This window comes from Agelaius phoeniceus, chromosome 20 (genome assembly GCF_051311805.1).
Source record: "Agelaius phoeniceus isolate bAgePho1 chromosome 20, bAgePho1.hap1, whole genome shotgun sequence".
Lineage (NCBI taxonomy): Eukaryota > Metazoa > Chordata > Aves > Passeriformes > Icteridae > Agelaius > Agelaius phoeniceus.
In genome coordinates this window covers 37,461-98,408 of record NC_135284.1, presented here as the reverse complement: position 1 = coordinate 98,408, position 60,948 = coordinate 37,461, and the positions used below count along the sequence as shown (strand labels likewise).

The 60,948-nt window shown below is 42.6% G+C and overlaps 4 protein-coding genes and 1 long non-coding RNA gene across 15 annotated transcripts; 2 read left to right on the top strand and 3 right to left on the bottom strand.

Moving 5' to 3' along the window:
• Positions 1-843: 843 nt before the first annotated feature.
• On the bottom strand, positions 844-8,562 carry PIMREG (PICALM interacting mitotic regulator). Of its 2 annotated transcripts, XM_077188538.1 has the most exons (6): positions 8,383-8,562; positions 7,076-7,401; positions 5,939-6,270; positions 5,107-5,202; positions 4,226-4,272; positions 2,910-3,031 (listed from the first exon to the last, which is right to left on the bottom strand). In XM_077188538.1, exons 2-5 carry the CDS (start codon positions 7,370-7,372, stop codon positions 4,242-4,244), a joined length of 756 nt encoding a protein of 251 aa, XP_077044653.1. In that variant the 5' UTR covers positions 7,373-7,401; positions 8,383-8,562; the 3' UTR covers positions 2,910-3,031; positions 4,226-4,241. The 2 variants fall into 2 exon arrangements, with proteins under 2 accessions (XP_077044652.1, XP_077044653.1); XM_077188537.1 differs by lacking the exon at positions 4,226-4,272 and having other exon boundaries at positions 844-3,031; positions 8,383-8,557.
• A 2,076-nt stretch (positions 8,563-10,638) lies between these two features.
• On the top strand, positions 10,639-14,339 carry FBXO39 (F-box protein 39). Its single transcript, XM_054647166.2, has 3 exons — positions 10,639-11,659; positions 12,432-12,608; positions 13,654-14,339. The coding sequence occupies exons 1-3, from the start codon at positions 10,646-10,648 to the stop codon at positions 13,780-13,782; spliced, it is 1,320 nt and encodes a 439-aa protein (XP_054503141.1). The 5' UTR covers positions 10,639-10,645; the 3' UTR covers positions 13,783-14,339.
• A 182-nt stretch (positions 14,340-14,521) lies between these two features.
• Positions 14,522-21,438, bottom strand: TEKT1 (tektin 1). 9 transcript variants are annotated; one of them, XM_077188532.1, is made up of 10 exons: positions 21,152-21,438; positions 20,887-21,007; positions 19,593-19,672; positions 18,786-19,029; positions 18,248-18,413; positions 17,939-18,067; positions 17,363-17,506; positions 15,923-16,145; positions 15,145-15,341; positions 14,522-14,855 (listed from the first exon to the last, which is right to left on the bottom strand). In XM_077188532.1, the coding sequence occupies exons 4-10, from the start codon at positions 18,973-18,975 to the stop codon at positions 14,696-14,698; spliced, it is 1,209 nt and encodes a 402-aa protein (XP_077044647.1). In that variant the 5' UTR covers positions 18,976-19,029; positions 19,593-19,672; positions 20,887-21,007; positions 21,152-21,438; the 3' UTR covers positions 14,522-14,695. The 9 variants fall into 9 exon arrangements, with proteins under 9 accessions (XP_077044647.1, XP_077044650.1, XP_077044648.1 ...); XM_077188535.1 differs by lacking the exon at positions 19,593-19,672; XM_077188533.1 differs by lacking the exon at positions 20,887-21,007.
• A 1,394-nt stretch (positions 21,439-22,832) lies between these two features.
• On the bottom strand, positions 22,833-41,372 carry SMTNL2 (smoothelin like 2). Its single transcript, XM_054646979.2, has 9 exons — positions 40,363-41,372; positions 34,361-34,451; positions 33,408-33,650; positions 32,672-32,725; positions 31,544-31,619; positions 29,344-29,514; positions 28,667-28,784; positions 27,208-27,359; positions 22,833-25,267 (listed from the first exon to the last, which is right to left on the bottom strand). The coding sequence occupies exons 1-9, from the start codon at positions 40,765-40,767 to the stop codon at positions 25,141-25,143; spliced, it is 1,437 nt and encodes a 478-aa protein (XP_054502954.1). The 5' UTR covers positions 40,768-41,372; the 3' UTR covers positions 22,833-25,140.
• A 10,915-nt stretch (positions 41,373-52,287) lies between these two features.
• On the top strand, positions 52,288-59,469 carry LOC129129159 (uncharacterized). 2 transcript variants are annotated; one of them, XR_013184843.1, is made up of 3 exons: positions 52,374-52,388; positions 52,683-53,807; positions 55,641-59,469. It is a non-coding gene; the product is annotated as an uncharacterized LOC129129159 (long non-coding RNA). The 2 variants fall into 2 exon arrangements; XR_013184842.1 differs by having other exon boundaries at positions 52,288-52,388; positions 52,683-59,469.
• The last annotated feature ends 1,479 nt before the right edge of the window (positions 59,470-60,948 follow it).

Genomic DNA, 60,948 nt, shown 5'->3' with positions numbered 1-60,948 from the left:
TGCAGAAAGGTGAGTACATCATCATAGGACTAGCTGATTGGAGCATGGATATCTTTTTAGTAAACTCATTGGCTTGATAATGGAGAGATGACAATTATGCACCACAATTTTATGATTTTTCTGATTAGAGATTGACTTGTGGCATCTGAACTCAAGATTTCTGCGATGAATTGTTCATGTCAGGCATTCAGGGGAGAAAGTGGCACTTTGATCCTCATCTGGAGCTGTTACAGGATAGAATTCCTATACACACAAAACTTTCCAGCCTACCTTCTCAGCTTCTCTAAGAGCAGTGATTCCTCATGGTCTGTGTTGAAAGCTTAAGCAGAAATTGTGGGTTTGTGAAGGTAATTAAGACTTCCATTATGTTTAGTCACTCAAGGTAACGATATGTTCCTATAGATAAGCCTAAATTCAAAACCCCCATAAAGAATGGAAGTAATAACACATTTTTCTGGATGAAAATATTTGTTTTTCAGAAATAAGGCCTGGAACAGCTAGAATCATGTGCATGGACACTGGAATTGAAGCCATGTGTTGGCTCTTTCACTCGTTTTAGGTCAAGCCCAATCAGAGATTATTACAGTTTACCATCTACTTGTATTAATCTCAATAAGCTATCCTTGAAACTGAATGGAATTTTGGGGAGTTGGGGGAGATGAATTTCACAGTTCATTTGTCATTTGTATGGACGTATAGAACATAGGAGGGGAAAAAGAGAGAGGCAGGTTTAATGTGACATGGTGGGAGATGGTATATTAGAGATTGCAACACTGAAACATGATTTACAGATAGCAAGTTTGAAAGATAGTTTTATACCTGGATGACTGGTATACAGCCCAGAATGGCAGTCCTCTCACAGAACCCCAAGTCTTATGCATAACTTTTTTTTCTATTTGTTGGGGTGAAAAGGGGCAGTCCCCTTACAACTGAATTCATGCAAGGAAACTTGAAATTGTAGGTGTTCTTTCAGTCTATAGTTTTATTAAGTGCATACTTTTAAATATTGTCAGTGAGAAGGTTCTATCTGGTGACAAATGTTTATATTTCTTATGGCTGCCTTGTAAAGATTCAAAAATGTACAATAATGAATTTCTTAATATGAAATAAGGAGTAAGATTTCTACAACTGCTATAGATTTTGATGTGAGCTGGTTTTTAAAATCTTAAAACAGATTAGCCACTTAAATAAAACCTTCTTGCCTTTAAACAAACAGTGTCACTGATTTTTCTTACCAGTAATTTGAGAAATATTGGATCATGATTGTACATGTCCAAGTAGCTGGTGGAAACATTATAAATAGAAGCTGGTTGATCTGTCTGAAATAATACTTGGATTGGAGGTCAACTTTTCAAAAACCTCCAACCCTCCTTCCTTTTCAAAAGTCATAGAAAAAGGCATTTCACTAATGAGAATTTGTGAAAGCTTTATAGAAGTAGTTTCAGGACATACAAAGGACAACTTAGAGATACTATACTTACACTTCCATATAGAAAAGTTGTTAAAAAATTCACAAAACACACACAAACACTAGATGAAGAAATAACACAAGCTAAAATTCTCAAGTCATCTGAAAGTCTAGAAGTCTTCAGGCTGGAAGGGTTGCTTTCATATTTCCAGGCCTCATTAACTGTTTAAATGTTTTAAAATGGGTTCATTTGACAAGAAAAAAAAAGAAAAATTTGGAGCAAGTTTAAAAATCAATACTTATACATAAATCATAATCGAATGCTTTTCATATTTATACCTGATACCATTAAAATTTTAGTAACACTGGAGCTACTAGGTCACATGCACATTTTAAAAATTACCAAGTAGAGCAAAGTTTCCCAAATCAGTCTTTTGTTTGAAAGTTTATTTTAGAGTGAACATAATTGGAGAAGCCTGCACAAAGCTTACCATGGAAAACAGCCCTGCTATTGAATTCTAAAAGCTTGACAAATCTTTGTTTTCATGTGAAAGACTAAACTTTGTTATACTGAATGACAGACCAAAAAAGGCTTGTCAAATGAATGTTAATTTTTTTAAAAGTAATTAGAAGCAAAATAAGGTATCAAATGCTAAGTATACATAATCAAAATACTTCCACTGTGATACTAGCTAATAAGAGCAGTTACAAGATGTTACATTAATTGTAGAAACAAATTTCTGTGTACAACTAAAAGACAGATGCAGCACAAAAGCGATGTTTAAGTCAACTGCCAAGATGCTATCTAAAGCATCAGTAAGAAATTACAAAGTTGGTCTGATTTGTCTGGAGCCAAACCACCTAAGATAGGATTAGATTGCTAATCCTTAAGGCCACGAAGTAAGACTCCTAAAATGGTTTTGTTCTTGTGGCATGAGTGACTCCACAGAATCCTGTTGCTTTGGAATGGCAGTTTTAGAAGAAGCCACTACTGTTTTATTAACTTCCAGCTAACATGATTAATAACTTTAGTTTGCTAGTAACAAAAAAAACCCCAACAAGTTAGGCTTTCAAAATAATAGACCAATCTTTTTTGCATGAAAAGTATTTGTGCTAAATCTCGTGGCTGCTGGATACCAATTTAAGCACTACTCTTACCTAGAATTATCCTTCATAAGTCTATCATAAACCCTTGCTTTGGCCATTCTTACTGGCCAGTTCAGCGTCATTTTCTAAGTACTTACTGCCTCATGAAATACGGTTTCAATACAGTTCCCTCATCTCAGCAGGGATAATACACTGTGGTTGGTACTATTTTGATTCTCTCTTTACTAGAAAAGAGAAAGCAAGGAAAGTCCTGAGCTGTTTCATTTAAAAAAAAGTGTAATGGCTCAAGTAAGTGTATAGAGTGCAGCCTTTCAGGTGCTATTCAGACCTCTCCCTTATATATGCTTATAAACTTGGAAACATGAAAAAATAGTTACAGCCATCTCTGTCTAGGTACCAAGTGCTTGATGGAGTTTCTTAGCTTGCCTTTTAATAGCTTGAGATGGTTTCAGGGATCGATGTACAGACTGTGAATGTCGTGCCATTAGATAGTAGTAGTTTGATATTGCTCGTTGCCTGAAGAAGAACAACAGGATTACCATTAGCAGCATGAAGTCAGTAGAGTTAATCAACTGGTTATCCCACAAATTGCTGGAAAACAGATGGGAGAAAGGAAGAGGTCTGGTACACTTTTACTGTGTAACTGTTCTAAACACTAGCAAGAAAATATTTTGTTATCTTCAGTGAATGTAAATGGCAAGTACGCAAATGAAGTACTGTGATATTTTAACTAGCAACAGGAGCATTTCTTGTGATATAATCTAATTCATTAAAATGCAAAACATTAGAACAATACTTTGAATTGGAAACAATCATTTGAGATCAAGATTTGCTTCATCATGAAAAAAATGAAAACGAAGCACTAACATTAAAACTCATGGCAATTGGATACCAGAAGAGAAAGTCTCATGTAAGACTAAAGGCACCTCCAAAAAAGTTCATTTCACAATTATTCCAGTAGGCAACTAGGCAGTAACAGAGCACAGTGCATCTACACATGCAGGAGTACTGGACCAAATTGTGGAAGCAGTACAGATGACTGTTCAAACCATCAGTCCAGCATTTGAAACTGCTCTCATTTTTCTTGAAAAGTTCAACGAAGTGTCTTGCACCTGTCTTCATTGCTAAAATGGGACATAGTATTCAGGATGTACCTTTCCCTCTAATGAAAAGAACAATTCCAACATAATGGGTGAAGATATTTATGTCACATCCACTTGGGTACAATTGCTGTGTTTAAAAATGCCACCAATACAATTATGAGCTGCTGTTAATTGTGATAGCATAGACTAAACTGCTATGAAAATTCGAGGGATGGAAAAGAAAGGCTGTAAAATCCGACAGCTCAGGATAATGATTGGTTCTCTCATGCTCTGTGATCATTAGTAACCAGTGAGAACTGAACCTGAGTGACAAAAAGATTAGTACTAGTCATTTTTGGTCTGGAGTGAGAAAAGCTGATGTTTGCATAGGAGGTTCATTGTGAACCCATAAGGACTCACTAATCCACAATTTAGAGGTGAAGTTTTACAACTGCACAATGATCTGCTGTAGCAGAGATGGCCACAGTGAATATGAAGGAAGAACCCTGTGGTTCTACATAATACTGCCTGAAAGAAGCATGAGATAAGCCTTTCTCTCTATAAACAACAGGTTTTCTCCCCACAGATGCATGCAGGCATAGCCAAGGTAAGTAAACAACTGCTTTACCTGGTTGCTACAATCTTCAGTTACGAATGAGAGAAACTGTCACATCACTAGCAGATGGGAGAATATTAGGAGTGAGATTTAGTGAACTTTCAGTGGGTATGATAAAATTAACTTGATACAAGTTTTAACCTATAGTTATCTAGACATGGTCCCATTGGTACAAATTTTTGCAATTATCTGAGATGTTAAGCCCTTACCTCTTTGTAAGTAAAGTACTTGATGCTAAACTCTCTTTAGAGAATTTGAGGTGCTTGACATTTAGTTATTGAATACTTTACATGGTCTAAGAGAGGAAGAAGTTTATGGAATCACCCTATGACAAGATTTCTGACCTTTAATTTTTATTTTCTTAATATGTCTAATTCAGAATGGCATAACCTTCACAAATACAGCAGCCTACCACCTTGTGGATTAACCAAGGTGTTTTATAAGAGATTTCTTCATTTGGGTACCATGGACTGTTTGTTAACATAATGCTACCTAATAAAAGGGTTTTTTTAATGGATGTGCAGACATCAGTGACTGCACCAGTACACTGGAATTTTCCCACCTCCTCCCCCAGTCTGGATTGGCACCTCTTTTACACAAGAGTCAGGGAGGTATTGTTCTCACACAAGGTCAAAGGTAGGCTCCTTCTGATAAAAATCTGACTTCCACAACAAGGAAACTGAAGACAAGTAGAGCATTTGGCAGGTTTTAGAAGCTGCAAATCCAACTGCAGATTTAAACTTCCCAGGTATCTTTAAGAAAAAGCGGATATTTACATTACACTTGAAAAAGTTCTGCAACTATTCCTAATCCTGAGTTACAGGGACTACTTGGCCTGCAATTGGCTATGTTCAGGTGGCAGGTAAAGTTGAGGGACACTTAGCAGTATTTACCTCTCCTCTTTCACAATGGCATCATCAAATGCTTGGGAGATACGCTTCAACTGGCAAATCCCTGAGGAGACCACTTCCAGCTCACAGTCAAACTCTCTGCAAACAGAATGGTCATCGCTACAGATCAAACAGGACAGGCTGACTAGGTGACAGTACTCAAGCCTTCTCCCTGAAGTACCACTCTTGTTACCTCTAGACTTTACCCAGAGAAGTTTAGGGCCGTGGAAATTATACTCTTAATTCCATTGGCCAACTGCTTCACGTCTCCATTCATCCCCCGAACAGCTATCTTCCAACTGAGACATAGGATTCAGGTTCACAAGGCTTGGATTCAACTTCTAGCTTTAACCTTTCTTGTGACTTCGACCAAAAGAAAAACCTGTGTGCACATTATTAAGTATTTCCCTAGCTCCCAACTCTTGATCTAATTTGTGTTTGTTCTTTGAGGCAGGAATCTCTCTACATTATATAAAGAACTCAGTATAAGCAGAGGTATTCCAGGTATCTTTGGAATACAAATAGCAGCTTTGGAAAAGTTACAATTAAATCAGAGTGAGATACTGAGCATTTTCCTTTACCCAAAAGGCACCAGCAAAAAACTCAGGTATGTCTCTAAGAAAAAATTACTTTTTATGTTTCAGCTTTACGCATAGCTCAGTCCCTGTCTATACAGGGAGCTGGAACTACTTTCTTAACTATTCAAGCAGCACACAGCTTCAGGGGAATAGGATAGAAAACTTCATACCTTGCCTTTCACTTTATCAGATACTCTAATCAGTGTAATAAATTAAAAAAAAAATTTAAAAAAAGTTTACAAAAGAATGTGACTTACATCTTTCTGCTGGAAGGAGCAGGAGATGAATAAGGGCTCTTCAGTGCTGCTGCTCTTCTGGATCTCCGGAGAGAGAAACCATTTTTACCAAGCCAGGATGAGAAATCCCTCCATTCTCTATGTTTTGACACCCTTGTTGGCCCAAGCAAGGCCCTTTTGCAGGACTTTGGAGTGCCTTTGGAACTGGCTGCTGGAGTAACACTCTTACAGCAAGGTGTTTGAGGTGTAGCAGTTCTTTTTTTGGTAGAACTGGTCGCACAGCTTCTGCTGATGGATTCAGCTGGACAGGTCACCATTGAGCGAACTGGGCTTTGGCAAGACTTCTGTATTTTCTGAAAGAAGCATTAGACATGTTAGGCTAAATGAACTCAATTAGCCATGAGTTTGGAACCAGGAGGGCTAGGAATATTTGGGCTGAATTACTAGCTTCCATGTTCGTATCAGGTTTCAACTAACATGAATGCATCTCAACCTCTGTACTCATTTGCATAGGGAATCTCTTGCTTCCCTAACCCTTGACACTCATCAAGGACTTCAGAGCAGGCACTGGACAAAGCTCTTGCTGCTCTTATGCTGGAAAAATTCAGGCTCCACAACACAGAACGCATGCATTTAAAAATCCAAGGTCTGCAAGAAAGGGAAGTGCAAGCTTGAATCTGCTACCCTGCTACCTTGTAGCAGGCTTTGTCAGTCTAAATTTAGATTAACTATAATGAAGAACATGCGAGTAAATAGTATGGGTACAGGAGAATAAATAAAAGAAAAAAAATCCAAAATGCTGCACATTTCTCAGTAACAATTCTTTGCAAATTATGGCAATTTCTACCCAATTTCCTCTGTGTAAAGGCTGTTCTGCCATATATGATTAAATACAGGAGGAGAAAAGCTCTTATAACAAAATAAACTGTTTTCACCTTCCTCCATGTTCTGCCAGATCCATAATTTGCCTGTCTATACTTTAGAAAAAGATATTAAAGATTTTAAAAGTTAGTAGCTATGAGACAAACACTAAGTTGTGCAAGTGTGTGGGAATGGACTCTCTGGAATACAGCACTCAGTACAAAATTCAGAAATCCTAGTACTGGAGTTGAAGCAAAAACTAAACTCTATCTATGTTCTACTGTAAAGACAAAATACCTGGGACACTGTTCCAAAAGCATATTTTGCTGTTCTTTTAATAGTCTGAAGAGTTTGGCACCTCTGCCTTGGTTCCAGACTTTCCCTAGTTGGGGTTTTATCAACTCGAAAATTCAACTCGACTGGCTTTAATGGTACCCGTTTCCTTAAAGACATGCGAATGGTATTGAGAGAACTCAGAGAGGCCCTTCTCTTGAATTTATCAGGCACAGGGCTCTCATCCTCATTGAGGTCAGCTAGGAGCCGGTGTTTCCTCCACGCCACTGTTGCTTTGACATTTTGGAGCACAGATGCCATCTTGTTCCAGTTCTTGGTCAACTTTATTTCTAAAACAATGAAAATGAGAGCAAAGCTTAGGCAGAGCAAGGTACAAAGCAGTGTAAAAAAAGAGAAATGGAAACTATTGCAGAATATATTTGGTTACACTTGCCTGAAACAAGAAAACTAGAGCTGAGCAGACTTTTAGTTGGAGTCTTGAAAGAGAACAGGGTTGATTTTTAAGGCTATTTAGGTTTGCTCAAGTCCACCAAGAAGCCTTGTATTGCAATTCCACTGGAAAACTCTAGTTTGAAAGGTAGAATGCTCTATGAGTGCATCTTTTTGGTTTATATCTCAGATCAATATCTGATATCCCAAATTTTTGCCTTCTTTAATCAAAACAACCTTCCACAGCGAGACAATTTTACACAGCTGCCATTGTCTCCTGCTGTACTTAGCTGAAGGCTTCTGCTTCAGTCCCAGTTATGATTGTGGATACGTAACTCGTGAAACAGACAGGATTATTACTGGCAGAAGACCTTCGTGAGAAGGGCTAAAATGCTAGTTATCTATATGACATATGATAATTTAAACATATATACTTTCCAGTCTTGATTTTCACTTGTTAACGAATACGATTGAAATGAGAGAGAGCGCCGCTACTGTCCTACGATTACAATGATCTGTTTATTAAACAGGTATTGCACAGGACAGCGCGGTGCCTTCTTTCTTCTGGAGGCCACGGCGCTCTGGGGTAGCCCCCGGCCGGGCCCCTGGACACACCCGGGCCCACGCCTCGTCCGAGCCGCTCTCGCCGCGAGCACCCCGCTCTGCTGGCACTGGCCGTGCTCCCCGCCGACAGCCGCGGCGGATCCGCCGCGCCGCCACATGGGGCTAACGGGACTGGGCGGGACCAGCCGGTGCTGTTTTTGCGCCTACCGGGACAGCAGCAACAAGCGCGAAAAGTGCCGCCAAAGCCGAAGGAGACGGGCTCGGACAAAGGGAGCCGCGACTGGGCCGCTCTGGCAGCTGCTCGGGGCAGTACTCACTCAGCGCGCCGGACGGAACCGGGACCCGGATCGGGACGGAGCCGCCACCTCCCCTCAGCAGCTCCTCTGTGCGCCGCCACCGCGTTTGAACGCCGCACCGCCCCCTGCGAGCCCCCGGATTGGCGCCGCCGCCGCCCGCCGCAATTGGCTGCGTCCCGCGCGCTGGGCTGCCGTTACTCGGCCGGGCGCGCGCGGCGCAGCCGGCGCTGAGGGGGCGGTGAGGGAGCGGCCCGCGCCGGCTGAGGGGAATGTCCGGCCCAGCGGCGCAACCGCAGGGGCTGCGCTGCGCCCCCGCCCGCCCGCGGCTCGGGCGCCTTCGCGGATCTCGGCCCAGAGATCCGCGTCAGCTGGACTAGTAAAAGGACGCGGGCTGGGTTGCCCACTTGGGTATCCAAGCCACACCTCCTGTTACTTCTGGTAATTATCGGTCAAAGTCTTAGAAGGTTTTTGTTTGCTTTTACTCCACGGGCTTCTGCAGCTCTTGCTGGAGGAGACAGCTAGTGTAACTGTCCGTATGGGATCGTAAACCATCCGGGATGCCCTCTGAAGCAAAGAGGGCCAAGGGCAAAGGACGTATATGTTCAGCAGTGGGGGATTTTATTTTGTTTTGTTTTTTTTTTTCTTACCCGAGTGGCAAACAAGACATGCAAAGCGTTCATTTATCTTGAAATTACTTCTGCCTGAAAAAAAAAAAATTGCTCTAGAAAGAACTGTAGCAGCGTTTTTTTGCCAAAGATTTGTTTTCCCCCCACCAAGTTAAACTCGGAGCTGACAGCTAGAACACCTCCTTAACTAAGACTTCGCTTATAGTGATGGAAAAGCCAACCCAACACTGCAGGATACCTCTTGAATCACACCACTGGCTTATAAACAAACATACTTTTTACAGATTCATAAGAACTCTGGTTTTAAAAAAGTTCCACATGATGGTGTTTGTCCTGCTTTGTATTCACACACTAATATTGATGAGTACAGTGTAATAAACATCCTTTATTAACAGACATGTTTCTATGTATTACAGCCCTATATTCTGTTCTGCTTTCCTCTGTCCATTGCCTTCAGGGCTTCAAGGTAGCTGAAGTATTAGACCTCTTCCCTGTGTTCTCCCCACTCTCTATAGCAAAAGTTTCAGGTTCTTCTCACTAGCAAACTGGAGCTTCAGCCACCATATTTTAAGACTTGGTTTGGATTTTTGGAAATTGATCTAGAGACCTCCTAAATGACTAATAGTTCTGCAAAACAAAGAGCTCTTCTTGGGGGTGCTAAAGAGAGAGAGAGAGTGAGAGAGACAGGTAGTAATCAGACCACATGATCAGTTTCTAAGGGTTTTATTGATAGCTGGGGGTGTGGGTTGGTACTTTGAATGGCAAGAGTGGGCAGAAGAATCCCTAAGAATAGAAACGGTGCTAATTGAAAAGAGTATGTGTACAGGCAGAGAGATTCTATGTGACATAAGAACTGTAGGCAAAAAGACAAACAGCAGACTGAAGCTTAATTGTGCTATCAACCTGTCCTTTCATGCCTGTTTATACAATTAAAATAGAAATATCTGAGCTTTTGTAGTTGTAAACAGACTCTCAGGGATCTGCATATTTTCTTCTTCTTATGGTGCACTTCTTGTTTTCATCGATTTCAACTTTTTTTATCCGGCCTTAATCTAAGGCAGGGTACTGATTGTCATGGAATGGTACCCCAGATGACTATGAAAAGTCAGTAGTGCTAATTTTGCACTGATGGTCCTGTTCAAATGTATACAGCCCAAAGAACTGAATACTTTTAAATGGTAGGCATCAGATCACAGACCATGATCAATTTAATTGCAGCTGATGCCAACCAAAGGTTTTGCAGACGATGTGGCTACTGTCACAGCATTTCACAGAATCACAGAATTTCTAGGTTGGAAGAGACCTTTAAGATCATCGAGTCCAACCCATGTTCTAACACTTCAACTAGATCATGGCACCAAGTGCCATTTGATACCATTTCACTTGAAGGTGAAGGCCCAAAAGTTAAAATATGTGTCCTGTGTTTGTACTGTGATTGTTCTTCACTCTTTGTTTTTTTCTTTTGATTTAGGTAAGACTATACTTTAGACTCAAGGGCTTGTTTGACAGCTGGAGTACAGAGGTTGTTGGTTTTGATTGTGAAGAAACAAACTTTCATCCATTTGTTTAGAAGCCTATTATGTTGGGATTGGCAAGAAATCTACCCACAGCTTTCTGCATGTTGGTTTGATTTAAGATCCAGAAGAGAAATCCTCTCAATGGAAGATGAGAGTGAACCCGAGCAAAGCTTCTGGGCCTATCTACCTGATGTCTGTCTGAGGCATGTCTTCCATTGGTTAGATGACAGAGACAGATCTCGGGCTGCCTTGGTCTGTAAAAAATGGAGGTGTGCCATGCAGTCTGGATCTCTCTGGAGATGCAGAACCATCACCTTTTATGGCCAACCATCAAGGGCACGCACACTGGAGTTTCAAAGTGCACTGTGGTATACCAAGAAATTTGGCAAGTATTTGAAGCACCTTGAGATCAAGTTATCGAATCCTTACAATACTCCCTTTATCAAAAAATTTCAAGTGATTATGAGAGGTCTTCTTTCACACCTGGGTAAGTGTAATAGTCACCTAGTATCCCTGAGCATCAAGTACCTAGAATTAGACTGCTTGATCTGGAGAAATGTGGTTAGGGCTCAGTTTATCAAGAATTTATCTGCCTTCCTGAAAAGAATGAGCAATCAACTTGATTATCTTAACTTAAAAGGAGCAAGAATAACTTTGGAAGAAGGCTGTGAGCTTCTGAATTCTCTAAGCAGTTTGACAAATAGAAGCTTTATATCTGAAATCAATATTGAGGATTTCTTCAGTCTCCACCTTTCTGTCTACAGCAGTGCCTTGTTCCACCAAACTATGTCTAAGTTCCACAAGCTGACCATCCTGACTTTTAATTACAACTGCATCTCTGATGAACTGCTGGACATCCTACGTGAGCGCAGCTCTCATTCCCTGTGCACCTTGAATATCAAGTGTCATATCCATGACCCTCATGGGCAAGTGGTCTCAGGAATGTCATGGGCAAACTTGGCCAAGAGAGCCCCAAAACTGAATGTGAACTTCTTCTTTGAAAGAGTCATGAAGCATGATCACCTAGCTAGGATCCTGCTAGAGGAGATCCCAGTTAGGAGCATCAGCCTACGGAGCTGTTATTTTAGTGACCCAGACTGGACAATGAGACCTACTCTCACCAACCTTCTCCCAGCTTACTGGCATGGTCTGCAGGTAAGGGAAACAATAGACACGCCCTACTGCAGTATCACAAAGCTCTACAAAGCAATCATGTAGGCCTTCTGCAGAACAGCAGTCAGCAACAGAAGTTCCTGACCGCTTTGGTTTTACAATCAGAGGGCAGTTTTCATAAGTAATTTCAGTGTTTCATCCATAATGTCATTAATGAAATTATCCTTGTCCAGTTATAACCCTCCATAATGCTATCAGGCTGCTTATTTTGGCAATACACTAATGTCCTATAGCATATCTAAATTAACTAGTGCCCATGTCAAAGCACTTCGGTGTCACAAGGGATGTGTCATCAAAGGTTTGCAACAGCTGACCCTTGTAAGTGAGCCTCAGGTCTTTGCACGCCAGAGGGAAACAAGTCGCCTTACACCTGATGGCTGCTGACAGCTTTCTGTAAGTCCTGTTTCCATTGCAGAGTTGCGAATAAACACCATAAACACCATGTAAAGCTTTCTAGAAACCATCATTGGCTCTACTCTTGTCTCTGGAATAATTTTCATTATGTCAGATAAGATCATGGTATGACTCTAGGTGCAGCGTTTTCTAACTTCATAAGGGTCACCCCCTCTTAACAGGAGAGTGATTTACTGTAGCACATACACTGCTGTCATAATGCAAAACAAATTGTCAGCTAATATCAAGGTAGAAAATTGATCAGACTTTTTTTTGTTAACTTGGAAAACTATTTGTTGAATTCTAGTTACTGCATGCAACATCTGTTTAGTAGTACTAACAGTGTTCATTTTTTTCCAAGAAATTAACACTTGAATTAAACAATGACCATGAGTTGCTGGACAATGAGCTGCTACAGCTTATTATATCATGCAAGAGGTTGTTATTTCTGAAAGTCTGGGCATTTCTAAGTGTCAGCTTTATGGAGAGGCTGCTACAAAACCGCGCAGAAAGGAAATGCATTTTGACTACCATAAAGGTAAGACTTTGTGCTTCAAAACTCCCATTCCCATTCTTGCTCCTATACCCAAAGGTCCCCATGCCCAAGCAAAGATCACTTACAGAAATGTTAATCTAACTATCTTCCCTATGTTATGCCTTAGTACCAAAAAAAGGAGGCTTTCCAACCCTACTTAGCCACATACAGATACTATAGAAGTTTATTATGAAGTCCTGAAAATTCCAGAAGCCCTTCCTAGACTGGCACTCCCTCTGTCACCTCTAGTTCAAGCCCTCTCCCACTTCCCGGGTTTCTCAGTTACCTCTCAGGCTCAGTGCTTATGTCTATAACCAAGGAAGGTGGCTATAGACATAATAACCAAGGAAGGTGGACTGAATCCCACTAAACTGCAAAAATACAAACACATAACACCTTTTAGGGGTCCTGTGTTGAACTGGGGCCAAGCCGCAACTGTAGCTGGTGTAAACCATGCTGACATGCTACTTTCTGTGCTACAATCTGAATTCTGTAGGTCCTTACATATCTGTGCAGATCCCAGGGATGCATCAGTTCTGGGGGTAAAAAGAACCTTGTTCTTCCTGTCTGAGTCAGCACAGGCAGACAGCAGGGACAACCACAAAACCACAGCTAAAAGACAAAGAGTAAATTTACTTCCCTTCTTTTGCTCACTAAGGCATCCCCAAAGCAACGCCCAGGCAGACACACACAAGTGGAGATGGAGGCACAGTTAAACTCGCTCCGTGCCAGAGGATCACTGGCTGGCATTCATACTGGCTTATCAAGGGCTATTCCCATCTGCAAGGTCACCTGAGTGATTTATAATCCTTCTTGCTAGTCTTCCACTATTTATTTTATGTTCCTCCCAACACCTCCCAAAAATTCTTTGTCAGGAGATGATGTTTTCAGTCAGCTGGGAGTGGGAAGAGAGTAAAGATTCTATTCCAATTCAAGGAATTTTGCTTCTCTAGATTCCTTCTTAGTCACAGATGCTTCTTGTTGCCATGAACTGTAATGGGTTGAGCTCCCTATATCTGAGAGACATGACTGCTATTTGTGCATACAGGTCAGGATTTATACGGCCCAAGATGACAGCACTGAGGAGGAGCGGCTGCTGGCTGATATTTACAGGAAATTCAAGTACCTGATTGACTCAGAACTTAATTATTTTGTCATCACCTACCCAATGGTATAAACTACAGGAAGAGAACACCCAGTGATATCTGCATTAATGGATCCTTTGGAGTGCTTTAGTAGGGGATTTGAATTTTGACAGCAGTGCTTCCAAAAGGGAGTTATCATTCCAGCAAGTGAGAAGCAAGGGACAATTTTAAACTCCATGCATTAAAATGTTGGACTTGGGAACTGGACTCTTTTGTCTCCAGCATTATTTATTCTTTCCCTTGCTTTGGTTTTCCTTGCCAGAACCAAAGGAAGCAGTGATCCCTTTTCCACCCTTACAGGCATCTCTGATAAAAAATAAGACCCTCCCCTTTTTTCAGCACTTCTCATTGCAGAGCTTCAAACACTTTACCACTGAAGCCCATCTCATTGTTTCCATTTTACGAATAGGGGAACTTAGACATGGGGTGAGCAAGTGATTTTCCCAAAGTCAGCCTTGACTTGATCTCAATTCAGATGCAGACAGGTTCACTATCTAGTGTATCAGGTCCTGTTAAGTTGGCCATACTGTCTAGTTCTTAGCAGCAGATGCTAAGATAAAAACAAAACATCGCATGGCCAGTCCTGAGAGACACCCCTCCCACTTGCCCAGCTGTCCAATAAGTGATTTATGAGGACACTCCTGCTCTGGCTTCCACACAGTTGCCTTTTGACACCTTTCAATGGCAAAACATATCATTAGTTACACATGAGAGAAACATGGAAGAAGGGGCATTTCTCATTATTCTGAATTTTATTGCCAAGTGGAAGATTTCATCAAACATTTTAGAGCATAGATAGTTCTGAAACAGCTGTAAGTACTAGGTCTGTTTTAATTACCTTGTGCAACTAGACAGCATTGAGCCAAGCCAATAAATTTGGAAGCTTGGAAATAAAATTTCAGCAGGAGCTGCTTCTTTGGAGCACAGTCTCCCAGTATAATGACTTCAGTAATTGTTTATGCAAACAGACTCTCTCATTTGCATGCACAGCACTTCATCAATGTACAGTGTGTTCTCCTTGACCTTGATCTCTTCCTCCAAGGAAAGCTGGCGGCGGCTAAGGCCTTTCAGCTCTGTCTGAGCCTGTGCCAATGCATCCTTTAATCTAACAGGGAAAACAGATGCAGGCATTAGTTGAAAACACATGGGTAGGGGTTTTTTTCTCATAAGGGTTAGGAATTCTGAGCAAGAAAAAGAAAGATGGAAAGGGATTCACAGAGACAATATCCATTGTCTTCCCTTAAAGTCTATCCATTAACTTCCTTTAAAGTGTCCTGCCCTTAAGAGAAAAGCAATTCCCAGCTTTTCAGGGAGAATAGTTGGGACCCGTTGTTATGCTAATACATTAAATTAACCAATACCACAGATTTTCCTCTTGCATAATTTCCACTTGCCTTTGAATATTTTTGGTAATCTCTTGAACTTCACCCATCAGGCTGCTGTGCACCGTGTCATAACACAGTTCCACATTGGGGCGATGGTTCCTCGCTTCCAAGCGGGTTTGAGCCACTTTCACAGGTGCTTCCTTATCAGTGATTGCTTTCTTTAAGGCTGCAATGTTCTTCTCCTGTGAAGCAGTCTCATCCATCACCTTAACAAATCCAACAATGAAATTCTGCACACTGCCTCTTACAATGTGTGAAACCATCATCATCTACTTTAATAGTTGCAACAATCACAGTAGCACTCAATATGTTGTTATTTCATCAAATAATATTTTGCAAAGCTTAGCCAGGAGTATGATTCCTTCATTGGAAAGCAGATGACACGGTTCTGGGTAAATCCAGAAATTTATGCTCAGCAATTAATATTTTTTAATATTAAAACTCAGTTTTCATGTGTCAAATTTTGAGCATATTGACCCTGCTGTTATCAGGCTCTTACATCACAATCTCGAAAAAGCTATAGGAGCCTCATGCAATTAAAAATCACAAGAAAAATCCTGTCTTCACTGATGGCTACAGCAACGTTTAGATTGAATGAGTGACTCCAGAAATTCGTCTCTTTGGTGGTGCACACAGAGCTAAGAAAAATAATCTAAAATTACTTTTATGGAGAAGGGAACAAAAAGGAAAATATGGCAGATAAGTGCAACCCACTGGATTGGGTAAACTGGTAGATAACCGAAGCCTTGTGTTTCCACTTTTTCACTGACTGTCCCCTATGACTTACCATTGCAAGAAGTGTCTCTAGCTTGTGCTTGGCATCCTTGACTTCCTTCACCCTATTTCTAAAAGCATTATTCACCATCTCACAATGCTTGCGCATGTCATTTGCTATCTGTGAGAGGATGCCATCGATAAGTGCCTTCAGTGCCAAAGAATTGTTTCGCTGCTTGTCAGCCTTTTCAACATTTATATTTGTGAAATCTATCCAGTCCTCAGGGCTAACAAAACTGAAAGAGAATCAAAATAAGAGGTCACCAACAGACAGCAGAAGGCCCTCTATGACTTCATAAATCTGTAATTGTGCCACAAAATCAAGAACAAAGCAGCACTTTTAACTGCATGTCCCAGTAAGTGCCATATGTCCAGGGAGTGCTACAGATACAAAAGAAAGACTCTGTCACAATCATTTTGTAATGAAGTAGATGAGAGTCCAATGAAAACAAATTTGCTAGAGAGATAGAGGAGCCTTGCTGTTACTTTCCCCCGGCAAAGGGGAACTTATGACTTAACATGGTGGGAAACACATATAATAATCAATATTTCTTAGAACATCTTTCATTAATAAAGCTGTTACTATTAACAGCAGGCAACTATTTACACAACACATGCACTTATTCTCTCACAGAGTTCACCTATACGACACTTACAGTACCTGCCTGGAACAACAGTTGAGAAGCCCAGCCCCAGGAGGTAATCCCCAGAATTACAGGGTTATGCTTGTGCAGCTTTGGCTTGCAGGCGGGTGTTTGAGAAGTTCTTCAGAGGGTTCGTTCCTTGTTTCATTGGGTGAATATATAAAGTTGTAATTGTCATTTGCACATAGCAGGCAACACCATCCTGGGTGTGGTCAGAGTTACATAACCAGTTTTAAGTGCTGGCAGCAAGAGCTGTCAGCCTCTTGGTGTTGCAAGTTTGCCAGCTGTTACATAGCAACAGTAATTTTATGAGGCTCTTGCACATACTGCTTTCCTAGTACAGTTCCTCTTTTCAGCCCATTTTTCTGTGGTAGCTATTTTTGCATTTAAACCTTTCACACTAACTAGCCCATGCAGAATGGGCACATTTGACAGCTTAATGTCCAAGTCAGAAGCTGACTAGACACCTCATGGGTCCCAGTCCAGCATTCTCCCCACTGGGACACCCCGGGAGAGGAAAGAAGGTAAGATCAGTAATCTATTCTGTGTTTAAGCAATATGTGAAGTTCTTCCTTAGCTAACTGTGAACCTCAAAAACTTTTAAAAAAACTGCAGTTCACTGGGAGCATAATTATTGTGGTTTATTTCACAGACATATTACACAGATACAGAAGTGATGGACAGAAGTATAAGAATAAGATGGCAAAAAGATAAAGCCTGTTTTACACAAAACTAATCTTGCTGTTACTGGGACAGCCCATATTATCTGTATAATTATCATATGTTTGTTGAACTAAAGAACCACTTACTTTCCTTCCAGTTTCATTGCATTATCAGCATATATAATATGAGGAGTGTCATTTGTCAAGCTAGCACAGTAATCATCAATCGTCAAAGCTGTGAATTTGTCCTTCAGATCCATGTCCAGGTCATATTTTGCTGAACGGTTTCGTCTAGGAGAAAAAACAACCAAAACTCTAAGACCATGTGTAGGCATTCACAGGTGTCCTTAATATGCATGCATACATGCATTAGGTAATTAAAATGCTGTTACAGAAATCGTCGTGTAAGAACTCTTAGCTGTCAAGTCACAAAATCTACAGTATGAAGCTGCCTTTTTAGAAATTGATGGTACAATTCTCATTGAAATTAAAGGCACAGGACTGGATCATGAGAAGACCAAGGATCAAGTGCAAGTACTTTGTATTCTAGAAGCAGAACCTCTCACCACTACTGATTGAGTGGTATGAATTAGGACTGACCTCCTGTTAGTGTTTAGCATTGAAGATAACTTAGGACCTGTGTTCAGCCTGACAACTTCTCAGTATTATGGCTGTCTTAACTTTCATCTAATTAGTGTTCTGTTATGCTCTCTGCCTCTGCACCTGATTTGCTCATTTGTTTGTTCCAATGTACGTTCAAGTAAAGCAATAATCCCCTGGAGGACTTCAACTTCCTTCAGCAGCTGCTGTTCCACTTCATCATGCACCAAGTCAATCCCAACTCGCCTCTGCCTACATGAAAAAAGGAAAAACCATCAGCCACATTGTTCAAATGCCTGCATCGAACAGAAGATGATAAAGTTCCACTTTCCTCAGTGCTGTAACACCTAAATCAGACTGTGTTTGCAGTCTTTTTTCTTATTTGTTAAAGGTTCATTACCTAGACTTTTTTTTGTCTCCTTGAGTGCTCACCTGTACAGGAGACACTTTTGGGCAACGACAAGGGGCTCTTTGCAACCCTCCAAAGCTCTCTCCAGCCTATTCTTGAAAGTCAACAAAATCTCTGTCTCATGAACAATTTGTTCTAGCTTGTTATCTAATTCTTGCTTCCAGAATTTTATCTCTTCCCGTCTCTGTTCTGTAGAATCAAAATAACAAACATGTATTATTATGGGCCCATTTTATGAGCAAGGGGACTGCAGCTCAGGTCTTAGGTATGGCTAAAAATAGACTTATTCTATAGTGGAGTACCTGTAGTGCTGTGGGCTGTGTGGAAACAGTTTAGCAACCCTGTGTCAGGAGGTTTGGTTAAGAGAGATTTCGTGTGTTTTGTTATAAAAATAAAGAGTCTGCCTCAAAATATTTTATAAAATATTTTTGATTTTTTCATTACATTAACAAGCATGGCATTGACATATACTCCTATTCATTATCAACTAATTTGCTAAGTCCTTCTTGAAAATATAGCTCAAATAAAACATTTTGACCCTTGCAGAAGACATGGGATTACCTAATTTCTTGTTGACATCACTTTGGGTTTTTTGAGTTGTCTTTTCTATTTCATCCACCAGCCTCCAACTCTCAGCTATCATGCATTCTGACCTGGATTTCTGGGACTCTGTACTGGCACACTGCATCTTGTTTGCAGTGTACCATTCTGAGGGATGAAGTTTAGATGGATCTTGCAACAGCCTGGCCATTGTTATTTGGAAAGTTTCTGGATATAATGCAGGTCAGTTTTTGGAATATCAAACCTGAAAACAGAAATAGCATTATATTTGGCTGCCAAAGCAAGAAGGGAAGAAGACAGGTCTATAAGGATGAGAAATATTTTGTTCTTTTTACCTGCAAAATGACACTGATATGAAAAAAAAAGAGTTTTTGCTCAAAGTTCCCCAAGTCTTTGCTGATGAGTAGGGAAGAATGTTTGGAGTGAGAGAATGAAGAAACAGAAGAATTTGTGAGGGGACTTTATGAGGAGAGAAATGGATCTGACAGGAAAGGATGGACTATGCAATAGGAAGGAGAAGAGAAAGGAGACCTGTGGAGAAAGATGGAATTACTAAACAAGCAATCACAGAAAACAAAAGAAAAAAGTGAACAAACATAAAAGATAAATAGACTCAGAGAGGTTGGAGAAGCAAACACTTTTCAATAATATGATTGGAGAAATGGATAAAATCTAGACTATAAAAAGAAATGTAACCACAGAATTATTAGTGTTGGAAAAGACCTGTAAGATCATTGAGTCCAACTGTTAATGCAGCACAGCTGTATTCACCACTAAACCATATCCTAAAGTTCTAAATTCACATGCCTTTTGAACACATCCAGGGATGAGAATTCCACCACTTCCCAGGGCAGGCTGTTCCAATGCTTGATTAGGTGATTCTTTTTCTAATGATGATTAGGGAAAAAAAAAAACCTAAACAAAAATAAACCCAAAACACCCCCCCCCAAAAAAAAAAACAAAACAACCATAACCACACAACCAACAAAACAGAACACCAAACCCCAAAACCCCAAATCAAAATCGGACCTGAAAAGCTGAAGGCAAATGAGGATATGGGAAAGTCCAGAAAGGATTAAAGAAGAAGAACAAAGCATACTGAGGAGAACTTGTTTAGTGGAGGGTGAAACCAATGCCCCGAATTTGCACAAAGTAGTTTGATTATAAATTTTCCTATTACAGTATGCTCATCCAGTGTTCCTGAGACAGTTCGTGAGCACAAATGCATACAACTGCGCAGCAACACACAGCTCTGCCCACACTCCATTCAGCACAGCCACCCTTAAATCGACTTCCTTCGCCCTCACACACACCTCTCGACTGACCTCCATCCTCGACTGAACTGGAGTTCAAAGCCTGGCAAAGTGCCACGTCCTCAGCTCCCCTTCCATAGGAAGGTGTTTCAGCCTCAGAGACCCCTCAAGAGTCTCTCAGCCTCCTCAGCAGCAGCACAGGTTCTTTTTAAATGTGTGACTCAATACTGCAGGAGGCGGCTCGAACTGCGCGGAAGGCAAACAAACTGGCTGCTGTGGGAACTAGCGCAGCTACCTCTGCTAGCAGCTTGGTGCTGTGACACCGGCTGGAGGAGGCACAGCACACACAAGTCCGTGGTGCTTCATTTCACCCCCTTCCTGTTAAGATTTATCGGGAAAGAAACCCACGTGTTCGCTGTACATTATTTTTTTCATAGTTCCCAGAGCTGTGGACAGTAATTCTGAATTGATTTGTTGTAGAAATGCATAAAGATTGTGAAACAAATGAGAGGCGTATTAAGTATCCAGCTATCTAAAATGTCAGTCGTAAAATATCCTTAGTAGTATGCTCTATCTTTATGTCAACAATATTCTTTCCTGGGAGAAAATATTCTGGGAGCCAGACAGAAGAGATGAAGGAGATAAAGAGCGTGACATTAGACGGTACAATTGTGTCCCCTCCGTATGGCTCTGCTATAGTTTACATAGATCAGTTTCTCTGAGTGAAACCCGACAATGTTCCAAAAGATCACAAAATGATAAAGAAGTAACATTACTCAAAAAAAGAAAAAAAAAAAAAAAAAAAAAAAAAGAACAGCTGTCATGTTTCTGAAAACGTGCTCAGTCACCTTGAAAGCGGAGGAAACAAACTCCCAGTGGTGGTTTTCCACGTCGTTATTGTGGGACTTCATGCTGTTTTGTTCTGAAAACCCAGTATCTCATGCTGTCCTGACCCAGATTGTAGCGACACTGCCACAAATTAAAGTTACAAACCACAAATCCATTCACCAATGTCAGCTACCGTAAGACAATTTCCTTTCAACCTGTTAATATGAAATTTACAACCCATACTGCAATATGAACTTTACGACCAAAGAAACCCTTTAGTTTTACCTCAGATGGTTTTCTCTACCGACTCACAGGGCTAGAAAACGGCTCCACGGCCGCCGGGGCTGCGCGCACCGGACGGGACGGTCCCAGCGCGCGCCCCCCGGGCGAGCACCGCCCGCCGAGCCCCGCGCTAGCGAACGGCCCCGGGAGAGCGGCGGAGGCACCGCCCGCCGAGCCCCGCGCTAGCGAACGGCCCCGGGAGAGCGGCGGAGGCACCGCCCGCCGAGCCCCGCGCTAGCGAACGGCCCCGGGAGAGCGGCGGAGGCACCGCCCGCCAAGCCCCGCGCTAGCGAACGGCCCCGGGAGAGCGGCGGAGGCACCGCCCGCCGAGCCCCGCGCTAGCGAATGGCGGGGAGAGCGGCGGAGGCACCGCCCGCCGAGCCCCGCGCTAGCGAACGGCCCCGGGAGAGCGGCGGAGGCACCGCCCGCCGAGCCCCGCGCTAGCGAATGGCGGGGAGAGCGGCGGAGGCACCGCCCGCCGAGCCCCGCGCTAGCGAATGGCGGGGAGAGCGGCGGAGGCACCGCCCGCCGAGCCCCGCGCTAGCGAACGGCCCCGGGAGAGCGGCGGAGGCACCGCCCGCCGAGCCCCGCGCTAGCGAACGGCCCCGGGAGAGCGGCGGAGGCACCGCCCGCCCTAACGAACAGCTCCGGGAGAGCGGCGGAGGCACCGCCCACCCTAACGAACAGCTCCGGGAGAGCGGCGGAGGCACCGCCGGCCAAGCCCCGCCCTAACGCACAGCCCCGGGAGAGCGGCGGAGGCACCGCCGGCCAAGCCCCGCCCTAACGCACAGCCCCGGGAGAGCGGCGGAGGCACCTTTCCACAGCGCGTGTAAGCGCCCAGTTACGGCCGTATGAAAAAGGAACTCCTCTTCTGCACAGCAGTAGGGGTAAGCTAACACCAGCTTACCACGTTCCATTGCAATGCCTTTAAAAAGGATTTTACGAAGGAGCGGTTCCTCACATCGTAAATTTTGTCTGGATGTAGAAAATAGGGTCACTGTTTGTGAAATGGCCAAGTCCTCAGTCAGGAAACGTCTCACGTTTTCTGTGGAGGAGTCTAACCAACCAGCATTAATGAGACTAGATCTAAATTAAGTATGTTACCATATTCCTTGTTGGGTGTATGAAAAATACCATAAATAGTTTTATTCGTCATAGAATCAATCAGCAGAACTGCTGCCACTGTGTTGAAGTAGGAGAGTTCTCTAGGTTGAGCTCACACTGCAGCATCATCAACTACTTTCTTTCAATGTTGCTGAAATCCTAAAGCAGACTAACATAATAGGTCTGAACAGTGGTGTTCCACCAGAGTCCAAAATAATCCATAAAGAAAGGCTGAGAGGGCTGGGGCTGTTCAGTCTCCAGAAGGCTCATCAGAGAGCTTCTGGCAGCCTTTCAGAATAGTCTTAAAAAGTAGATGATGTCTCTGCTGACATTATCTTGAAAATATTGCACAGAACAAACTGATTTAGCCTTAAAAAGTAGGATCAAGTTGACAATAAATAACTGTAGAGATACTTTTAGATGTAATACAGAAACATTAGAAAAGTTAAGAAACTGTCCATTTGTGTAAAATATATACTACGCCAACTTAATAGATTGTTCTTTTATCATTCATGTTAAACACACTGTCATATACACATACACACATGCTCTGCATTAAAAAAATAAAAATATTGAAAAATCAATTGGCATACATTATATACTTTAATTTCAATTTAATCATACAATCAAATAGTTGAGGTTATTCATACAGAGCAGACCTCTTAATGCAGAAAGCTGTTTTTCTAGAAGTATGTCATAGCACTATCTCCCTAAACCCTTACACACACCAATAGATCAACTCAACTTACAGTCTTCAACTTTCCTGCAAACAGGTGGCTGTTAAGTCCCAGATATCTTTAGTCACCTCTCTGAAGTGGGAAGACTTTAGATAACCTGTACAAATACCTTGTGGATAGCTGCAAAAACAAGCTAAATTACAGAAAGTATGTAGATTCACCCTGTTGAATTAGCAATAATTTTACAGTCTAAAAGTTCCTTTATATAATTATATGCTATTAGGCCTAAATTGGCCAAGCACTTACCTGCGTCTTCAGCACTCATATCACACAGTAAAATCATCTATGACCTCAGACTGTGAAGGAATGCGATGTATAAGGCAGTATTGACCCTCTCATGGTAATTATGATGGACTCAATAAAAAGTACTCTACTGTAAGAATGTAAATAGGTGTATTGTATGTGCCAGTTCTGGACAGATTTCTCCTCATGCTTAACAAAAACTCCTCCAAAACATAAGTACGATATGTTTATCCTTAGAGTGTATTTGGCAGAGCTATAGGCACACACTTACTCCTCAGAATTATAATAATTCAAGACAAAGTAAAGAACTGAAGGCAATGGCATTTATATGCTAACAAAGCTGGTGCTTCATTCATGGTTTTTAAGTAAACTAGACTAGAAAGGGAGACTGAAGTAAAATCATATTTCAAATGCAGCTGAACTTATGTACTTTTTTAACTGAAATTCAGAGCACAGAGAATCATGACTGGAACAAAAATCTTTTAAGTAAAAGCTCTGTGCTTTCACTGATTTTACTTGGTTATCTGTCACATCATTCTGAAAAGATGCAATAAATCTGAAGAGTGCTTGACATATTTTATTATAAATGGTCATCAACACAGAACCAAATTAATCTTTCTAAATATCTACACATCAATGTAGAACCAAATTAATCTTTCTAAATATCTACAAAAAGCACAAGGGCAGGTTAAAAAACATTCTCTAGCATGAGCAGATGATTTGTGGCTTTCATTTTTTTTTCTTTCTATGAGCCTATTCTTAGGGAAGAAATAATTTTAGAAGGCTTTTTTTAGTCCAGTAAATCTGGAATAATCTAACTGTACTGTGGTTTTAATAGTAATTTAACTGAAAACTGAAACTAGTGCAAGGCTTTTGAAACTATTTCAAAACTCCCACATCTTTCATATATATTTTTGTGCACTGTTCATTTGCCTCAATCAGCATCTGTACTGAACAAGTTGAAAAGAGTTCACTCTTGTCCACACTGAAGAGCTGCTCTCCCCCTGAGTCCAGGTAAAAGGACATTACAGAAACAGGCTTGTTTCTATTAAAACTGTTCAAAGGCTTTTGTACCTTGCTAGCTCCTACCTTTCCTGCAATCCTAAACCATGCAAGCACACGATCTCAGACAAAGAGGAGTCCCAGCTGTTGCTAGTCTGATCAAGAAATCAATCCAGGACTGCCAGCAGAGGCATTAGCAGCCCTCTCAGCAAATACTATTAGATTTGACCATTACAGACAAATGCCATTATGTAACGTAGTAATCCGTCACCACACTCATCAGACAAGAGGTTATGCTGTCTTTATGATTTAAGAGAACAAAACAATGCCTGTTTGATCTGTGTGTGTGTATGCTAGAGTGGAGGGGTAGGGTTGGAGGATAGGCATGATTGCTCTAACGGTTGAGTACTCTAGGTCATTATTTGCTAAACAGAATTTTCCTTGTCCATCTGCCGTTTCTTTTATACTATGTTCAACAGAGAAGTGAAACTGAAGGTGCTATCTTCTGGAGTTTTACCTGCATTTTAAGATGGAACACCTTCATACCAGAATCACTGCATAAAATTGTCCCTAACCTTACAGACAGGAGAAGTAGATTTGCTTCCTGTGATCTTTAAACATAAAAATCCTAAAAATCCAATCTACTATTAGCACCGAAATGACAATATTTGCTTTTGCCAATGTCTTTTTGTCTTTCTCAAACCTATTTCCATATTACTGACATGGTGATGTGATCAACACTTCAGGGCACTGCTCAGAAATACTTCAGTCAGCCAGCTACACAGCTGAACGTTAGCAAAGGGACAGTACAAAGCAAGAAATAATACTGTGTTCCATTTGCAAAATGTCAGTCTTCCTATTAGCACGCTGTACTTGACCCTTCTGGCTGGAGAGGTGTCGATAGTTTTATTCAAAACATCGTAGATGACTGTACAGAGACTGGACATAGGTGAAGACGCACATGGGATCTGGCTTGTGACCCATCACCATCATGTCTTCCACTTCTATCAGACGGTCACAGTGAGCCATTTTCCTGTATTAACAATAAAACAGATACAACAAATCAAGAGTTACATAACTGCTTCCAGAATTCATTTGATGCTCTGATTTGAGCACCATTGAAATATTTAAGAAATCGTGAGGTTTATTGGCAGCATTTCATTTCACAATGAATTGAGCAAGGTCAGGCTGGACATTGTTTTTTTTTTTATGACCACAGAATATTCCTGTTCTTTCTGTCTCTTGCTTTATACTGGGATCTGATCTAAAGCCCTGGAGTGGTGGTGCTTTTTTCACTATCATTCACATTCCTTGTATCTGTAGCATGTAACCCAATCTCACACTACTCTGCCCATGTCTCAGTTCTTGGCTATATATAGGGAGTTCCAAAAGAATGGAAAAACTCAGGAGGAGATGAGATGTGCTGATGAAGGCCCATGTGGCTGTGTATTGTTTGTTCTCCACCACGCCCATATCTTCAAGATGTGAGTGATCTGGACCTGCAGAAAGGAACAGATCTGCAGAGGCTTAAGATGAAAAATCAAAAGGGCAGGGTTCAATTGTATCAGCATAGCTAGTACTGGGGTGAACAGCAATAGCTGAGAAAATAGCCTTTACTGACACTCAAATCAGTTTAAAGGCAATCATAGCTACGAATAGTAATTTCTGTAATTTTCTCTCACCTAATGTTTCTTAGTGTTGTGTTTATGGTGTCTTTTGTTCTCCCCTAAACTTACTGTTTATATAAACTGAGGTCGAAGAACACTGCAGCTTTCCCTTGAGAGTTGTAGATAGTTTTTTAGAGATCAATCACCTAAATGTATCACAGAATCTCCTTCAACTCACTGACAAGCAACAAAATTTTTTTATATATATGTGTACTTATAAAAATACTTGTATTTCCCAAATTAATTCCTTTGCTAGAGGCTGTAATAAGGAGAAACAACATTATGTCAAGAAATGTGAAAGGCTTTTTCTGAATGGGCAATGGCAAATCCAGTTCTTTAAGTTACCTCATTAGCCATGTGTTCGTACCGCCTATTACCATTTGGAAAAAGTGTACCAAACCCAGCTGCATAGCACATGGAGAGGTCTTACCCTAAGAATCACATTGATATCAGCTCAAAAATGTTACTATCTCTGACTGGCAGGTTCACATTCATAATGACTTTAACAAATTAGTTAGCATTTAATTACCTGCTATACAGCATAAAAAAGAATCTGGATATTGTGACAGAGGGTATTAGCTCTGCCTGTTTTCAGAAATGCAGTTATCTGGTTGAGATACTGAGAAGCTCTCAGTCTTGATCTGTACTTACACTGAATTCAACCTTTGTTCTTTTTCAAGAAGAACAGAGATGAAGTTTCCCACATGTTCTATGCGTTCTCTCTGCAGAGCTTTATTGTCTTTTTTGGCATGATACATGCAAGCTAGTAATGCTGATGCCTTAAGTTTTAGCTTCATATTTTCCAGATTCTGTACTGCATGAGTATACAAGTCTGAACTTCATATAAAGTGTTAGCAAGTTCTCCTCACAGTTTAGTCAGACAAAACAATCCTCTCCCAGTCCGAGAACCAAGGACACCCTTGCAGCTTCAGGCCCAAAAAGTATAAACAGCAGCGAACTGAGGATAGCAATCTGGGAGGATGGGGCTTCGTAATCTGAAGCTGTAATTGGACAATTAACCCCAATATGTAAATGGACCAAAACTTACAAAAGTGTGAAAACGTGTGATCCATCATCCATCTCGGGTGTAGCCTTGGCCAGGCTCTTGTACTGTCCAAGGTGTATCCTCTGAAGGCCTTTTTACTAAATACCTACTTTATTCCTTTAACACTGTCTAGCCTCTGTTCTAGGCAGCCTCCCAAGGCATCAATAGAGAGTCAAAAAGAATAATAATGAAACTCTTCACTGCTGCTCAGGTGCATTAGACTTGAACTGGAAGCACTTCCCAGAGCACTAATGTACTCACTCAGCCGTTGTGAAGGCCAGCTCAAAGTTCTGCTTGCGGTTAGCTGGGTCAAGCTTATTATAATCAAAAGCTTCAGGAAAGAAAGAATGCACAAGAGCGCAGAATGCCATCCCATCATTCCAGCTTGAGGAGAAGTTCTGCAGATCAATGTGCTGTCATGATGAAAAAAATATACATGTTAATGCAGCACAGGGGAACGAATAAGAGCAGCTGCTTTTGTTCAATGCAGTTTTCTATCATTCTTTCCCACCAGCAAGAGCACAGGCTTTATTTTCTTCTTCCCATCTTTGTATGTCCATTTCATTGTTGACATTCTGGGGAAAAAATGGCACTAAAAAGCAATAAAAGGTCTTTGCCTGAAATACCCAGATGCAAAGCAGACATATAGTCAAGGTCCCTGATCCAAAGCCCACTGAAAATACCGTGAAGAATCTCATCAACATCAGTGAGCACTGGAGCAGGCCTGATGCACCAGCTCAGTATCTGTGGAAAACTAAGGACACTGCTTATATATAACCATAATCACCCTATGGAGGATTTAAAATTGAAGAACAGTTCATTTTGTGAATAACACTAGATAAAGACTATGCTTGCTGGCTTTGCCCAATTCAATATCTGTTTACACACAGATAGGTAGAAATATAAGAAAAATCATGCCTACTGCACAACCTGATTCTCAAAACAAATTCTTATCCTTTCAAATGCCACAGTGAAAAGAAACATATTTGTCTCATGCTGCTTTCTCATCATATAAAATTCAAGTCCCAGCTTTTCCCAGCAATTAACCGTAATTTTAATTAGTTCTGCTTATTTACACTATACTCTACACTTTAGCAATAATTATGCACATTTAGTAATGTTGAAAAACATACTAAACACATGCAAAAAATCCCTAGAAAAAAAATTCTGTATTTCTTTGACAGTTCCAGTTTAAAGGCCAGGTAAAATAAGTAAAATCTCAACTGCTGTATTCCTATAGTAACACTGATGCTACCTCACAAAAATTTACTCAAAGTATGATTGAAACTCAACCATTTATTACAAATTTATTTGTCGAATACTAAGAGAGTACTTGGGTCTGCATGTAGCAAAATGGCCATAGTCTCCATGTATTCAGAACTTGTCATGTATAATGTGAATAAAAAATTACAGCCTGCAACTAAGAAAAAAAAGTCTGAACGTATACTGAAATTTTTATCCATAAGCACAAAAAGATTGGCTTTTAGAAAAACACTAATGCATTGCTTTAATATACATACAGAATCTCGTTCATGCAGTCACTGACAGTCTTAAATTGCTGCCTACAGAAACCATATTCATGTTACCCACACAAAAATTGATGACTTTGAGGAAGTTAACTAATTCTCTAGCATATTTTACATTCAGCCTTTGAGCACGGAATTTGGCAAATTCTCTTGAAACAAAAAAGAGAGAGATGAAAATACTACCATATCTTTACCTTGTATCCTATGGTTTTTGAGCGACACCAGTCTAACAAAATTTGTTTAATGCTGCTAGCGCTGGCAACCCCAAAACTCAGCGACCTCTTCAGCTTAGCTCTGGATTCTCCTTTTCCTCTGGAAAATTAACAGAGACCAGATTAAATTATATTCTAGAAAAACTTAAACCTCTTTGTCAGGAACATCTATACAACTTTGCTCAGGTCAGCCCCTGTCTAGGTGATATTTGAGAAACATGTTGCTGAAACCTCGACTTGTTGGTCCTGCAAGAAAAACTTAGTTTTATTAAACGGAAGACAGAATTCCAATTCCTCTTTTGTTTAAATCATACTTCCATCAAGAAGTGTCCATATTTTGATCCTTAATGAATGGCAACAGAAAGACACTGTATTTGCAGTCTCCTATAATGATGGAGAAGGCAACTTTCACAGAACTCTTCCCTGATAAAAGGGAACCTGCTGCTTCAGCTGAACAACTCCAAAGTCAGAGAATTCTGTAGCTGTGAATTTCCAAGACTTGGTCTGTAAGTCAGTGAAACTTTAGGGGCCTCGTATTGTTCCTTAGCTCCAAATCCTACAATGAGAGAGTTCTCCCACCCAGCTGTACTCTGCTGGTAATAACTGACAAATTAGTTTTCCATTAACAAACCATTCTGGAGACAAGGACTGAGACGTACTTTCCATCATCACGTTCAAGTTTTTCAAAAAGCGCTTTCCTGGCCTGTGTTCCTGAAGTCCGCGGGAGCGTCTGAGACCGCACCAATTCTCGCCTCCTTTCAACTGGGCGATGCACAGCAGGAGGAGGGGAGGGAGAGCTGGGTGTCACCTCACAGCAACTGTCAATGGCACTGGAGAAACATAACGTGAAAAGTATGTGGCAAATGAAAGAGTAACTCTCTGCAGTGACAAGAGCAAGCATAAAGGTTCAACTATTGTCTCTAAACCTTCCAAAAGATCCATTTCAAGAAGACCTGCATGAGTCAAAAGCAATGTTAATAAAAGTAAAATTATTATTGACACACAACAACACTTAAGTATTGAAGCACCTAAGGTACTGTTACAAATAGGACACAGCTGGACAAGCCACAAGCACCTTATAGCACTGAGCAGAACAACAATTAAAAACCTTCAAGAAAAAAAAAGACAAAAAAACAAAGTTGTGGCCACACAGGAGCACTAAATCCCATCGATTTCCAACTTCAGGGTTCTTGGAGGCTGTGACATTTTTAAAATGAAACTTGAAGAATAAATCAGGAAGTACTTTTGAAATTTTTACTTGTAGCACACTGAATTCTGACCTTCTGACAGTGTTGCTTTACTGACTGACTGCAAGCTGTATATATGATTGAGAAATATATTCTAATTTGTGTTTGTTTGAGCCATATACTGCTTCATTGGCATTAATGAAGCAAGCCAAACATTGCATTTGGAATTACTCCATATCACAGAGATGGGGAAACAGGCAAAGAACAATGACATCAGTGTCACGCGTTAATTTCTGGTACAGATGGAGGTCGGGTATGACACCAAGTTCTCGAGTGTGCTCACTGTATCATGACTCAAATGCTGAAGTGCTGATGTTGGAACTACCTCGGAGGAAATGTAATGCCTAATTTGCGATTCTTTTCAAGACAGATACAAGCCTAATTTAAGAGATTTAAACTTTCTTCTCTCCAATTCTTTTCTTGATGGATATTTTGCATGCTAAGCATGTCTGTATATGCCAGGAATAATTGTGATACCATGTAATTCTCTACTAAGCAACTGCAACTTGAGTTAATAGAGAATGTGTAGTAGTCCTCAGCAAGGAATTTAGTCTAGCCGAGCCAAACTAAGGATATTTGCTGGTAATCATATGTTGGTTTCCAAAAATAAACCCAAGGTACTAATTTCAACACAGATTAGTATATTTAAAACTGTTTTCAAACGATCTGACAGCTTCCTCCTCCTAACAAAAATCCACCACTATCAAGCACTGATAATCTTATTCAATAAGACTAAAACAGGGTGGAAATTCACAGTTAGGTCTACTTGAAAGTGCTCTGTAAAATTTTGTCCTTTCTCATCTCTGTTCCACTTAGCCCAGAGGAAAGCTCACAGCCTTTAACATGCTTAAAATATAGCACCAGTGACTCATTTGTTCTTTGGTGCACTGGTGGGACAGCCTGAAGAAGCACCCCCCACCAAAAAAGGAGCCAAATGTGCTAAGGCTATCCAAAGCTGTACTCGCAGGCGTGATGTTGATGTACAGCCTACTAGATGCCTCCTGAAAAGAAAGGTGTGAGGATTAACCAGGATATGGCCCTGATATAGGAATCAGAGGCAAAAAAGAGCAGGGCATGCAGGGGGTTTAGGGGGAACGAGTGATCCTCAAACTAGACATATAACATGATATATACAGCAGGTTGCTGATTTCCCATGAGAAGTACAATCGATAAATAACCTGGTATGTTTCACCTGAGAACATTCAGGGTATGTATATAAGCACCGCTGTGTTGAATGAAAATGACTATGTACAGTACATCACTAGGATGGTTTTAGTACAGATAGTGTGATGATTCCAGTAGTCACTGACATTGATTGGTTATTCGCTGAAAGTAGAAGTGTGGTTAAGAGGAATATGCCCATTTACATGTTGATGGACATAGCACATACGTTACATACATTAATGTAATTTAATGTATGTACATACATACATTAAATGAACTACCTATGTGAATGTAAGAGATCATGGGGCAAGTAGTTTAATGTACAATTATACATCCAGTGCTTAAAATAGCATCTGGGACTCACCCGTTTTCCAAGTCAGCAGAACATCTGTCCCTTGAGACTACATTGACCACAACGGCCTAACAAAATGTCATGAAAAATGCATACCTTTCACCAGTTTTGGCTCCACTACGCAGCCCATAGTTCACAGTTGAGACAGGCTTGGTGACAGAAGTAGCATTCTCTATATAAAAACAGAAAAGATGCGTTAGTGCAGAAACTTTCCTCATGTGCTTTCAAATAGAAACTTTCCTCATGTGCTTTCCTGATGGATAGACACGCATTGATTTTTACTCACCACACTGTTAAACTGCAGGCCTCTGACTTCCATTTGAGCTAACAAGCTGGGGAAGGATTTTCCCCAGCAGTTCAATTCCTCTGTAAAACTGCAGCGAGGATAGTGTAGGCATACCAGGAAGGACTCCAAGAGGATGCCTTTGATAAAACTGCAGTTGGAAGGTCAGATCACTTCAGGCCCTCAGAGCAGGGCACACTGCCACTGACATTTCAGTTAAAGGAAAAAGTGGTGCTTGCAAAAGTCATTCTAGCAGACAAGGCCTGGGGAGTTTAATGTAATTGAGTACATAATTTAAATTATCTCATTTCTACCAGGAAATTTTAGTTTGGAAGGGCTACATATTTTGCTAAATAAACCGACACTTGAGACCACTGTGAAATGCCAGTACATTGTGCAGGCAGTAACAACTTGGTGACAGCAATCAGAGGTACTTTTGGAGAGAGCTCAACTCATCTATTTCAACTGAAATCAGAAATCCTTAAAGCATTTTGTCCTTTACCACATTATATGACAAAGGAGACGCCTTACTTTTATCTTGCTCAAAGTAACTTGCTTCAGTATATGTGGGTGGGCATGCCACTTTCCAACTGCCTTGTGTGCAGTCACAGTTTTCACTTGATCAGCTGAAATCTTCACTGCTCAAGCTGTCTGCTTGCCTCACTTTTCTGGCATCTATGGTTTCCACTGCAGAGATTGCCTAACATTACACACGTACATCACTTGTGCAAGTAAGGGTAAGTACCCCTCACTTTGAACTCATTGAGAATCTGATGGAGTAGAACAAGTGTTTGTGATTCTATGAGTCTGCATACATACTTGTTAGCAATGTTAGTATTACCGTGTACCTACAAGTCAAAACTACATGCTCAGATCCCCCAAAGAGCCCAGAATCGCTCTCAGTTTTTGTTACATAAGGGCATGCAGATAGGAATACTCACCTCCAGTGGCAGATGAATCCATTGTTCTCATGGTAATTGAATTCCAGTCCTTCACTGTATAAGCACAAACAAAGGAAGTGTTTGCTACATTTTTAGTTTTAGTAAGATAAAAACTGAAAGAATAATCTGCAAATAATCCCTATCTCTTGCTAGCAATCCCATCCCAGTCTCCTTCTGTAATTTCTGACCCATATATATAGTCCAATTTGTAAGTGTCACAGCCAAGGATGAACAGCTTCTATGTGAAGCTGAATTTTTTTTTAAACTCAGTTTCAATATAACTAAGATTCTGCAATCACTGACATGTGTATATGTGTCAGACTGCTGTCAGTCATTCCTTCTTCCAAATGACTATTGAAACCTGCTGGCCAAATATCTGCCTAACTTCACACAGGACCTCCAGTCCTAAAGCACTAAAAATGTCCACAAATTTAATGAAAAGAGCTGGGCACGTTTAAGAGATTCAGTAACTTACTGAATTCAGTAACTGCGCTGTCAGATACACTTCACTAAAAACTCAAATACATTAGGCACAAAAATTCTCTGCAGATGTGACATTACAGCTGAAGGCTCCAGCTAGGACCCACAGTATTCCAAAATGGAATGTCCCACAATGGGATATATAGCCATAGAAGCAAGGTTTCATAACGACCACTAGGTCACAGGACAACACTCATAGCACCAGCTGAAGAAAGGAAACGGGATGCGGCATCAGCAAGTTATTCTTCTCTTTTACCTGGCTGGTTGGAAGATTTTACTCCCATTTTATTTGCGCTCTTGCCCTGTCCCAGTAGGCAAGAAGATGTATTAGTTGTTCCTGTTGGACAGATGTTCTCTCCTGAAAACTTCTCAGATGTCCTGGTTACTGCAGTAACAGGAAGGTGGGGCATCTGTAAGGTGACTGCAGGGGCATGGGCTTCGGGGGACGAAGATTCTGACATCTGAAAACAGGTCAGTTCACGGGCGACTTTTGCCTGACCTGAGTAGAAAATGGGAGAGAGGAAGTAAATTTGTTTGCAGTTTGTAACAAAGCTACAAACCAATGTTCACGCAACAATATTTTACAGGTCATTGGACTTACTCCTCTTTGAAACATTATACCATTTACATAGCAGAAACAACCCTAGCCCAAGTGACCCTTGCAGCGATCACACGTACTCTACGTGAATCTCAGCAGGAGCAATATCTTCAGATCATTAATATACTAGCATTTGCATTTGGTAAGCTTCTCTTCCTCTGTGCAGCCCTCACTCACAATCTCCTGCCCCAGTTAAGGAAGCAGCATTTTTGTTCATAGTTTTATGAAACACTGTATGACTCTCTCTAAAGTGGAGATGGTAAGTCCTACGTCCACTGAAGGATGACAGAAGCGGATGGGTGACTTGCAACATGTTTTGGGATAGAAGACTACAACGGCACCCACCACAAAAGGTCCTATCGCTCGTGTCTCAAGTTAATGCAGGAGTAATAGCTTCCAATTTATGAAACACCGTAGTACATGCTTAACAGTAAAGCCAAAGTTTAGAAATTACACTCCTAATTATGAAATAAAGTAAAGGTGGCACCGGACAATATCCATCCTGAAACTATAGTAGATTCTAACCCTTCCAAAATGTGAGTCCTGCTCTATGACTGCCAAGATCAGGTATTTTACAAGCAGTGCTGCTTCATTTCATGCCCTGTTCCTACCTGATGATGAAGATCGATGCCCATTTTCAATGATGGAAGAACTAAAAACTCTTCTAAACTCAGGTTTCTGGTGGTCATCCAGGTCTACGCTCTGTCAGAAAAGAAAACAGACATGACAGCTAAATTTCAAACAGCAGCAAAAGTGAGAAGAATATCCAGAAACACCTGCCAAGAACAGGTCTTCCTCATGCAAGTGACCACAAAATAAGAAAGGAACAATTACCTAACCCCAGGAGCCTAGCCTGCCAATGAAGCATTGGCAATGCCTAACTTAAATCAATCTTCACACGTGCGTCCTTAACGGACCCCAAGCACCTAGGAAGTGTTATCTTTTGTTAGATAAAGGTATCGCCACCCACTGCAATGGTGATAAACAGAAGACTTGATGTAACAGTGGAGAAATTGATTGAGATTGCATGGAATAATGCTATGCATTTTTTTCTGTTTGCTGCAGAAAGAAAATACAGTATAAAAACATATTGTACAGGCATTACAAAGTAAATTCAATCCCAGGACACTACAGCTATTTTATAATCTGTAACGTTTGTAAGGATAGCTTTATAGCTTTTTTCTGGCAAAAGCATAAATTGTCCTCATAATGGCTGTCAATATAATTCCAGAAAAATCAGCCAGGAATTTTTTTGTGGGTTTAGTAGAAGGTTGGGGGGAGGGGAAGGGGGAGGGTTGAGGGGTTTTGTTTGTTTGATTGGGGTTTTTTTTGTCTGGTGGGGATGGGGTTTTTTGGGGGTTGAAGGGGCATGTTAAACTGTGAGGAACTATGTGATTTTTGGCTGCATAAGTAAAGGAAGAAGAAACTGCTTCACAGATACATGATTACTGCAGTTAAGTTTCCAAGAAGAAGCAAGTTAGCTTCAAGCTACAAGTAGTAGAGAGAAATTCCCCAACACACGGTCCACAAAAATGTTCATTGATTGCGTAGTAATATCCAGATGTTTTAATTTTCTGGGAGAAACCCCCTATTTTGAAACTTTTGGAAAAGGGACTGTGCATGAATAAACTCGGTTATCACTAGCTGCCAGGACTGAGAAAATTACAAATTAAACAAATACTAATTACAGAAACCAGGCAGAATCAGGGGTTCAGAACCTTTATTGCTGCGTTTAGTGCAACTGAGATCCCAGTCAACAATTACTGCTCAAATCCAGAACTGAAATGTAAAGCACAGCTAATGCAGCTCCCTAGAATATACCCATGATACACAGTTAGAACTGTTTAGCCATTCATGTCACATTATGACCTGAATGTGAAGAATGCCTGTGTAGGCTGTAAACATGAATCTACTTTTATAAGCTGGGGAGGCGTGGGTGAGTAAAATTGTCAAATGACATGATTGTTGCAAAGGTCACGTAGCATTCTACACACTGAACTTGCTTTCTAATGCAATGTCAAGTGCTGCGTTACCTTATTTCATGCAAACCTGACTGCTACGGTTTGGCTAATAGTGCCAAAGAAGAAACTGATACCAGGCTGGAGGATGGGGAAGAAGGCCCATGTGCTGACAGAACAGTGGGAGGATCTGAGATCAGATTCTGATGGGCATTTAGTAGTGTCAGACTGAAGTACTTTCAGAATTCACTGTGGAGATGCCAAGCTTCTGACAAACTCGTGTTTAGAAATACTACTTCTGTCAGTGCTGGTTACATAGATTATAAATAGCAGAGGGATAACTACACGTATCTGTTCTTAACAATAAGAAGTACACATTTGTACGACTCATGTGACAACAACACAATGAAGAACTGATGAAGTTGAAGAAAAGAAAGTTAACACTAATATTTTCGATGCCTTATCCAAAGCTGGCTTGTAGAACTCATCTCAGTGTAGGTCAGAGGTTTTCATGTAAGGAGGGTGATAATACTTTCCATAGTTATAGGGCGGCTGGAATTTCTCCTTTGCTGCAAAGAAGTTACACTTTGGAGATCCCTAACTGTAAGCTGCAATTATCGCAAGCCAGTAGTAAAAATTCAATGCATTCAGAAAAAATAAGCACCAGCTCACAAGATTAGGAAAAAAAAAAAAAAAGAAATACAATTGTTATTTCCCCGCTGAACCTCTAAGGTACATGTCTGTTATGTCTCTTCAAGATTTTGTCTGCAACAAGGTCAAATTCTAGAAGAATGACAGACACATGATATTACTCTCACTCAAATGACAGATTTCAGTCATTCAGTGTCATTCATAAGACCACCAATTACCACAAGGGTCACAATACAAATCTCTGGTTCTAGAAATGCTGTTTCTCTAGGAGAAGTACATCCCATTCTTAAATACGATAGGTGAAATTGTTGCTTCACTTTGTTGAACAGTAATATTGCCACTGACTGCCACCCAGGCAAAGTTCCACACTCTGTTCCTTGCATATATAGAGATCACTGAGATATCAGATACTGGGAACAATGAAATTTTGAGGAAATGGAAACAAGCCAGCTAGACACCAGAAAGAAGTGTACCACGTTTACCCCTTAATTCTACTACAAGAAAGCCATTGTCCACAAGACAATACAAGTATCCTCTATCTGTAACTGACCCTGCTACATGAAGAAAAAGCCTTGAACACCATGAACATATTAGAAAAACTATTGCACTGAAGAAAAACAACAGGAATACTGGATATACTGGATATAAATTGATAGGAGGGGACAATTCTCTCTTAGCAGCTTCAGCAGGTGCCTGTGGCTATGCCACAGTGAATTAAAACAAACAAGAACAAAAATAGTCTAGATAGGATCAAGGCAACCATGAAATGTCACCATTCCAAAAGGACACTTCTAGAAGTATAAGAGAATAATAAAGAAGATAAATCAAAATATTTCCTTTATCAAACAGAGGAGTTAAGATAGTTTGGAAATAGAGTATGTAATGCTCTAGTAATCATGTAATCTCCCTGTCATTATAGAACCATAGAACGGTTTAAATTGGAAGGGATCATAAAGATCATCTTGTTTCAACACCTTGACATGCACAGGGATTCCATGCTTATATCAGGTTGCTCAGGAGCCCATCCAACCTGGCCCCAAAGACTGATAGGGATGAGGCATCCACAACTTTCCCGGGCAACCTGTGCTTCACCACCCTTTGAGTGAACGGTTTCTTCCTAACATCTAATCTAAACCCGCCCACTTTCAGTGGTTTAAAACCATTGCCCCTTGTCCTGTTGCTATCTGCCCATACAAAAACAAGTGCCTCACCCTCTTTTTTGTAAGCCCCAAAGTATTTGAAGGCCGCCATGAGGTTTCCTTGAAGTCTTCTCCAGGCTGAATAACCCCAGCTCTCTCAGCCCATCTTTGCTGGAAATACTTAGGTCATTATATAGACCCAAGTCACGTCTTATGCAGTTACTCACAGGCTGCCTAAGTGCTGGGTGCCATCAGGTCATCAGGGAGAGATCCCAATGGGTAGTAATACTTGTTTAGACCTTCATAGGTGGTCATAGCCAGCTATCTATCTCTCTGTGGCTTTGACCACTGCAGGCAGATTCTCTGCAGCTGTCTGTCCAAGAAACTCTTCTGATGGTTTTAAAACAGGACACCCTTAAAGTACTTTTAGTTCTCCCTCTTAACAAAGGCATCATGCTTAATCACAAAAACTATGGAAATATCCTAAGTTATGAAGCTCTTGCCAAAATGTAAAATCAGACCAACAAAAGGAAGATCAAAACTCTTTCTTTGTAAATGCTCAGTAGCGCAGGTATGGCTCCAGGATCCAGATCTTTGAAACTACCTCTTCAAATATCCCCTATTTTCCACCTTTGTGAAAGCAGCTCTCAAGACTCTGGCGTGGTTAAGAGAGCTGAGTTGAAGTCTGGTATCAAAATAACAGAAAGACTCACCTCCAAATCAGAGCAGCTAACGGCCATTTAAAATTCCACCAAAACCAGTATTTAGACTGCTCTATATCAGCTTTCAAGGACATCATAGCAGAAATTGCCCAGATTAGAATTAAAAGGAGATTTGTGTCCTTGCTTCTGAGCTATGCTTGGAATTCCCTGGATTCATTTTTTTCCCAAATGAAATTACCATGAAAAATAATCTAGCAATATTAGAAAATAATGGCTGAGATACCAAAGATGCTCAAAATCTCTGATATTCAATTAATGCTGCATCGACCGCACAGTAAAAAGGAACTCAACCAATAAATCTTTTCAGGAGCAAAAGAGCACATCTTGATTTGCTACTATTTCCAGGTCAGTATTATTTGCTTCTCGTGTCTCACATTATAGAAGTATTTCCTAAAACTAGAAGCGTCACCAGTTTTATTATAGGTGCTCGTGTGTCTGTAAACATACACAGTGCCATTTATGGTATTCTGTTTCAAATTCTTCAGTCCTATATCCAGAAATTGGAATCAGCTGCAGGAACAGTGTTCATTACAGAAAATCTGAGCAACTGTCCCAGCAACCAAGGCTTGGTCTTTCGTCATTTGCATGTAGCCACATCAGAACCTGACCCACAAACTCATGTTTTCACTGCACAAATTTGGCATGTATAGCTGTAGCTGCACCTCCCATACTTCTCAGTACTGAAATTCCCTTTCGGTCAGCTCTGCTAACTTGGGAACTTCTCCAACCTAAATTGTTGGGAGGGCACTGAAGAACGATCAGCACTTAAGTGATCTTCCTTAAACCCCCAAAGCAAAGCAGGAAGGTTCCCATCCAAACAAAAGCTCATACTGTGCTTTAAGGCAGACCGATACTTAAAGCTGGATATTGGCCATAAGATTGATGCAAGACTTTCACAGACTGTGAAGTGCACACCATAGCGTAGACAGTGGTGATGGAGTGAGTGAAATGGATTGAGGGACCACAATCCCTTGTCCCTTCTGTATCACTCATCTTATTTCAATTCCTTACAATACAAGCAAGTGTGGATAGCTCCGCAGAACAAAAAGGAAGCAGTCTGGAAGTTGTATGGATGCTGCTTACCTTTGTCACACAGGGGAAAGGCAGCAGTTGCTAGAATGTATCAAATAACAGTTTTACCTTTCCATTTGCCCAGAGGTAGGAAGCCCAATGATCCCATACACAGGTCAGTAGGAATGAAGTGGGCTGGAATGCAATACAGACTCTGCTCATTCCTACCAATTCTAGTAAATGCAACTTCCAAGCTTTTCTTCTTTAACCCCAAGCCTAGACAGACCACAGACCAGTTTTTTTAAAGCTCCAACAGTTTTAAAACCCCCTTAAGACATGCTTAACCAAAAGGACGTGAAACAGGCTGTCATCTGTGAAAGCCAAGTCTCTAGTACCTTAGTTTTATGTGACCCAATCACTGACTGGTTGCGCTCTCCTGGCGTCAAGGGTGGCACAGGAGCTCTCAATTCTTATCACAGAGACAGACACAGAAAAAGAATTACACAAAACATCTCGGTACCAGATGAGCTTTCCACTATTGGGATTTCTGTGCACCAAGTTACAGTGCTCCATTACACTGCAGAAAGTTTTATCAGTGGGAGGGATAACTACACTTGCGCAAGTTTAGGTCACGGACACCACGAAAGCTTGTGTCAACCTCTCAGGGACGAGCTGCAGCAGTGAGGGACAGTGGCTGGACAGCAAAACTGACTCACTGCGGGATGTTATCTTATGGAAACCACTGCCTGCTATATGCTAAGCTATTCCCCTTTGCAAGCTTGCCAAAATCGAGTCCAAAAAGGATACAAAAATATTTGCGTACACACGTACATTGATAGCCTAGACTGCCCCATCTCTTCTTATTTCTAACCGCAGGGCACTGACAGGTTGCTACCACTCTAACCAAGCTCCCAGTCTGACCAAAGAGGGCCATAATCAGGTAGATCTCTAGATGGTATCACAGCTAAGACCATCTCTCACAGCACCTCCCAAAATACCACTGACCCCTGGCAAAAGAGGAACTCCGTGTACCTAAACATTATCCCGTGCCAACACAGTCTGGCAACACCCGTGAAGCATCCCTTCATGCTTGCCCTTGGCCCTCCCTCCTGTCGTCTCCCTGGCTGCTTACCTGGCTCCGGCCAGCAACCGTTCGCTTGCCATGACCGGAGAAGGCACCGTCGGCCGAGCCTTGCGCCGGCGAGCCGGGCCCCACGACCTGGGGGCTCTCTGCCGCCTCGTTCACCCACTCCTGCGGCAGCCCCGCCGACCTGCCCAGGGCCTCCACCTGCCGAGACAGGCGCTCCAGCTGTACCCGGAGGCGCCGGTTCTCCTGCTGCAGCTCAGAGACAGCGTGTGCCAGGGGGCTGGCGAGGCGCAGCACCTCCTCCACCTGCCGGCCTACTCCTTGCTTGAACAGCTGGATGTCCACATGGATCTCCCGGACGGCGCCCCGCAGCGTGTCCTCGTAGCGCTCCAGGCCGTCGCAGACAGTCTGCGCCTCCCGACTGTTCAAATCCTCGCTCTCGCCGGCCATGGTGTCCGCGCACCGCAGGCTGCGCGGGCAGGGACGCAGGAAGGTCGGCAGCGGCTATCGGCAGGCGCCGGACCGTCCCCCCCCTCCGCCGTCAGCCTCTCCACTTCTTCGAGACCTCCCCGTGCCTCCCGGCGGCCCCTAGCCCAGCCCTAAGCCCGGCCCCCGGCGCCGCCGGGCACGGCCCGTTCTGCTGGGACGCGGGGGCACGGCGGGGCGCGCCCGGGGCAGCCGCCGCACAGAAGCGGCGCGGATGGTGCGGGTCGTGCTGCTGCCCGGTGTGCCCCGCTCAACGTGCACTTCTTCAAAGGGGGAGATGGAATTTCGGGAGGGAATGGTGGAACAAGCAGGGGGAAGGGGCGGGGCCACGGGATCGTTCACAGCTGCGCGGGGCCTTTAGCCCGCGAGGGGCTGCGGGCGGGGCCGCGGGAGCGAGACGGCTCGAATCGGGCGGCAGCGCCGGTGTGGAGCAAGGAAGAAGTGGGAGATGTGGGTCGGGAAGGAATCGGAGAGAGACAGAGCGAGGGGAGGAGGGGTTAGTACCAGGTCTTTCCCGGCTTGCTTGGACGATGACGATGTGAAAGTATGCACAGATTGTCTCTTTAGCGGGGAACACGGAGGCGAGGGGAGGAGAGAACGGTCTTTGAGGGCGTAGAGACGGAAATGCACGCACATGCACCCTTAGACAAACTGCCAAATTTCTACGCTTTCATGGGCAGAAACTTGTAACCAGCATGTTCACACTTACACGTTTCCCACAGTAGGTGCAATTCCATGGGCATTAGTATTGAGCTGCCAAGTCGTCCAGCTGATCCAATCTGGGTGCGTGGTGGATGCGACACATTTCTGTCAAGCTAACCAGAGCCACGATGCAGAACCCTTTCAGGCGTATTCTTTAATGCAGCGCAAGACAAAAAAGCCCCGCAGAAAAAGGGAATCTGAGAAATATTTTAAGCAAATTTGCATCATCAGGTAGCTATACATGACAGCACTTTATGTCAGGTGGCTACAACTTCTTTGGTACCATTTAACAGTTGTCAATAGTAGCCTACTTGCAGCAGCAAGTAGCTAAGCCTGTAAGTCTGGAATGTGCAGGGAAAGTTGGCATTCTGCCCCAGTCAGTATGTGTAAAACTCTAAAACAATAATAACAGAATCCAATTACCATTAGCTCACAGGCAATTTCTTAACATATGCAACCTTATCGAAAAACAATACGTGTGTGTGTGTGTGGTTATTACTGTTGACAGCTCATAGCTATTAGCTAATGGTACTCATAGTGTAATTCTTTGGAAAATACTCTTCTCTAGTAAATATTTCCATTTTTTACAATTTTTTTACTTGTTAAAGAAAATTTCTACTTTGCCACAGAACAACTATCTAGTAGACATTTTTGTTTTCTGACAAAAGGTGTTTTGAAAGAAAATTTCCAACCTATTCTCAGCTAGGTCTAGCAGAGCTAAGCAAATCAAATTGTTTGGCTGTTTACAGACTCGGCAACCATAGAGTAATCACAAACTGCCAGTGTTCTTAAAACTGCCTCTCATTCATGCTTTTAGAGCAATTTACAGTACAGGTCAGCATACCAACAGTTAACGTACATCCTAATTTCACAAAAAAATGAAGTACAACTTTCCGTCTGTCTCTCTGTCCTGTTGCAAACAAGGAATTAGCTTTATACTTCAACAGTCTGAAACCATACCCACCTTTCTGTTCCCTTTGAAATCTTCTCCTTTGGACCTCTTGCAGGTGGATAGAGCATGGGAATATGTCACTCTCCAAAAGCCTCTCAAAGCAGTTATTGGATATAAATAGCACAAGTGAAGCCCAAACCAGTGATTCAAAGATGGAAAGATAATGCTCAGATTCTCAGAGCTTAAACTGAGAGATTTAGAATATCTTGATGCCCAAATCACACTAGATTCTCTGTCTCAATATCTGATGGTTTTTCTTCTTCAGCAAAACTCTATTAGGAAATAAGATTTCTTTTGAAGTACAGGCAGTCAAGGGCCTCTTTTCAGGTCTGAGCCACAAACCAAAGACCAAGATCAATGGATGCATTTCTGTTCATAGTGTTTCAATAGTTCCCTAAGCACTTGTGGTTATCACTTTTTAGAATCAATCTGGAGTGCTAGAAAAAAATTGAAAACTATCCTAGAACAGCAGCAACGTGTAATTTCATTAAAACAAACTCCGTTTCCTTTCCTACATGTCTCCATAGAAAGACACATGCACGTATAATGTAGGTGGGTGTACCCGTGTGCATTCAGAAGCCAAACCATGAGCTGGGAAGTCCTCGCCTGATAAGTTCTTTCTAGACTTGTGTTAAAAGCATACGCATTTCAGACCTTGAGAAAACACAACCTACTGAAACATATTAATCTAAAAGCTAAGCAATCCACTGGTAGTTATGCAACAAGGATTTAAAGAGGTATCTTAGACGTAGAAAGATTTTGGATCGTTTAAATATCAAAAGCCCATTCTGAAATCGGGTCAGTTGAGTGCACGGGTACAATCACTGCTCAGATGAAGTTTCACAGCCCGTCTGCATGTGAAACAACAGTTTTTTAGGGGATACAAGCATCATAACATCACCTTAGGACGCTGAGGAAGGATAAACCTTCTAAATATAAAACATGAGTTAACGTTCTTAGTGACTTATCTCAGTCATTAGTTCTAATTTGCAAAGCTTACTGAAAACAGCCGAAGACAACAATCACTCCAAGCAGGCTAACAGCCAAGAAGCCTCAGTTGTTTCTTATAACTGACAGGCAGCTTTTTGGTGTCGTTCTCACTTGTACCAGGAATTATTGTAACATTGAAATCACGGTGGCAGAAGGTATCAGAGCGTATGCACGAGGCACATGTCCGCAGACCTACGTGCAATCGCACCCACCCAAAGGCGGCAATAGGAGCAGCCATTCCCTGACTTGTGCAAGGTATGCAGCTCCTTTGGCCGTGTTCACTCACCACAAGAAGAACTAACAGTCTCCGTTACACCTAAGGATGCCAAGCCCTGTAAAGGGTAACATTTAAGAGACAACAGTCGCTGCCATGGCTGCAAACCTTGTTTTCTCAATACTGATCTCGGGTATCTGAGACCTGGTCATCCTCTCCTTAGCAATCACTGTGCGATCATGTGTCTGACAGCGTTCCACGGGCAGTTCCAATTCTTTCCAGATCAGAGTTCTAGCTTTTCACGGCATAAAGCAACCCGATACTCTGGGCTAGCTCCAGCTTACACGAGACTGCCAGCCAAGGGGAAGGCCTCAGCAATAGGACATTTTTTGTCAGCACCTGTCTAAAAGCGCTCTATTACAGAAGAAGTGGAAAAATTCTACAGTCACTTCACACAAACCAGTTCCTTATTCACATCTCCTCCTTAGCACCTGCTTCAGCAAGCACAGCATCTTACAATGTGGCTTATTATTTATTTTCCAGAGCACTCAGCTCACCCCATCTGATAAGAGGTAACACCACTTGAAATTCTGAGATCAGGGCAGAGGTGGGTAAAAATGAGAAGCAACCGCAAGACTTATGGGTATCTGGTGCGCTGTGGGAGTGATTCGGGCTGAGCGTCTCACAAGCAAATCTTTTATTAGGAGGATGAAAACCTGCTATTGCATTATTTCACCCTTGGGTTTTGCATTTGAAAGGAGTAGGATTGCCCAACACTATGGGAAGGCAACAGCACCCTAGCATTGTCCAGCTGGGGTGCTGCTGCGTGCTTTCATGGCTGCGGTACTTCCCCTGTGGAGTTGCCAAGACATACAAAACTCCAGCTAAAATGTCCCCAAATCAGCTAATTACAGTCTTCATTCTAAGAAACACCTTTACCGACCATCCGGAGATTTTCAGGAATATCAAAACATCAGTAGCAGGCTGGTTTTGCTCATTCCTCCTGCGTAATCTTCTGCTAGGTACTCCGCTATCTCACTTTGCATTATGTTATGGAATTCATCAGTGATGTATGACCATTTATCAGGCCAGGGCTTGGTAATGGCTTTCCTGTCTGATAATGCTGGTTGATGAGCTCCTCAACCACCCTTCCTAAAGCCTCCAACACATGCCTATGTACCATGTAAAATTCCCACAGTTTGGATAGAGGCCTGACTGTTACGTATGTTTGTCTCTTTTCCTGTCTGGGATTCACTTTTTCCTGAATGCTTTGGTTTTCCCACTTCTTATTCTTCTTGGCTTGCTACAATCTTTCTTGTTCTACAGGAAACTGATCCCGTTATGCCTCCTTTTAGGAGGGAGATCCCAAGTGTTAAAACATGCTTACATTCTGTCTCAAATCTGTACAAAATTGATACTGCACCAGAGACCAGTCAACTTCCTTCCTTCAGCAGGAGAGCTTTAGCCCTTGGCTGCTGCTGTGGCCTTTTGGCCTGTATGACACAGGTAACACATTAATGTTCATTGTATCGCTGACTGTACTTAGTAATTGACAATAGAGTCAGACATTTGCCAAGGGCAGCCATGTAATGATCACAGTACGGTTTCTGAAGGGCTGAGAAAGACTTTTACTGCAGATAGAACCCAGACCTTGCATTAAGCTCAATGGAAGGAAAGATATGAAGCTCCTACTTGAGGTAAATACGCACATGCTATGCTGGTAATTTAAAAGTTAACAGGGCAACTTCCAGTCTCAGCTGTATTAGCACTAATGTGAAATTATTCTTTAAATTCCTGAAGTTACCTGATATTTACTGTTATCTCTCTAAAATCAGAACGCAGGCTTTGGTCTTGATTTTGAGGGTTGCCCATACCAAATACTGGATTTTTTCCTCCCTTGCATGCCAAAAAATGGGCAACAAAGGTAGGCAATATATCTAGGCTTAGAAGACCATTCACAAAAAGGAGCAGAGGAAAACATTTGGTTTTTGCTTCATCAAAAATATTTTACCCCAACTATTATTCATTATCAGAGCAATGAACACGGAGATGTGGACAGCAGCAGTAGTGTGTTCAACAATGACCTTGCTTCGACTCTTTTAATATAGAGCCGAACTCATAACTGATTTCTCAGATGCATATGCTTCTTATTGCAAGCAGAAGGCATCATTAAGTTCCTTAAGAAAGCTAAGACTTTTTTCCTCTCTTTATAGGCAGGACAAAAACAGAGGCATTTTCTGAGGTGATCTGTCTACTGCACCAGCAGTTAAACCACTGAATGAGAACTCAGCTTTGTACAGTTCCCAACTGGCTTTCTAGCACCAGGCCTCAGCTTTACCTCTCTGCTGCTTCAGCGAGTGTCCCAACAACCATTTAAGGAGGATGCCAGGGCAGTGCACCTAGCCAACTGTGTCTCTCAGCACCCTAAGCTACCTCCGTTAGCAAAGGAATATTTAGGACTTCCCCAATAGAAGTAAACCTATCCAACTTCCTTATACTTCGCCCTAAAATCAGAGAAAATATGGGGACCTTTCATAAGCTTCTGGTTTAGAACTTTTTCATGAACATCAGCATCAAATCCTTCTAGAATTCCCCTGCCACCATTCCTCACGACAGGTTTAGAAAGGTAGTGTTTTCTTCCATAATTTACATAATTGTGGCATCTCCTTTACGAGTATCCTGTGCTGTTTGGTACACGTTAGAAATTTTTTGCAAAATAACTTTGCAAGCAATACCCAGAAGTGTTGAGATGCACAGCAGAATAGCAGACATTTGACAAGAATTATCCTGAAACCTGTGGAATATACAATGACTAGGTTCCCACCCTGCTACTGCATTCCTAATGAGCTTCTTTACAGCATAGAGCAGCACTAGGCTGCTCACACCAACAATCACGGGCAACAGCAGTATGCCTCTTTCTACAGGGGAGCTTGCTTTCCTGCTGTGTGCAAACCAGAAGCTCTGTCAATGGGATTAACTAGTAGTACTTAGTACCAGTAGTCAGGACCTGAAGCTTAGCTTTCTTTAGAGTACATGCAGAGTAAACTAGGATCTCCTTTGAGAGATCTTTGAAGATTTGCCAAGATTCAGAAAGCTCACAGGCAGTTAAAGAGCCTGGCTCACACAACTAAGGAACACGCAACTTTTCTCTGAAGGTTTTTAGCAGTCAACAGAAATAGCGCTCGGTAAAGGTCAGTAACTCATCTTTCCAGACCTAATAACAATAACAGGGCCAGCAAGGTCGTTCTGTGATGACACAGTGATTTATGACCTAGAAGGGGCTGCCTTACAGCAGGAGCACATAAAATGCCGTAATGCTAGTTGCAGCTCAGAGGGGTTAACAAAACCTGTGGCTGAGGGTAGGAAAGGCTATTCTGCCCTTGTTAGCTAGTGCGTCTGTGTGGCTTTTAATAGGCTCCTTCTCCCATAGAGAACTGATATCCAGTGGAGCCAAAGAGTTTGGCAAGAAAGTTGTGAAAAGATCAGGAAGATCAGCTTTTGATCATTACTTGCAGCTACACTTTTATGGCCTGCAGGCAGTTATTTTTTCACATGTATTTTGTTGGCTGGGAAGAAGAGAAGATGCCAAAATGGACAACTTATGTACTGAATAATTTGGTTGGGGGAAATGCGAGGCAGAGTTGCATGCTGGAAGGACCGCTTTCTAATTTTGTGCCACAGATGGACAGATTGGAAACTATTCCTGACAGCTGAATGCAACGTGCATTTATTACTTGCAGTTTTCCCTAGTAAGCACGACGCTGTAGCATCAGGAGTGAAGACTGAGTTGAAGAATTACCTCTAATCAATCAAATCACAAAAGTGTTGGGGAGGGGCTGGGGGAGGGAAGAAGAAAAGACGAAGAAACCCCAAACAAATTCTCCTCTTGTCTACGCCAGGTAGACCCATTAATGGGAAGAGAATGAAATAACAAGTGAGTTAATTCCTCCTCAGCACTTCATCAGCACAGCTGTGGAACTGACATGCATAGAAACAGAACTAAAGCAAGAACAGCAGCATTGACAGCCTTGATGATAAAAGGAAAAAGTTGCCAGCTGTCACCAGCTGTCTTCCTACAACCCAAGTAACTGTCACTGAATCCTCTCTGGAGATGGCACGTGCTCCACAGATAGCCTTGTCAGTCATGCTGTGCTTCTAAGGGTAAGCTCAGTCTTTGACCATGTCACAGTTTTTCTAAGAAAGGCAATAACTGGCTCTAAATGAAGGTTCCCTCCAGAGTGGAGACACTAACTAAATGTGCAATGCAGAAAAGCCTCTGTAAGAAGGATCCTTCGCTCACACAACAAACTTCAGCAGGTGTCTCTTGTGGAAACGTGGAAGTCAAGACAGATACACTGAAGATACACTGAAAAAATTCTTGGAAATACTGGGTTTAACAGCCCCATCCCAAAATAGGCCACTTACAGCTAAAGGGACAGCAAGCAAAACAGCCTGCAAACTCCTTTCAGTGTCCAAGAGACAGCACAAGCTAAATACTATTGAACCTAGATTGCATGGACTCTGTCTGAAGCCAAGGCACAGCACAGAGTGACGTCAAGAAGGGTGTGTCAGGGATCAGAATAAGCGCTACTTCCCTCTGCAGCAACTCCTAAGGCCTCTTCCTCACTGGAATCACCCACTTTTGCTCCCAGCAAAGGTTACCATAGCCACAGCAATTGTGTGAAAATGACAGTTACTTGGTTTTAAAAGAAAAATCTCCTCCCCAAGTATTTTTACATTTACATTTTGCAACTCAATTGCTTTATATAACCCCACAGAGCTATGGACATTAAGACTTCCCAAGGTAGGTCAGAGCCTCTTAATCCAGACCTACAACCCATAAAATAACCGTAATCATTACGTGCAATGCAATACAAGATGAAGAAAGCAGCTGCAGGATGCAGCTAAACCCACTGTGTGACCCAGCCCCACTCACCCTGTGCAGCTACCGCAGCTCAAGCACCATCCGTCCTGTGGCCCCAGGTGATACTGTCCCAAACAGAGAGCAGTGGGCTTTCTTCCTTCCACAGGACTGTCGCCAGTGAGGAGCCTCCAAGCACTGAGGAAGCGAGCCATCTCGTCAATGGGGAAGCCGGCCTCTTCCTTCAGGGATTAAATCCGTGCCAGATCAAGCCTGATACTTGCAGCAAGGTACTGTTGTCTGAGGCTCATAGCAGCCTTGCCTCTGGATGAGGGCAGTGCAGCCAAATGAGATGCAGTTAAAACCACTGCCCCACCCAGACTAATCTGTGCACACAAACTCCTGGTCTCACAGAAATCCTGTGTCGGGTTGGCCTTATGTTTTGGGAGGAATCAAGATTGCATTTGTTTGTGACTCTGCCATACCTGGCCGTGCTGCACACGATGGGCTGGAGCAGGGAAGATTCTGTGCAGTCAGCTCAAATTCCTTTTGATGCCTCTGACAGGAGTTTGGAATGGCAGAAGCCAGGGTCAAGTGCTGCCTTAGGATGCTCCAGTTTGTATTTATTCCTCACCGTTTATCAATTTTCTGTGGTATGATTTGGGCATTTGAGAGTCCTTGAAAATAGTGAGTGAAAACTTGGATGAGATGTCAAAGAAACCAGGGTCCTCGAGTCTGCTGTTGTCAAGGTGCTGTTGTCATGGGCGGAGACCACTGGGACACAGTCTTCTCTGCCTTGCTTCTGCAAAGCTCCCGCACAAATGTCTTTTGTTGCTGTGCCAAGGCCAGCTTCTCGGGGAGACACGGAGCAGACAGTGTCACTGCGGGACCCAAGGCTGCTGCAGTGGCCCTGGTGCTAGGTGTAACACAAAGCCCTCTGTGCCACAGCAGGAAAAGTGCACAGTTGCATCCTAACAGAAAGAGGGGGTCACCTTGAGTTTCCCTCTGCTATTTGCATTTTTGAATAGTCCCAAGCACTCACAGGTGTGCTATAATGTGATTTTATGGGTCATGACTCAATGAAACATCCCATTAAACCACTAAATAGCCTTTAAAAACATACAAGCAAAAAAATCTCTGGCATACAGCTCTCTCTGCTGAGTGAAGCTGCCTCTGTTGTTCAGAGCAGCTCCCCATCCCACCTCTGCCAGTCGAGCCAAGCAGAGATATGTGAAGTTCCTTTGATTGATTCCCATTGCATTTCTTTCTCTTCAGTCATGAAGACACAGCTTTTAGTCCTTGAGTCTAAACGTCAGCATGTTACAGATTCCTCTTGGAGCTGTAGCCAAGTAGCAGAAGACCCCCTCTTTCCAGTCCTGGAGCACTCGATTGTTCATCTGTTGAGCTTGGAAGAGACACGCTGGACATGAAATTGCGGAGAAGCTACACTTGCAGTAGCAATTGAAACAAAAACCAGTGGAAGCTGTTCACTGTCTGCTCGTTCCCCATGTTTCCCTCAATCCTCTGGAGCTCCAGGTCACCAGACATCAGCTTTGCTTTTCCAGCAATGTTTTTGCTGAAGGGTTTCTAAATGGGGTGGTGGGCTTTGCTGTAGCTGGAATTTGTATCTATTTCAGGAAGCGTCACATAGTATATCCTGCAATTTAATAGTTCCCGTGCCAGGTTAATTGTAGTGGAAGAAGTTAAATGAAACTAGGACACTGAACTTGAGTGCCCAAACCCCTGCCAATCTCAGGTTATCAAATAACAAACCCACAGGTTACAACAATGTTAAAAGCCCAGCTTACAAAAACACCAAACTCCCAGACAAAAAAAAAAAAACAAACCTAAAAACTCGACCTACAAAAATACCAAACAAACCAGCCTATAAAAAACTGCATTTCAAAATACCAGAACAACCTAGTTTCAAAAAAATAGGAAACCCAATTTCAAGGTACCAAACCAAGTCTCAGATTTAAAATACCAGAACTTTAACCTCACCCAAGTTCCAAAATACCAAAGTAATCTAGTTTCAAAATACCAGAATAAAAAGTTCAGATATAGCAAAATAACCCCACGTCAAAATACCAGAATACCAAGTTCTAAAATACAAAAATAATTCCATTTCAAAATACCAGAATATCAATTTCCAAAATATCACAATTACCCCATTTCAAAATATCAAACTGCAAAGTACAATTTTTCAGATCCCTTATATGGGCAGGATTCCCAAAACCAAAAGAATGCTTATTTTCATTTATAATGTAGATAGCCCTAATTAGAGGCCCTAATGAGACTTACATCATTCATATCATTACTATTCTTCTCCACCCTACTTAGTCGCATGTGGAGCACTACTTAGTAATCACTAAGGAATAATTATTTAAGTCAACAATAAATTATTCAATTTATCTAGCTATACTACCAAAATGTAAAATTTTATTTCTTACTAGTTTTCTGCCCTTTTGCTCAAAGCTGTGGCTGCAAAAAAGAAAATGCTGTAATTTTACTGAAGAGTTTTCTTCAATATCATGCTCTTTACTCCTTTGAATTTAAGTCAGAGAAGCCTCTGAGGGCTCTTATACTTGGTGGGATTTGCCCCCTCCATTTTCCTGGGAATGAGAGGTGGGCACAGTCAGAGGTATATTAGCCCCAGCCTTTGCTAAGGGGCTTCATTCCCTCTCTGGGATCAGCTGGGATAAGAGCTCTTTTCTCATTTCAGTGTAGAAGCTCTTTCAGCTTATCTCAGCTTGTTTTCAGCAGATACTTTTGAGTATCTAAAGCAACAGAGGTTTGGAAAACACTGTAAAGCATTGAGCACAGGGAGTATTTAAGTTCATGATTTAGGGTTGTGTGTTCAGGGGTGTTAAGGTGCTTTTATAATTTCTGGTTTTGTTCTTGTTTGGGTTGGTTTTTTTTTGTTTGGTTTTTTTGTTTTGTTTTTTTTTTTTGGGTTGTTGGGTTTTGTTTTTTTTTTTAGGAGGAGTGCAACTTCCTGAAAATCCAGGTTGTGTCAAGTACAACACCTCAGAGTTTTTCAGCAGATTCATTGTGTTACAAAAGAGATCTACCCTGTGTTGAAGATGATGTTTGAGACTGAGGTTTCAGATGAGGTGAGGATTGTGACTAGGAGAAGGAGGGGGTGAACAGGGTACCCAGTTAAGAGATATTGTGAGGGGTTTTGAAGGCAGCAGGGTGGGAAATAGTGTTGATTTGAGTTCTGCATCTTTTCACAAGCATAGCAGAGGCATTCACTTGTCTTACAGCACAGAGGCTCATCCACTGCACTCACAGAAATGTCATGTAGCTTTGCCTCTCTCTAACCCAGGTGCCACTCACAACAACACCCATAGTCTTGGACTCGGGATGAAGCTAGAGACTTGAGGATCCCAGCACACTTAGGGGAGGATAAGTAGCTGACTTGATGGGATTTGGCCCTAGGAGGGAGAGCCAGGCTGTAGCCATGATATTTTCTGAAAAATCCTTTCCTTAGGATTTTTTTCTCCTGAGAAGCTGAGAGGCCTCAGGAACAAAATGTAAACAATGATTATGTGCTGCTGTGGAATGCAACAGGTGCATCTGTGATTGGTCTCATGCGGTTGTTTCTAATTAATGGCCAATCACAGTCCAGCTGGCTTGGACTCTCTGTCCGAGACACAAGGCTTTGTTATAATTCTTTTTTTTTTCTATTCTTAGCTAGCCTTCTGATGAAATCCTTTCTTCTATTCTTTTAGTTTAGTTTTAATGTAATATTTATCATAAAATAATAAATCAAGCCTTCTGAAACATGGAGTCAAATCCTCGTCTCTTCCCTCATCCTAAGACTCCTGTGAACACCGTCACACCAGGCTGTGATGGAGGAGCAGGTGAGTGGGGAATGAAGGGGGGGGGGGGGGGGGGGGGTCATGCTGGGTTAACCTCCCCCAGAGGGACCAAAAGCTGCCAGAAAATTCACACGGAGGGGTGGGTGTAGCACACCAAAACCCGTCAAGTTTTTCGTTTTTATAGGTATTGGCAAAGAATTGGAATTTATCTCCAAAACCATTTGGAAAGAATGATTTGGAAAGAATCTATCCATTCTATTGTATATAGGAATGTAGGAAACTCTGACTAGAGGCGCATAGTCGTTTTGAAACCAATGTTATAACGTTTTTACCTAGGAATGAACCAATCAAGTGCCCTTAAACCGTAGGAACAGCTGCTGAGGCTGAAGGGAATAAATACAAAAGGCTCTCCGGCAGCTTCGGCCTCCGTTCCCTGCCTGCCCCAAGGTGCGTCCAGCCCGGCCCGGGCAGGGGGGCGGTGCTGCCACCTTGTGGGCACAGAGCGGTACTGTGCACAGAGAGGAGCGGTGAAGCACAGTTAGGAGTGCAAAGGGGCGTGGCCGGGCTTGAGCGGCCGCCGTGCGGGGCGGTGGCTGGGAAGAACGACAGCGGCGGGGCCGGTTTCGGCGGGCGGCGGAGGCGCGGAGGGGACAGAGCTGCCATTTCAAGATGGCGAAGCGCCCGCCTACCAGGACCCTGCATGAGCCGGGTCGGCCTCCAGCCCCACTCCAGATGGCGGCCGCGGCAGGACTCCGGCAGAGGCGTCGCCGCCGCTCCCTGCCGCCGTTCGCGGGGCTCCGGTGCCGCTGACCCCGCCAACCGTTTTCTCCCGCCGGGAAAAGCAGCAGAAAATGGCGCTGAGAGCGCGGGATCGGCGTCGGGACCGGGTTGAGGCAGCCGGTAAGAGAAACGCCTGTGTGAGGAGCGGGGGATGCTTAAGGGTACCACAACAAAGATGGTGGCTCGGCCGGGAGTGGCTTCTGCCAGTACCAAAGATTGCGGAGAGGAAATCTAGGAGAAATGGCTGCTGGCATCCTGGGCTTGCCAGGCAGGTTTTGTACTTGATTGCAAGGCAGTTTTCCTGCCTCTGCAGGGGGTGAAAACTGGAAAGGGGAGAGAAAAAAAATCACTTTTCACGCCACACTCAAGATGGCGGCTCAGGGCGGCACTCACTTGCCCTTCCAATGATCGCGGCAGTGTGCGCATGCGCCGTGGGTAGGGAGAAGAGAGGGCGGTACCCCGCTCCGTCTGATCGCAAAAGTGCTTTCTCCTGGGTCTGGGCGGCATTGAGGTCACAGCGAGTTCCAAATCATCCTTGTGCCTCTCCTGTTGTGACTAAGTCGGTGTTCCCTGAGTGGCTGCAGCTCCCTGCGTGTGGAGGAAAGAAGCCTGTGCTGGAGAATGGGAGGAAGATCCCTTGCTGTGTCCTCGGTGGGCACAGAACTCTGGCCAGATGGCTTGGTGAGTATTGAAAATGTGTAAAGTGCGTATTTTGTGATTGGCTTTTCGGAAGTATTAAAATGAATATTATATGTGTTGTGTTAGAAAGTAATGCTGTATTAATTCTCTTAAGTAGTGTGTTAAATATAGTTTCAGGTTATAACAAAATGTTAAAATAGAAACTATGCTATGTAGGAGACTTTTTTTAAAGAAAGGACTTGCAGCGAGATAGCAGCCACAGGACACCTAAATCTTTCAGAGAAAAAGAATTTATTGCTCTCTTATTAGAAGAAACGAACTTCTTCCTTCCTCGAAGGTGCTGTTAGGAATCAGAGGAAGAAGTTGATGGTGACCAGACAGAATCCTGTATTTGAATGGAATTTATGCATCATGTATGAGACGTATGAATATGCAACAGGTTATTGTTTTTAAGGGTTAGTCCTTTGTTAACGGGGGGTCCTTTTTCGGGCTTATGCTGCCAGAAAAAGGTACCCGGACATCCGTAACTCTTTGTCTCTATTGTCTCGTATTGTCTTAATTTAATTTGTCCAAATTATTATTACTCTAATTGTATTACTATTTTTATAACCATTTAATTAATGTTAAACTTTTAAAATTTTTTAAAAAATTGATTGGCGTTTTTCATAGGATCAATCCTGCCTGCTTTTCACTCAATTGTTGTAATGAGCCATCAGCTTTTAGCCAGCTTCAGTTCAGTTTCTTTTTCAGGAATTTTTTGGTTGTTTTGATCCTGAACTTGCCAAACCCTTAAGTTTGCTAAATTAACCCTGAGAAGGTTTCTACAAGCCAATGCTGAGGGGATTGGGGATTGGATAGTTAGGATCTTATGGCCCTTCAAGGGTTGGGTTCACCCCCTGGGTGAACTCCAAGGGAAACTCCAAGTTAACATGGATCAAAATAGGAAACAGTTCCCTCATCAAAGTCAGCTTTCCAAACCTCTGTTCAGGATCCAAAAGAAATGGGAATGCCCTTGGCAAAAAAGGTGCTTTTGAGACAAAGCGAGCTTAAAATGCCTGTAAGCAGGAAGTCCAAGAGAAATGGCTGCTGGCATCCTGGGCTTGCCCGGCAGGCTTTGTACTTGATTGCAAGGCAGTTTTCCTGCCTCTGCACGGGGTGGCACCTGCATCCCACTGGAAAGGGGAGGGAAATAATTCCCCTCCTTCCCTGGCCCAGCCCTGGAGTGGGAGCAGCTTATTCTGGAGTTATCCTGCTCCTGCCCAGCATCCCTCTGGTACCCTCATGTGCTTCCCAAGCTCCCAGCACTGATGGATCTAAACATGGAGAACAATCCCTGTTCCTTCTCTTCTCCATCCTTGATGTTCTTGGGCCCTGCATCTCCCTGGCTATTCCCTGTCTCACTCCTCATCTCCATCCCACCTTCTCCTGGTCACATCTGAGCCTGAGATGTATTTAGCAACAAATCCATTCCTTTAAAGGAAGCCCAGTGCAAAGAGCATCCAGCTGCACGTAAGTCTTCCTGCATTTCATTTTTCTCTGTCCAGTTTTGGAGGGTTTCTCTCCGTGCTTTCCTGTGACCCAGATGTGTCCCTTCCTTTGTCCAGATCCAGTGCCAAAGGATTGAACAACTGATGAGTGGGGTCTGGGATGAGAATGGTTCTGCTAAAATTAGGGAAAGAATGCTAGAAAAAAAATGAGCTTCCTTTGAATGTCTGGAAAAAAACACTGGGAAAGGGCACTTATTAATTCGATTTGGTGCCACCTCCCCTTTTTTTATGGCTAAAACTCCATGGTGAGCAATCCAAGCCAAAAGATGAAATGCAGGAGTCTTTGATTCTGCAGTGAGCTTAACTTCCCTTTTCTCCTCTCTTTCAGGACAGGGAGAACCACTGAACTCGTCCTAGTCTTGCCAAGAGCTTTGGTGTTTGAGCTGCCAAACCCAAACTGGTCCTGATGATGGAAGACTTAAGAAATTGCTCAATCCAACTAAATGCTTTAAAAAGGGAGATGGTTTGGTTATAAAAATATTTCTGCCAGAGACTGGGAAGAGTTAAATCCCCCAATTCTGCACAACAGCACAAGGATTTTTTAATTCTTTGCCTTTTTTTTCCCTTCCTTTGAATGGGTTTGTTTGTTTCCCCTTGGAGACTGCACACACAATAGGCAGATTTTTCAATTAAGCCTTTTTTTCCCCACTTTTAGTCTTCAATGGAGCCCAGGTGCCAATTGTTTGCTGCTTGGTTTCTGCCTTCCCTTTCCTGCCTACAGCTTAACCCCTTTCTCTCCTTCCTGCTTTTTGGCCATCACTGGTCATGCAGATGATGCTGATGCAGATGGCTGATAAATAATTATCAAACAGCTTGGGAATAGTCTGTATCAGGTATTGGTGACATTAAAAAATGCAGTATATGGCCCATCAACCAATGAATTTAGCAACAGTTGGATAGTAACTAATCATCTTTCCTTTAAAGCCCTCTTCAAAGCATATTTACTTATAAAGGGAAGGCATTTAGTTTTTATTTTAAAAAATACTACAAATCACCACCAGCCAGCTTAAGTGAGCATGGAAGCCTGATAAAGACATTGTAATGTTTTTTCTTTTAAATCCCTCACAAACCCATCACGTACTGGGGAGGCAGCTCAGCCAGTTTTAGCCCACAGCTGCCATCCTGTGCTCATGGAGAGCAGCCTCTCCAGCTGTCCCAGCCTCACGAAAGCACAGAAGAGGGCTTTACACAGATCAGGGATTAAGCTAGACCCAGGTTGGGCTCAGCTCAGTCACCATGGCACTGTTAGAAGCCTTAAACCCTTTTTCTATCAGATTGATTGTGGTTGCGGTGCAGCCACTGTGTTGCTGTCAATGTGCTCCCCTGCAGCCTAGCCTGACATGGTGAGCAGGGGCTTGGGGTTCTGCCTCATGTGTTAAACATCAAACCAGAAGATAAAACAACAGATAAAACCACTGCCCTGCCATGTGCCTCACTCTGCACCACTGCTATGAGAGGAGGGTGAAAGACCCAGTCAGTTTTAGCTCTGTAAAGAAGCTGCAGAGCAGTGATGAGTGCCTGAATCACATGCCGTGCAGCCATCAGGGGAGTGAGGGCAGGGAAAAGGGCAGAGAAAGGGAAATAAAAAAACAACAGAGCCACCAAGACTGGAGGATGTGAGGATGAATCCAAAACTATGCTCTCCAAGAGCTGAAATAACACATTTCTTAAAACAAGACATTCAAACTGGAATGAGGGACTTGCACTCTTTCCAGATTTTCCCAGCACCATAACCCATTAAAAAAAAAAAAGTCATCTGTGGAAATGGGATGCTCCTTTAAGCCTTGCAGAGACTTTCTCCAGCACCACAAAGCACCCTTCCTGTTGTTCTTCCTTTAGCACTCAGGGCTGAGCCATGGAGACCTGCTTCTTTAGTGTGTGTGTGTGTGTATTTCAGGGTTTTTTTTAAACCAAGAAAAAAATTGATACCATATTTTAAAAAGAACCCCCAGAGCTTTGGGGAAAGTGGGCATAAATGTCAAACAAAACACAAAGAAAGACTGAGCTACTAAGGGATCATACTTAGAGTAGCAGTGGTGGGGTGGGAGGGAAGAAATATAGCAGACAAATTTAACACCATTTAGGAGGGTTTATACACAATGTTTTCATTGCAAGCAGTACTTAGAAGTGACAATTTAGTGATTTATCATATCCCAGCACACTCCTTCCCTGTCAAAGTGATAGGCAGAACCGGCAGAGCAGCTCTGAACACACTGTTCACTACAAGGCACCACCCACAAACCCAGAATAGCTCCACCCTTGGCCAACCCTGTCCCCTTGGGCCTTTTGAGAAGTTGGGATTTAGGAGGCAGCCTTGCAGGGGAACAGTGTTTCAAATGTCAAAGGATTTAAAAATATACAAGGCTATGAAAGCTGATGGGACCTGAAAGAATTGAAGAAGGTGTCTTAGCAGAGCATCTTTGGCCAGTGCAGCCAGATAACCCTCAGATAGCATTACTGGAGGATCTGGGAGTGAAGCCCAGCAGGAGATGCTGCAACATGAACTCCTGCCCCACACGAGAGGTTCCCAGAGACCAAAAACTCCGTGCAGAGCAGACAGGATCTGACCACGACACCTGCCTTGGGCCAAACCTGCTCTTCATTTCTCATGAGCCACACAGAAACGTGGTGTATTTATGATCACTTCTCTCACCAGACCTGATTGCAATCAGCACTGGATCCCAAAACTGAAGGAGAAGCCTTGCGTAGACAATTCCTCCTTCAAGGCTCAGCTGCAGTACCAGGCTCAAGACCTGGCATGCACATGCATTTGGCAGGGAGTAGCAAATCAAGTGTAAGACCATTTCAGGGTTTTTTTCAGCTGATTGTTTAGGAATTTACTTGGAATAAACTTCCTCCCCAAAAGGGATTTCAATTCTACACATGCACAGAGAGGAGAAAACATTAATGCAGTGTTGAGACAGCTCCATGCTGAGAGCAGTGGTTTTAAGGGTAAGGCCCTTGTGTATCTGGGAGGGTGAAACCTCTGTTTCAACCCTCTGGGATCATCACTTGGGCTTCCTGTGCTTCTCAAGCTCTCAAAGTAAAATTGACCCATCAAACTCATCTTTGTCTCAATCCTAATCCCTGCATCATCCTTCAGGTGTATTTCCTCACAATGAAATTGGAGTAGAAAATGCTTTAGGAGATGCTTTGCAGCCCCTTCTTCCCCAAAGGCCCAATCTGCTTTAATTTTTAGGAATGCTCTTCAAGCACAAGGTTTGGATGCAGCCAGTGAGACTCACATTTCAGAAGGACCATCAATGGTCTGATAAAGACACAGCACTTTAAAGCAGGCTGCTGGGACTGAGGAGGATATTTGAAATCTGTTGACATGCAGTTCTAGCAGAAGTGCAAAATGAAATGTAATGTAGTAGAACTGGAAAATGAAATGCTGTTAGACAAGGCTGCTCCCCAAATTGGCTCTGCCTGGATCCACCTGCTCTGCAGCACAGCCTTCTCCCTTTCTCCTCACTGCCCTCTGCTCAGCACCAACCCAAACCTGGGCTATTTCAATTCCTGTCAGACACAGAGCAGCTGATGGGCAGCAAATGCAGCCTTCCCAAAGTGGCTGCCCATGACCTGGCCTGCAGGGCAGAGCTCAGGGAGGGGGTGGCAGCTTCCTCAGTGGCTTTTCATGTCCTCTCTCTCCCATGCAGACACTGGCATGCATGGCACGGCTCTGTTTTGGCAGCCAGTCCCTTGGCAGGGCTGTGTGAGCACAGGCTGAGCACAGGGTGAACTCTCTCCTCCTTGCTGTGACACCTGGGCTGGCAGGGATGACACAGTGACCTCAGCCAGCCGATGCTGCCTGTGCCATCACCTGGCACTGACGTATTTGATGAAAATCCTTTTGCTGGGATTTTTCTCCTGAGAAGCCTCAGAACAGAAATGGAACCAATAACGATCTGCTGGCTGTGGAGTGTGGGCTGGAGATGGTTTAGCAACAGGGGCATCTTGGATTAGTGTCCTGTGCATTGTTTCTACTTGATGACCAATCATGGTCCAGCTGCGTTGGGGCTGTGAGCAGTCCCAGGTTTTTATTATTCATTCCTTTCCAGCTTTCTGATGTCTCCTTGCTCTTTTAGTATAGTTCTAATATCTCATTTTCTTTTAATATAATAGAGATCATAAAAGAATATTTCAGCCTTCTGAAAGGTGGAGTCAAGATTCTCGTCTCTTCCCTTGTGCTGGGGACCCTCAAACACCACCACAATCAGCGGCCGAGCGGGTTTGTGCGAGCCTCTCAGTAACCCTCGGCCGGTCCCAAGTCGGCAGCCCCGACACGGCCGACAGCGGGGAGACACTCTCTGTGCCCCGAGGGTACTGAGGGCACCTGGGCTGGGGGGAGACACTCTCTGTGCCCCGAGGGTACTGAGGGCACCTGGGCTGGTGGGGAGACACTCTCTGTGCCCTGAGGGTACTGAGGGCACCTGGGCTGGGGGGGAGACACTCTCTGTGCCCCGAGGGTACTGAGGGCACCTGGGCTGGTGGGGAGACACTCTCTGTGCCCTGAGGGTACTGAGGGCACCTGGGCTGGGGGGGAGACGCTCTCTGTGCCCCGAGGGTACTGAGGGCACCTGGGCTGGGCCCCTGTGCAGCACAAGAGACACCAGAGACATCGGTAGAAGATAAAGGGCTGACTCTTAGCAGGGGTTAATCCAAGGTTTTATTAGGAGTCCCAAAGGAGCTCCTGCACCTCAGGGGGCCTCCTGCTGAGAGCCCTGGGGAGATGTGCCAAGGTTACATTTAAAGGGAGGTGGAAACCAAAAGTAGATAACATCCTACCAACCATTAAGTGACCCTAAGGGATGGATGCTGGGGGATAGACATATAGGACAGCGTATGGGGGAAGGCTTGGGGGGCTGACCCCTAGCCTCTGGCTAATCACTTGATAACTTGGACTGAAACCTCTGGATGGAGGGGATGGGAAGCTGAGTGATTGACAGAGAGCCAGGGTGGGGGTTTGGGGATGATCTCATCCCGGGAGAGGGATAACACAGGTAAAAGGAGGGGGGTACAGTTTGGGATAAACCATTTGGGAAAAATATGGGGATACAAAACAAAATTACTTCACAGTATTACAAAGTATAAAAATGCACTACGGCAGGTTTGGGCAGCACCAAATAAAATGTAATAAAATGCTTTAAAAATAGAAAAATTAAAAATAAAAATTAAATAAAATTAAAATAACAAAATTAATTTAAAATAAATGAAAAACAAAATAAAAACTGTAAAGTGCTATGAAGTGTCGTAAAAGTTCCATAAAAGGTAGTGCCGTAATGCAAGACCCTCAAACACCACCACAATCACCAGCTTGAGTGGGTCTGGGCAACACCAAATAAAATAAAAAGCTTTAAAAATAATAAAATTTAAAAATAAAATAAAATAAAATAAAAGTTTTAAAAATAGAAAAATTAAAAATAAAAATTAAAATGAAAAAAATAAAAGCTTTAAAAATAGAAAAATTAAAAATTAAATAAGAAATAAAATTTAAAAAATAAAATAAAAATCTTTAAAAATAGAAAAATTAAATATAAAAAGTAAAAAAAAAAAACTTAAAAGCTTTAAAAATAAAACAATTTGAAATAAAAATAAAAAAATTAAAAAAAATAAAAAGCTTTAAAAATAGAAAA

Coding starts and splice junctions, on each gene's coding strand:
- PIMREG (XM_077188537.1), bottom strand. CDS start 7,372: ATGGCATCTGTGCTCCAAAATGTCAAAGCAACAGTGGCGTGGAGGAAA. Junction 6,271..7,075: donor CTTTTGGAACAGTGTCCCAG/GTATTTTGTCTT, acceptor TGCTTCTTTCAG/AAAATACAGAAGTCTTGCCA. Junction 3,032..5,106: donor GCCATTGTGAAAGAGGAGAG/GTAAATACTGCT, acceptor GTTCTTCTTCAG/GCAACGAGCAATATCAAACT.
- FBXO39 (XM_054647166.2), top strand. CDS start 10,646: ATGGAAGATGAGAGTGAACCCGAGCAAAGCTTCTGGGCCTATCTACCT. Junction 11,660..12,431: donor CTTACTGGCATGGTCTGCAG/GTAAGGGAAACA, acceptor TTTTTTTCCAAG/AAATTAACACTTGAATTAAA. Junction 12,609..13,653: donor GCATTTTGACTACCATAAAG/GTAAGACTTTGT, acceptor TTGTGCATACAG/GTCAGGATTTATACGGCCCA.
- TEKT1 (XM_077188532.1), bottom strand. CDS start 18,975: ATGGCCAGGCTGTTGCAAGATCCATCTAAACTTCATCCCTCAGAATGG. Junction 18,068..18,247: donor CAAAAGTGTCTCCTGTACAG/GTGAGCACTCAA, acceptor TTTTTCATGTAG/GCAGAGGCGAGTTGGGATTG. Junction 15,342..15,922: donor TAGAGACACTTCTTGCAATG/GTAAGTCATAGG, acceptor GGATTTGTTAAG/GTGATGGATGAGACTGCTTC.
- SMTNL2 (XM_054646979.2), bottom strand. CDS start 40,767: ATGGCCGGCGAGAGCGAGGATTTGAACAGTCGGGAGGCGCAGACTGTC. Junction 29,515..31,543: donor GGAGCCAAAACTGGTGAAAG/GTATGCATTTTT, acceptor ATGTTTCTCCAG/TGCCATTGACAGTTGCTGTG. Junction 28,785..29,343: donor CTTGAACGTGATGATGGAAA/GTACGTCTCAGT, acceptor TTAATTTTCCAG/AGGAAAAGGAGAATCCAGAG.